This window comes from Ursus maritimus, unplaced genomic scaffold, assembly GCF_017311325.1.
Source record: "Ursus maritimus isolate PB19 unplaced genomic scaffold, ASM1731132v1 scaffold_8, whole genome shotgun sequence".
NCBI lineage: Eukaryota > Metazoa > Chordata > Mammalia > Carnivora > Ursidae > Ursus > Ursus maritimus.
Window position 1 is genome coordinate 77,424,157 of NW_024426996.1, and position 70,041 is coordinate 77,494,197.

The 70,041-nt window shown below is 52.7% G+C and overlaps 3 protein-coding genes across 8 annotated transcripts in view; 2 read left to right on the top strand and 1 right to left on the bottom strand.

Annotated features, from left to right (window-relative positions):
• Positions 1 to 4,258, bottom strand: part of JAKMIP1 (janus kinase and microtubule interacting protein 1) — a 106,638-nt gene extending 102,380 nt beyond the window's left edge. For both annotated transcript variants that reach the window (XM_040625109.1, XM_040625111.1), the window contains exon 1: positions 3,939 to 4,258. The gene's annotated coding sequence lies outside the window, so the exon portion shown is untranslated. The remainder of the gene's footprint in view (positions 1 to 3,938) is intronic.
• A 15,055-nt stretch (positions 4,259 to 19,313) lies between these two features.
• LOC103658341 (SWI/SNF-related matrix-associated actin-dependent regulator of chromatin subfamily E member 1-like) lies at positions 19,314 to 47,388 on the top strand. Of its 5 annotated transcripts, none has more exons than XM_040625468.1 (11): positions 19,314 to 19,395; positions 22,840 to 23,003; positions 27,658 to 27,737; positions 28,542 to 28,665; positions 31,277 to 31,403; positions 33,588 to 33,649; positions 36,728 to 36,836; positions 41,481 to 41,684; positions 42,531 to 42,622; positions 44,971 to 45,136; positions 47,212 to 47,388. In XM_040625468.1, the coding sequence occupies exons 1-11, from the start codon at positions 19,368 to 19,370 to the stop codon at positions 47,214 to 47,216; spliced, it is 1,161 nt and encodes a 386-aa protein (XP_040481402.1). In that variant the 5' UTR covers positions 19,314 to 19,367; the 3' UTR covers positions 47,217 to 47,388. The 5 variants fall into 5 exon arrangements, with proteins under 5 accessions (XP_040481402.1, XP_040481399.1, XP_040481403.1 ...); XM_040625465.1 differs by having other exon boundaries at positions 44,971 to 45,123; XM_040625469.1 differs by having other exon boundaries at positions 45,007 to 45,136.
• A 19,752-nt stretch (positions 47,389 to 67,140) lies between these two features.
• WFS1 (wolframin ER transmembrane glycoprotein) overlaps positions 67,141 to 70,041 on the top strand; it is a 32,239-nt gene continuing 29,338 nt past the window's right edge. The window contains 1 exon segment of the mRNA XM_040625349.1: positions 67,141 to 67,278. The gene's annotated coding sequence lies outside the window, so the exon portion shown is untranslated.

The following is a 70,041-nucleotide window of genomic DNA, read 5'->3' on the forward strand; positions in this document are numbered from 1 at the left end:
CTCTTCCCCACCCACCTCCTACAGGAGGGGCCCCTAATCCCTGCCTCACAGCCTGAGGCTCCCAGGCCACCCTCCCTTGTTCCTGCCCCTCCCCGCTGGTCCATATCCTCGGGCTGTCCACCTCGCCTCGGAAAGTCCAGAGCAAAGAAAACATTTTCTGACAGTGTTCAGGGCTTGAGTGACAATGACAAGCAAGGTCCCACTGCTGGCCGGCCCTGGAGTCCTTTTCTGAGCCTCAGATTGCAGCAACGCTAATGGCTTCTACTGGCTTCCAGGTAACCTATTTTGATTAAAAGCACTGAGAAGCCTCCTCTGATTGATTCCTCACGTGGGCCCTGTAGGAAGGTCGACTTTCCATTACAGGGACGTGCGTGTTCCATGGGGAACACCTAAGTTCTGGAGCGTGGGACCCCCACTGGTTGAGTTCCGCCTCTGCCTCCCTCCACCTCCACCTCCAGGCTCAGCCCCTCCTGGTCAGGTGCTCATAGAAGCCCTTCCCTAGAGGGGTGCTGTGCAGCTACAGCGAGAGAATTCCCAGCAGGAGTGGGAGCTGGAGCAAGGACAGCTCTATTCCTCATGTGAGCATCCCAGGAAAAGGAACCAGGCATCGAGTGGTTAAATGACTTGCCCAAGGCAACACAGCCAGAGGGTCCGAGCTGGTCCTCAGTGCAGCCCCGGCCCTGTTCCAGCCCTGTCCCTTCACGGCTCAGCTCACCTAGCTGGCCGGTGCTGATGGCTTGTTCCTTTAAGGGTGTGAGAGTCTCCCCAGGAACTGGGTGGAAATCACTGTAACCACCGAGCAGGAAAGACGCCCAGATGACAGAATTATCAGAGGAGCTGGTAAGTGAAGCTGGGTGGGTGGGCTTCACGTGCGCCACGAGCTCAGGACTCCTGCCCGCAGCCCTTGGCACGTTTTCACACAAGTGTGCACCGCTCCTGTTAGCCAAAATGCACCCGCTCCCTCCATCTCTCGCTCCCCTTTATGGACTATTTAGCTTCTTGGCCTGATGTTGTTAGCTAGGGAGGGACACGGAGGGCCTCTAACTGGGGTGACTGCTCTGGGACAAAACCAAAGCACTACTTTTTTAACCAGACACTCCCTCATCATCATGACCACTTATAAAGTGGTGCCTGTGCCCAGAGCCCACACTCTGATGCCCATGCCAGCCCAGCCAGAGAGACCACTGTCCCCATTCGTACAGGAAATGGAGGCTCAGAAAGGCTAGTCCTGTGGCCCAAGATCACACAGCCTTAAGGAACAGGACAAAGGTGAGCCGACCTCAGGAGCCCCAGAAGTCAACTCAAACACCCCAAGGAGACCAAGCGAGGAGACCCAGAACATGGCACAGTCGTCCACAATCTTTCTGCGGGAGGCACCCCGTTTTAGTCACAAAGCCCAGGTGGGAGGCGCTTCCTCAGCCCCAGCTGGGTGAGGGCCAGGCCCCAGTAGACACCAGGCAGTCTGGCTGCAGAGCCCGCAGAAAGGCAGGGTCCTGTTCTCATGCTGGCGAACGCCCTGCTCAGCAACTGTGCTTTCTGCCGCTCCTCTCCCGGCCCCACCGACCTCGCCACTAACAGAGTGGGGCCTCCAATCCTGCCTCCTCACCACGAAGCCTTCTGGCCAGGCCAAGGAGAGACTGTCAAACTCTGTCCCTCCCTAAGCATGTTCCTCTCATAGAGCTGGCATAATCGGTGCGGGCGTGACTGCCTCCCCAAGAAGGGGGAGCCCCTGTCCAAGCAGGGCTCCCCCTCAAACCTCACTGTGACCCCAGTCTCCAGTGGGCAAGGTCTGCTTAAGGAAAAACAACGCACATATGAAACTATACACGGATATATGTTCTAAAAGAGCACAGATGAGAGAACCCACAATCTGTTTGGCAAAGTCAGGAAACATCACCAAGACGTCACGGGAGACCTGGGCCTTCACATATGAATAGGAGTTCTCCAGGAAGAGGAGAGGCACATTTCCCAGGAAAACCAAAAACCGAAACCAAAACCAAACAAAACCACAGTCTGCGGGGAGAAGCCTAGGTGTGAAGGAAGGTCTGGGGAACACGGAGGTGCGCATGAGGCTGAGACAGTGGGACAAGGGAGAGAGGGGGGCCAGGGAAGCCAGGATGTGAGGAACATGTGAGGTCACAGAGGCAGTGGGGGCTAAGGATGGTGGGTGAAGGACAATGGCAACGATCGCATTTGTGGGGCCCACACTCTGACCCTTCAAGGGAACTCTCGCTGTGACAAGTCTCAAGGTGGGAGTTACCCACAAGCTCTGGAGAGACGCTCAGCATTACAGACCACGTGCAAGGGTCTCAACGACACACACTTCGCAGTCATGCCCTGTCTGGAAGACCTCTCTCAGAGCAGCAGCTCTCCTGGAAGTCGGAGTAAGCGTCGGAGGGGGGTCCTGACCACCCCGTGCCATCCCCAAACCCCCTTGTCCATCTGGGCTTCTGGGCTCCAAGTGCCCACCTACCCAAGGTCTGGAGGAGAAGCCAGCATCTCCAAAGACTCACCCTACACCAGCAGGCCACTCAGCAGGGAGGGCCCCCCTCAAGTGGGATATTTACTGTGACCAGAGCTGTGCACGAAGGGCTGATGCTGCCCCTGCCCTTCCAAACCTCCCAATCTGGCCTGGGAGGCGGAGACCATCAGACAGGACAGCAGTGTGTCCAGCTCTGCCACACAAGGAAGCTCGGGGGAGCAAGGTTCTCCCTGACCTTCATGGAGAAGGAGCTGGCCAGTTGAAGGAAGGGCGTTCCCAGAGAGGGAACAGCACAAGCAAAGGCCAAGGACAGTGTGCCTGTGAGTGTGCGTGCAAAGGGTGGGGGTGGCGGAGGACCGGCGGTTAGATACTGTATCTCTGGAGTCTAAAGAGCCGGGCAGAGGCTGGCAGAGAGCCCAGGCCGGCCAAGCCATCAGGAGAAAGGCAGACTACTGTGTGTTGGGAGGGGTGGTGGTGTAGGGGTGGTGTGTGTGAAGGGGGGGCTGCTTCTATGGCCAAAGACTCCAGCCTGGCAAGCAGCTTCCATCAGGGATGACGAGGCCGGATCCTCAAGAGCCTGCAGCAGGGAGGGTGGAGTGATGGAGTGAGGGGGAAGGGGGCTGGGGACCAGGGCACCGGCACTAACGCAGGCCCACAGGCCGAGGCCTGAACGCAGGGCGCCCCGGCAAGGTGCCCGGCCCCCGCGGAGCCAATCCCTGTGCGCCATCTCCGGAGGCTGCGTGCGCCCAGGGCGCGCCGGCGGGGCAGCAGGGTGGGTACCAGCCTTTTTTCCCCGCGCTTCAACCTCCTCCCGGAGCCCACGTGGGCGGAGCAGCGCGGGGGTGTGCGTGGCAGGGGCCGCCGCCGCGGGTGCTGCGCGTGGGGCGGGGGTGCAGGCAGGGCGGCCTCGCCCTCCTGGCCTCCCCGCCGCCCCGGAGAGGCCTCGGGCTCCAACCTCTGTGACACCTCGGCCGGGACCTGGGGGGACCCTGACTTACTCAGTGGGTAGGACTCCAAGGGAACCGGCCGGCCACGCCCCCCGCGCCACTCCCTGGAGGCAGCCGGTGGGTCCCCTCCCCCTCCTTGGCTCGGGGGTGGAATGGGGAGAGGAGTGGAAATAGGGGTGGCGTGCGGGAGAGAAGAGGGCTGGGGGCAGAACGGGGAGGGGGCCTATGGAGGGAGGCGACGCAGAGTCCTCCTGCTGGGAGACGCTGCAGGGGGATTTGGAGGGGAATGGGGGATGGGAACGGAAGGGTGGGGGACCACGGAGGTGAGACGCGAGAGCGGCAGGGGATCTGGAGGGGTGCGAAGGCTGGAAGAAGGGGAGGTGGGCGATGGGGCGGGGCGGCACCGGTCACCGCGTCCCCTGCCGCGGGGTCCGCCCATCGGTCGCTGGGTACACGGGTCCCCTTCGGCCGGGGCGCGCCTCCCGCCCCCCCGGCGCACCTGTACCCACCTGCTCGGCGCTCAGGCCCGAGCCGGGCAGCAGCTGCGGACGTAGCGAGCGCAGCCCCGCGCCGCATCCTCCGGCCACCCCCTCCCCGCCCCGAGCTTACGCTGCCGCCGCCCCCGCCTTAAAAAGGACAAAACGGAACAGAAAAAGGTTGCGTGCAAAAATAAAAAAATAAAAAGAAAGAAAGAAAAATCGTAAGAAGCAACCGAGGAAGACGGACAGATGCGCGCGCGGCTCAGCTGGGCGGGGGTCGAGGTGCGGCGGCGCCGGTGACCGCGCTCGGGGCAGCCGGCAGGCGCGTGCCGCACGCTCCCGGCTGCAGCTTCTGCGACCGCCCGGCGCCCGGCTCGCGGCGCGGCCCCGCCCCTCCCCGGGTCTCCCCTCCTATTGGCCCGTCCTCCTGCCAGTCAGGGGGAAGGCGCGGCGCTCACCCCGCCCCCGCTCTGGGCCGAGGCCGGGAGCGGTTTGGCGGCAGCCAAAGGAGGTGCCAGGAGGCCTGAGCGTGCGCACTTGGCAGCGCCGCCGGCGCCGGAACGGCTGGGGTCCCGTCGCTAAGCGCCCCGTGTCGCGCGGGGTCGTGGCGCCCATTGGGTCGGTGCGGCACCGGGGAGGAGTTTGCCGCCTCCAGTAAAGGCTAAAGGCCCCAGGAGGCTCATCCCTGCACTCACCTGGGACTGTGGCCATCCTAGGCCATCGGTGGTCAGGGAAGACACAACTGCCGATTGTCCTGTATTCTCCCCTTTGTGCAGACGGAAATCTCAGGGTCACAGGTTAAAGGAAATGTTGAAAGTGACACAGCTAGCAAGTGGCAGAGCCAGGAGTCTTAACACTAGGCAAAAAATCACCCTGCCACCAAAAAATAGTGGAATGAATAATGTGATGTCCAGCGGAGGCTTGAAGGAAGGGTAGCATTTATCCAGTCAAAGATCCGTTCATTCAGTTCCTTTCCACAAATATTTACTGGGCATCTACTATGTACCAGGGAGCCATTAAGATCTAGGGATGCCGCAGTGTACAGAAAGAAGGCCCCCGCCCTCCTGGAGCTTATATTCCTGCAAAGAAAAGGAAAGGAAGCACATTCAGGTAAGCAGCTTGATTGGAGGAAAATGTGGCATATTTGAGAATCTAAAGAAGAGGGGGCGTCTCTGGGCTACAGAGAGGGGAGGAGGAGAATAGCAAGGAGGGGGATGGGCAGATGGGCAGAGGCCAGGATGTGTAAGATCTGGAGGCTGTGGGAAAGACTTTGGAGTTGATCCTGAGACTGTCTCGCCAGGGAAGGTGGTCTGTGGGACCACTGTCGGATGTGCGTATTTTAAATGTCCTGGTCTGCTGCTTCTGCCTCTCAGCAGAGAGGCACCGCATGGATGCTTCCCGGCTCAGGACCACCGAAAAGGCAGGTACCATCACTTTCTCCTCACTGGGAATGAGGAGGCCCTGGGGCCCAGAACACACAGGAAGCAGCAACGTGGGAACCAAGAGTCCGGCTATCTCCAGAGCAGCCTTCCAGGTACCGTGGGAGCTGTGGTATGTGAGCCCAGGCTGCCAAGCAGCCGTGAGGCATGTTTCAGCTCAGCATGAGGACAGACGTTCTTATCAGACATGCTGCTCTTTGAGAAGTTGTGAGCCCCCATCCCGACAGGCCATCCACGTTTGAGGGTCTTGGGGAAGGGGCTCCTGTCGCTTTCCAGATGGGGAGCAGAGCAGAGAGCAGTTACTGCCTGCCAGCATGCCTCTGCTGGGGCCAGGTGTCCGGGGTGCAGCGGGGAGCGGCAGTGGGGGGGCATTCCAGCTTGGCCACTTACTAGCTGGTGGCCTTAGGCAAGTTATTGACCCTTTGCTTTCCTCAGTTTCCTTATCTGTAAAATGGAGCTTGAAATAGTAACAACCTCATGGGTTCGGGTGGGGATTAAATGAGTTAGTGTATATGCATCTGTGTTACTTTCCGAAGGCTGCCATCAAACGTTACCACAGACCAGGAGGCTTAAAACAAGAGAAATGTGTGCTCTCGTGATATTGTAGGTCACAAGTCCCAAGTCCAGCAACTGGCAGGGGCGTGTTCCCTCTAGAAGCTGAGGGGAGATTCTTTCCTGCCTCTCAGCTTCTAGGGGCTCCGGGCTCCTGGACTTGTGGCGACGTCACTCAGATCTCTGCCTCTGCCTCCACGAGGCGTCCTCCTCTGTCTGCGCCTCCTCTTTTATTTATTTATTTATTTATTTATTTATTTATTTATTTTAATTTTTAATTTATTTTTGAGAGAGAGAGCAACCTCATGAGTGGGGTGGGGGAGGACAGAGAGAGAGGGAGAGAGAGAATCCCAAGAAGGCTCCACCCCAGTGTGGAGCCTGACGTGGAGCTCGATCTCACAATCCTGGGATCATGACCTGAGCCGAAATCGAGAGCTGGACACCTCACCGAGGGAGCCCCCCAGGTGCCCCTACACCTCCTCTTTTATAAAGACTCTGCTCTGTGGATTTAGGACCCACTGAGCCAATCCAAGATTATCTCACCTCAAGATCCTTAACATAATCACATCTACAAAGACCTTTTTGCCAAATAAGACCACATTTACAGGTTCCAGAATGTTATTGTAAATTATAGAATAATTTAACTACAATTGTGATCTTTCCTAAGGAGGGGGAAAAGGTACTAGGAGATCACATGTGGAACTTGGCTTGATCTGAGGGCCTGGCCTTCCCTGAGGAAGTCAGCCCCCTGCGTGTTGGCTAGCTGGACAAAGAGGAAGAGCGGATATTCCAGGGAGAGCAAGCAGTAGCGTGAAGGCCCTGAGTTTGGACCTAATCTTCCAGCGGGAAGGAGGCCATCAAGGGTTCTTGAGGAAAGGCATGAGTGGGAAGATTGAAGGAGGCGTGGTCACGTGCAGAAGGGCCGGCGGCCCCACCAGCACCATTGGTGAGTCCACAGACATAGATGGGCAGCCACTGCACAATGGTACTTTGCCCACGCAGCAGGGACATGGCCCAGAAACAGCCCAAGTGGCTCCTGGGTCAGTGGGAGAGACCACAGTGGATCATTACGATGGGGTAGTCCAGGCGATAGGAGTGTAGGGGAAAGAACTCCTAGGACCACTTCAGGGAGTCAGGAGAGGCTTCCTGGAGGAGGAGACACTTGCCCAGAAGTTAGACAAGTGGGGAGGAAACAGTGGGAATAGCAGGTGCGGAGGGACCATGGAGGCATGAAGACTGAGACACAGATTTCAGGCCTGCTGCCCTGTGGGGAGCACACAAGATTAAGAGGCTGGCAAGGACCCTGAAAGCCCCACTGGGACTTTGGGTCATTAAGGAATTTGGAACAGGCCACTGGAGCTGGTTGGCGGACTCTGGCATTTGCATGAGGGCTGGGTAGGAAGGTAGAGGTGAGGGAGGTTGAAGGCCAGAACCAGGGCAGTTTGAGCTATCATCCCAGGAGGACAAGTCAGAACCGTCTAAGTAGCACCCCAACCCCCAGCTAGATGGTTGAAACAGATCCACCTTGTAAGACTTGGCTTCCGGGTGGTGGGCCATGCTGGGGGAGGGGTAGTAATAAGCACGAGCTGGCCAAGCTTGCTCTGACAGGTACTGATGCAGGCATTCTGTGAGCATCAACCCGTTTAATCCACACAGCAGCCCTAGGTACAGAGAGGTTAGGTAACTTGCCCAAGAGCGCACAGCCGATAGAGCCAGAATGCGGAGCACTGGCAGCCTGGCTCTGGGGATAGAGAAACCATCACATTGTTAATAATGACTCACATTTACTGAGCACGCACCGTGCCAGGCATTGTCTGAGCTTCATACGAATTAATGCATTTTAATCCCTCCTTATCCTGAGACACTGAGAAATGTACAGGTTCAACAACTTACCCAAGGTCCCCAGCTGGTAAGTGGCTGAGTCGGGACTGGCACCGGCCACAGTGACAGACGCCACCACGGCACTCCGCATGTCCTAAGTAGCAGAAAACCACCCTGCTGCTGGGGAGATGCTCAGGAAAGCTCCGGGCGGCCCCCTGAGACCTAGGGGCACAGAAGAACCGGTGCTGGGGGAGGGGTGGGGAGCACCAGGCTCTGCTGCGGTCTCGGCCACAAATTAGCTGTGTCCCTGGGACAAGTCCCTCAATGCTCTGAGCCTCACTCTCTTCCCCGTCCAGTAGAAACGGTGCCGCCCCCCACACCTGCCAGACATTCTGGGATGTGAGTCCTGGTTCCACCATTTGCTCCCACCATCACCGTCTGAGTGATGGGAAGAACAGAACCTGCTTCACGGGCAGGCGAGGCCGTGGAAACAGGATCACAGTTGTGACCCACCTAAAGCAGCTGGGCCATTAATGTGCACTGTGGGTGAACACTGCTGGTGTGCATAGCAGAAAAGCCCACCTCCCTCCATCCCTGTAAGCACTGCTATTCTCCTGTTCTGGGTGAGACAACGGAGACTCAGACAAAAGGATCTGGAAACTCCAGCCGGGTCTCCGACCTCAAGCCCGCGCTGCCATCGGTCCACTTTCAGATCCTAAAGGATGATGATGGGAATTATGCTGTGTTAAACAGCTGCATGATTCCATTTATAGAACGCTATCAAAATGGCAGAATTCTAGAAAGAGAGGACTGATTCATGGTACCAGGAGTTGGGGAGAGGGAGGGAGGGGACTGCGGCTGTCAAGGGGTAGCAGGAGGGGGTCCTCGTGTGTAACGGGTCCTGCCTGGGGCGGTGCCCACAGCAGTCTGCGTGTGTGATGAGATTACGTGTAACTAAGTGCACACCCACGCAGGAGTTCAAGTAAAGCCACGGAAATCTGAATAAGGCAGGTGGATGATATCAACGTTAGTTGTCTGGTTTGTGACATTGTACTATGGGTTTGCAAGGTGTTACCTTTGGGGGAAACCAGGTGAAGGGTATCCTGGCTCTTGATTGTTACTTACAACTGCCTGTGAGTATCCAATAATCTCAATACAAAAGGTTTTCAGAGACAATGATGACTGTGAAGGTAGCTGAGCTGCCCCAGGCTCCTGCGCGGGACAGGGCTGATCTTTGGGGCAGGGGGATGGGCACCAAGGGCCTGTAGATCTTTCCCCAGAAACTAGGTAGAGCAGCCATGAGGGGTGGGAGGCAGGCAGAATGCCCAAGTTCTCCATCACTGTCCCTGCAGGGGAGTCCGGCCTCCTGGGACGCAGGGTCCCCATGCCAGGACACTCTCTTTCTTCTCCCCTCCACCTTGCAATGAAAACAGCTTTCTGTGGGCTATTTCTGGTTCTATGAATAATACATGCTTATTGTAAAGAATTCAGACAGTATAAGCAGATATAAAGAAGATGTCCTTGAATCGTGCCGCACCAGGGTGACCCCCACGAGCATTGGGGTGACCAGGGCTCGGTGGCTCTCCTCATTTACATGAATGGGCATAATTGAAACACGGTGTTTTTATTATGGATGCTTCCCCTTCCCCATTCCCATACCACATCCCCCATCAGGTAGCCCATGATAACAAACTCTATTGTTTTGGTTCACATTTTTCTCTCTAGACCTATGTAAGTATATACTATATACACACACCCATACAGGGGTTTGGGGGTCATTATTTTACAAAATGAATCCGTCATAATCACATTTATCTGCTTCTTACTCTTCACACTCGCCAACACCTGCTAGAATCCCCACCAGCATCTAGAGGGAACTGGCTTCGTTCTTTGAAAGACTGATGACACCCCACGATGTGGGCATCCCCTCCCCCCTCGCCAGCTGAGAACCATGGGCAGTAAATATCCTGGCCAGTATCAGTATTTTTATTTCCACAGATGAATTCCCAGGAGGGGCGTTGCTGGTTCGAAGGCATAAACTTTTATTTTAATCGATGCTGACAGATTACCTTCCCAGGATTCTGTGACCCGTCACCCTTCTGCCCCAATGCACGAATTTCCCATCATCAGCCAAAGCGAGGGCACTGGGGACATTGCTGCCCTGATGGGTATGAAGTGATCCATCCTTGTGATTTTAGAATGCGTCTCCCTGCCTGCCGGAGAACGGGGGAGAACTTGAATATATATGTGCCTTTAGATGCACTCTTTTGAGAATTGTCTTCATACCCTTTATCCATTTGTAGTTGGGGCTTTTTCTTTTGTCTGTTTTTTGGGGGGTGTTTCCAGTTTGTTTGGTTTTTTTAATTTATTGAAGTATATTTGACATACACTGTCCTGTTAGTGTCCGGTGTATAACGTAGAGATTGGGCAATTCTATGCATTAGTCGGTGCTGGCCACCACGAGTGTAGTCTCCATGCAACAGTATCACAGGACCACTGACTACGTTCCCTGTGCTGTACTTTACATCCTCGCAACTCATTTATTTTGTATCTGGAAGCTTGTATCTCTTACTCCTCTCACCTGTTTCTCCCATCGCCCCGCTCCCTCCCCTCTGGAAACTGTATTTATAAAACCATATCTCGCATTAGGATTGTTCTCCATACTTATGAGTCGGCTTTCTTTTGTCCATTTTTAAGTGTTCACAGCAGAGCAGACACTCCTCTGCTCGTTCTCGGGGTTCAAGCACTTTTTCCAGATCTTGCATTTCCCTCCTGATTTAGCTCGGGGCGCCTTTCGCTACACGACAACCTCGTTGTGTAGTCAAATATGTAGATAGAGCCGTCACTTTCTTTCCCTTTTCAATATAGCTTCTGAGTTTCATTCTTGGTGAGATGGTCTCCATGGCATCTAGACAGTACATGTAGCCTAGATTTTCCTATAAGTACGGGAAAACTCAGACAGCTGCTATGAATGTTTATTCCCCATGCAAAAAATAAAAACGTGATCTGGCTAGCAAATGTGACCTTATAAAATACGTTTAAATGGAGAAATTTCCAATTATTAAAAAATATTTTTAGTAGAAAATATTTCAAGAATGCCAAGTAATCTATATAACCATATGTATTTTCCAAAGCCTAGGAAGGGGGTTTCCAAAAATGTCAGTTGCATTTCTATACTGCCTCAAAAAAAAAAAAAAAAAAAAGGCACACACACACACACACACAAAAGAAAAAACACAGTGAAATTATATCTACACAAGATCCCCATTAGGGACCTGTGAGAGCTAGTTCCCCTTACACAGTAAGAAATGTGAGGGGCCCTTTTTGAGGACAGGGGCTGGACAGAGGACAGGATTCCATCAGTAATCAGTAATGATGGGGACTTGTGCTGCCATCAGATTCATTGCTTCAAGACTTTGCTGTGTGTGTTTATCTTTTTCCTAATTTCCTATGCATGGTACCATACCTATATATAATCTCCCACATTTTCCTTTTTATTTCACATGGAGTTTTTTAAAATACATCCATTTTGATACATGTGGTTGAACTGGGAATAGACATTCTGGCAATTTTTTAAAAAAAATTTAAACAGTACAACCACAGACATTTGCATTCAAATCTTCTGATGCACATAGATGAGAGGTTTCTCCATCAGGGTCTTTCAACAGCAGAAGTAGGATAATCCCTTGGCGAGGGGCTGTCCCTGGCCTCCACCTGCTAGATGCCATTAGCACCCTCCTCCTAGACATGGCAACGAATTTTCTCCAGATGTGCCAAATGTCCCCCGAGAAGGGAAAATCGCCCCTGGTTGAGAACCACTGTTCTAGAATTTACACCATAGGACAGTTAGTACTAGAGCATGGGGCGGGAACGTCTCCAAATTTATAAGACACTACCATATAGTTGTCCAAAATGTTTGTGCTAATTTATTATCTAACCAACACTCTAAGAATTCCAGATCCTCTGCATCTTTGCCAACCTACAGTCTTAGCTGGATGTGAGGTTATCGCCAGCCCCGGGAGAGTGAACTGGTGTCTTGGAGCAATTTAATTGTGAATTTCTCTGACAGAGGCTCTTGGTCTGTTTTTGGCTTTTCATACGTTCTCTCCATGAACACGCCTTTTCGTGTATCCTGTCTGTTTTGGTGACGGGGATGTTGTCTTTTTCTTATTGCTTTTCAGGGATTCTTTATATTTTCAGGATACCAGTGTTTTGTTGGGCGTATGTTTTCACACATACCTCCTTTTGGGTCAGGGCTTGCCATTTTTTATTATTGTTTCCTTAGGGTGAATAGAAATGTTAATTTTAACATAATCTGCCTTTTTAATATTTTCCTTTATGATTTGTGCTTTTTTGTGTTTTAAGAAATTCTTCCCTATCTAGAGTCCTTAAGAAGATTTCTGTCACATTCCCTTCTAAGTGTTTTCAAGTTTTACTTTTTGGTTTTGAGACTAATGCCCCTGTAGTTGAGCTTTACATACAGTGAGAGCAAGAGGTCCTGTTTCATCTTTTCCCTCCGGGAATAGCCAGTTGTCCAAGTATTGCTTATTTGAAACCCTGTCCTTTCTCGTGGAGAGCAGCAGTATGGGACTGTGACACATATCGGGCATCCAGGCATTCATGGTCTGCTTATTGTGTTCCTTGGTCTGTTTGTCTCCGTGTCAACGTCGCACTGTCATAACTATGTCAGCGTTATAGTGAGTGTTGATATTTGCCCAACCAAGCCCACCCAGGTTGTTCTACTTCTTTAGGAACATTGGAGCTATTGTCAGCCTTTGGCCATTCCATGGACATTCTGGAATTAGAAAGGTGCATTTTGCAAAGGACCTTATTGGGATTTTGATCAGAACTGCATTAAATCGATCGCACGGTTTGGAGTCCTCCCACTGATGAATCCTTCTATGCACATAGGTCTTGTTAAACATCTTTCAGTAGAGAAGTAAGATTTTTCTGTATAAAGGTCTTGTCTATCTGTCAGCAGATGTATTTCTCACTTTATTTTGCTGCCATAAATGGTATCTTTATTAAAACTATAACTGTTCTTTATCTGATTGGTGGAAGATTCTGTATACATTCATTAAATAAAGCTAATTAGGGGGTGCTTGGGTGGCTCAGTTGGTTAAGCATCTGCCTTTGGTTCAGGTCATGATCCCGGGGTCCTGAGATCGAGCCCCGAGGCGGGCTCCCTGCTTAGTGGGGATCCTGCTTCTCCCTCTCCCTCTGCTCCTCCCCCTGCTTGTGCACGCATTCTCTCTCTCAAATAAATAAATAAAATCTTTTTTAAAAATTTAAATTAATAAATAAAGCTAATTAGTTGTGTTGTTCAAGTCTTCTCCATCCTGACCAGCTTTTTTTTTTTTTTACAATTTTGCCTACAAATTATTAAGAGGTATGTTGACGCTTCACACTCATTAGGCTGGCTGCTATCCAAAAAAATAACAAGTGTCGGCGAGGGTGAGGAGAAATTGGAGCACTCATGCACTACTGGCGCGATTATAAAACGGTGTGGCCACTGTGGAAAATGGTGTGGGGATTCCTCAAAAACTGAAACAGAGAATCACCGTACAATGCAGCGATAACACTTCTGAGTCCTCACTGGAAAGAAGTGAGAGCAGGGCTTGCACAGAGAGTCGTACACTCGTGTGCACAGCAGCACTAGCCACGGCAGCCAAGTGGCACAAGCAGCCCACGTGCCCATCAATAGAGGAACGGATAAATTGTATGTGATTCGCACACACACAGAAGAATACTCACTCTTAACAAGGAAGGAAATCCAGACACCTGTCACCACATGCTGAGTGAGAGAGGCCACTCCTGAGAGGACACGGCATGGCTCCACTCCCGTGAGGGAGGTCCTAGAGCAGCCAGATTCACAGAGACAGAAGGTAGGATGGGGGGTGGATGCCAGGGGCTGGGGAGAGTGGAAAATGGGGAGTTAGTGTTTCATGGGGACAGGGTGTCAGTTTGGGAAGAAAGCTCTGGAGACGGGAGGTGGTGATGGTCGCACAGCAGTGTGAATGTGCTTCATGCCACCGAGCTGTCCATTTCACATGGCGAAGGTGGTAAACTTGACGAGATGCGTATTTCATCACAACAAACAAAACGTTGGAGAGAGGCGCGTCGAGATGCCCCACTGAGATGCGGATTTGTTGGCTTCTCCTTCTGGGGCTCTGTCTTCACATGAAACACGTGCATTCTAGAATCGTGGCCTCTTCCTGGTGGATTTATTTTCTGGTAGCAATCTTCTTTATGCTAATGATGATTTTTTTAAAGATTTATTTATTCATTTTGGAGAGAGAGAGAGGGAGAGAGTCTGAAGCAGATTCTGCACTGAGCTTGGAGCCCAACACAGGGCTCGATCTCACAACCTGAGATCACAACCTGAGCCTGAGCCTAAACCAAGAGTCAGAGACTCAACTGACTGAGCCCCCCAGGTGCTCCCCACCCCCATGAGGATTTGATCTAAGTGTTATTTTGTCCAATATTAAAGCTACTGCAGCTTTCTGTTACTTCGTACACTCTCGTCCAGCCCTTGACTTCCCACCCTCCTGTGTCTTCCTCACACTTGAGGTGCATTCCGGGCACCCATGGTTGGGTTTTGTACTGTCACCCACACGACACACTGTGACCCAGCCTGCCGGCTTGTTTGTCTATGCAGCCTGTGACTACCCATATCTTTGGGGCTATTTCTACCCATCTGATTTTGTATTTTTACTTGTCTTTGCTTCTCTTTGCTCCTCTTTTTTCTCCATTTTTGTTCTTCTTTGGGATTGTTTGAGCTTTTGCTCTTATTCCATTTCCTCTGTTTGAAAGCTATAGAGTTTATTTCCATATTTTCAGTGCTTAACCTAGTGATTTTACCATATTTGTTTTTTTAAATACTGATTGATTGACTGATTTAAGAGAGAGCACAAAAGCAAGAGGGGCAGAGGGAGAGGGAGAGAGAATCCCAAGCAGACTCCCCACTGAGTATGGAACTCAATGCGGGATTCAGTCTCAAGACCCCGAGATCATGACCTTTGCTGAGATCAAGAGTTGGATACTCAGCTGACAGCACCATCCAGGCTCCCCTACCATATTTATTTTATAAAGCTTTAATTAATATCTCAGCCATCACCTCAAACATTAAATGGTTTGACCTCCATCACTACTCTCCCAGGTTACAAGGTATCTGTTCAGTATTGTGGTTCTAGCTTCCGGTTTTTTTAACCCTGTAATGTAAACATCACCCATTTTATAGACACAATATGTACTATTCAGTTTTAAATATTTTGTCTCCAATCCCTTGATTTCTTCTTTGACTGATGTATTAATTAGAAACGTGTTGCTTTATTTCCTAATATTTGGGGGATTTTCTGGACATCTTATTGTTACTAAATTATAATTTCACACTTCCGTCATCAAAGAACGGGGTTCTGTATGGTTTGAGTTGTTTTCAATTTGAGACGTATTTTATTGTCTGGCACATGGTCTATCTTGGTGAATTTTCCATTCGTGTGTGAAAAGATGCAATTTCTGCTCTTATTGGGGAGAGGATTCCGTAATGTCAACTAGGTCAGGGTCATTGACGGGGCTTTCCAGATCTCCTCATATGCCTACTGATTTTTATCTTCTTTTTCTCCCAATTACTGAGAGAGTGAGTGATGTCAAAAAATCTGCAAGTATAATTATAAATTTGTTTCTCCTTTCAGTTCTGTCAGTTTTGATTCGTGTATTCTGAAGCTTTATTAATACAGATATACATATTTAAGGTTGCCTTGGCTTCTTCATGAGTTGGCCCTTCGCCTCCGTGACACAGCTCTGGCAGTATTCCTTGCTGTGAGCTCTGTTTTGTCTGATAGTCACGTAGCCCTGGGAAACCCCTTATCCTTAGGTCTTCCGTGGTCTGTTTTCCCACCCTTCTCCTGTCAGCACCTCTTCCTTCATATTTAAAAAGAGTTTCTTGCAGCCAGCACTTCTTTGGGTCCTTGTATGTGCCCAGTCTGATAGTCTCTGCCTCTTCCATGGGGTAGTGAGTCCCTTTACCGTGACTGTAATTGTTCACAGGGTCTGGCTGAAGTTTGCCACCTTAGTACTTGCTTTTCATTTGCCTTACCTTTTTCGTGTTTCTTCTTTTCCTTTCTTATTTCGAATTACATCTTTTTAGTACCCCCATTTTATATCTTCTATTAAATTAACAGCTGTACCGCTATTTTATTTTTTTACTGGTTGTTCTAGAATTTATAATGTGCGTCTTTGTTTATTAAGGATTTTATTTATTTGTCAGAGAGAGAGAAAGCGAACACAAGCAGGGGGAGTGGCGCACAGAGGGACAAGCAGACTCCCTGCTGAGCAAGGAGCCAGATGCGGAACTTGATTCCAGGACCGGGATCATGACCAGAGCTGAAGGGAGAGCTTCACTGGCTGAGCCGCCCAGGCGCCCCAGCAATGTCTGTGCTTACCCCAGTCTCACTCAAATAACACAGACGCCCTCACATAGCCTCTCCTTTGTGCTATTTTCCTTCTATAGTTCTTACAAATTCAAAAGTGCAGTATAATTACTTTTGCTTAAAACTGTCCATTATCGGGGCACCTGGGTGGCTCAGGGGGTGAAGCGTCTGCCTTTGGCACAGGTCATGATCCCAGGATCCTGGGATCAAATCCCGCATTGGGCTCCCTGCTCAGCGAGGAGCTTGCTTCTCCCAGTCAAATAAATAGATAAAATCTTTTAAAAAGCCTGTCAATTCTGTTTCTGTAACGACTTTATTGAGGTGCAGTCAGTCTAGAATGAACTGCATGTACAAAGAATGCAGAGAAGCTTTGACACATGTGTTCGCCCGTGGAACCATCAAAGCCGTCAAGATAACACATCCGTCCCTCTGAAAGTTGCTCGGAGCCCCTTGGTGAGCCCTGCCCCACACCCAGCGCTGGTCCTGGCATCCTTCTGGACTTGTGTCCAGAAGCACAGTTATTTTGAGTTTCGTCCAAGTTCTTGCATGTGCCAGGAGTATGGCTTAATGGCTCAGGAGCTCCCCATTGCCTGGAAGGACCGCAGTTCGGTTCTCCAGTCTGGGGTTAAGGCCATTCGGGATGTTTCCGGTTTGGAACTATTACAAATAGCGCTGTAGTAAATACGTCTGTAGAAGCCTTTGCGTGGACATATGCCCTCATTTCTTTTGGACACATAGCTAGGAATGTAATGTCCCGATCGTGTGGAAATGTATGTTGAACTTTATAAGAACGGACACACTGCTTTCTAAGGTGGTGCCACCGTTCTACATCCCCACCAGCAGTGTGGGGCCCCAGTCCCTCCACATCCTCGCCACGACCTGCTGTGCTCTTTTTAAGTTTACACGTTCTCATGGGTGTGGAGTAGCCCTCACTGGACTTTTCGTTTTTATTCTGGGCTCATATATGGTATAGAGTGATAGGCTTGGATTGAAGATGCTGTTCTCCAGAGAGCACTTCCATTTGCTTCTTTTGAAAAAATTTTTTATTTAAATTCAAATTAATTAACATATACTGTATTACTGGTTCCAGTGGTAGAATTTAGTTGATTCATCAATTTGCATTTGCTTCTTCTAGGCTCCAGGGGGCGCTACTAATCTGTAGCTTTTTTTTTTTTTTTAATTATGTTTAGTTAGAGGTAATTAGGCTCTTTTTTTTTTAAAGATTTTATTTATTTACTTGACAGAAAGAGAGACAGCCGGCGAAAGAGGGAACACAAGCAGGGGGAGTGGGAGAGGAAGAAGCAGGCTCCCAGTGAAGCAGGGAGCCCCGTGCGATGCGGGACTCGATCCCGCGACCCTGGCATCTCGCCCTGAGCCAAAGGCAGACGCTTAACGACTGAGCCACTCAGGCGCCCCTAATCTGTAGCTATTTTAACTTAGTTTGATGGGTGAGATTTTCCCCTGCCAAAGAGTGCAGATTTGATGCTCAGACACACATGGGAGCAGTCTTCTGGCTACACATTCACGGGAGAGACTATTTATTTATATCACCTTTGGCTTTTCCACCAGAGGCAGCCGATGTGGGCAGATTTGTTCATTGATCCACATGGCACCGGCCTGTGTTCCTCAAACTTGAAGCTCCTGTAGGTGTTTGTACCCAGTGGAGGCCAGACTTCTGGGTTCATACTCTGGTTTGGGCTGATTATTTCTCTTTTAGTGAGGAGGCGTGTGGACCTTGGGTATTTCCCAGGATTTTCCTGTGAGTTCAGTAAGGCATTTTGGGAATGTTGGAGATAATCCCCCATCTCAATACTTTCATTTGACAAGGTATTGCTGTTGAGGGCTTCCTATCTGAGCATGCTATTAGGATCCCAACGTCTCCCAGTGTGATTTTTATTGTTTGCTTTATTAATTTAGGTCTTTAATCCATCCAGAGTTTACTTTTGTATTTGTTATTAGACTGGAGTCTATTCCCTTTTTAGACAGCTAGCCAGTTATCAGCAGTATTGATTAATAGCAAACCTATATACATGCACCCCTACAGTATTTCACAGAACCTTCAAACACCCCTGTGATGCTATTAATACTAGCTCTACTCCATAGAGGAAGAAACTGAGGAACAGAGAGCTTTCCTGACTTCTTAGTTGAAACCCTTGGTTGGTTAAAAAGAAAACATGGAAATGGAGTTGGGAGCTTTGGGGAGTAGGAAAAAAACCAAATTATATCTTTACACAAGTATTGCTCGTTACCCTTGAGATATGCAGAAGACCTCCGAAATGATAACTGGCGTACTTACTGAGTGCCTCCCTTGTACTTGGGGAGCACTAACTCTTCGATCCCACAACTGTGCCTAATAATAAGCACTATTATCATCCCCACTTAACCGATGTAGAGATTGAGGCCTAGAGAGATGAAGCAAGCAGCCCGAGGTCACCCAGCAGAGGTAGGCTGATGAACCCAGACCGCCTGGCTCTAGAAGCCGTGCCGTCCCATAGGCAACCTCAGAATTACCCAGAGAGTGTGTGAAGCCCCTGACCGCCTTCCTGTCACCTGCCACAGACGGGAAGGGAAAACGCGATCATGGAAGTGTTGCCATTGGAAGGCGAGGTGGAGCTTGTGGCTATTTTTATATGTTTAGAGTTATCTTTGAAATTTTATTTGGAAAAAAATGTTTAAGGTAAGTGAGGCACCAATGGGTTAACAGGTGGTTGGTTGGCTTTGAAGCGCTAGGTTCCGGAAGAGGGGCTGCTCTGAATTTTCTAATTTCGCCATAGTGATAATGCGTTATGTATTCTGGTGTGATTTGGAAATATTAAAAGACAATTCAAAGATGAGCCGTCGCTGATTGGCTCTTCCCCGTCAACCAGGCGCACTTATATTATATAACTGCGGTGCGGGCGGAGTGACAGGCTCAGCCAGAAGCGGGGGCGCCGGGAGAGGCTCGCCCTGCCCTCCGCCCCGCCCCCGCCCCCCTTCTGGCCCCGCCCAGCCCCCCGGCTTCCCGGAAAGCCCGGAGCTCCGGACACCCTGAGCGGCTGGGACTCCGGCCCCGAGCGCCCACCCAGGCCCCTGGCGGCGCGACGCGGTTCCCAGCGGACAGAGCCCTCGGCCCGGGGACCCGCAGCGGCGGGGCGGAGAGGAGGGGCGCCGGGCGGGCGCACCGGGGGCACTGAACCGGAGCTGCGGGCGCGGGGCGGCGGCCCGGGCGGGCGGGCGACATGCAGCGGGACAGCGGCCAGGCTGCGGGTCAGTGGCTGAACTTGCGCCCCTCCCCGTCGCGCGCGCCCTGCTGCCCGGGAGTGCGGAGGTCGTCCCCGGGACGGGGTGGGCGTGCTCCGGTGCAGCCAGCACCGCGTCTCGGGTGTCCACGCCCGGCGGGCCCAGGCCCTGGAACGTCACCCGGCCCGCGCCCCGCCGGGTCCTCTCCCCGCGCGTCCCGGGGCACAGATGCCCGCCCTGACTTCCCGCCGCCTGGCTGCGGTGCTGTCTGCGGCCGCCAGTGCCGAAGCCGGTGTGGCCCGGGCTGCAGGGCTGGCCTGCGATCTGGGCCGCCGCGCACGGTCCCGGGCGCTGCTTGGGGCACAGGGGCGCACGCAGTCAGCGGACGTCTCTGCTGTTGAGAGCAGTTGCGTCGTGGGGCCCTCGGCCAGGCTAAGGCTCTGGCTCAGCGAACCTGTGCTCACCTGTCCGATATAATGCCCCCAGCGACCTGGGGGCGGGCATTGTCACATCTCCACAGTGAGAAACCCAAGGCGTTCAGTAACCTGATCTGGGCCCCGCGGGTCTTCAGGGCGTAACCAGGGTTGGAACCCAGTTATGCAAGAGCCAGATGTTCTTGCCAAGTGCGCAGGTGGTAAAATTGATGCTGGAAAGGTTCAGGTCTTTGTCCAGAGCCTTCCCTTTCGCAGAAAATCCCATTTTCTAACCTCATAGGACAATTAACTGAAAATGATTTAATTGCTCCTGGCTAATGTGTTTCTGGCACTGGAGGGCAAGTGGCATTCGAGCCTAAAGTTGAACTGGCAGAAGGTATTCTCACGTTCCAAAGCAGGCTTTGACTTAGAGCAGTTCTTGGCTATTGCCTCCTTCCTGAGTGCCAGGCTCTGTAACAACAGCCTCCATCTTCACTGGCCCCTTCCCATTTTACAGGTGGGGAAACCGAGGCACTGAGCAATGATATGGCTGGTAGGTGGCAGAGCCGGACATTCTAGCCAACTTACAGGTGTGAGCACTGCACTGTGCAGCCAGTGGGAGCGAGGGCTCCAGGGTAGGCACAGCCTGTCTCTGAACTGGAGATCATTAGGACATCATAGAGCATTCCTGAGCTTCCATTTACTCATAATTAAAATGAAGGCAATCACCATGGCTTTTGTCCTCCAGGGAACTGAGGCTCAGTGTTAATCAGGAGCTCTGTGTAGTCTGTGCTGTCGCCCACTGCCGTTCCTGCAGCCTCTGCCTGGGGCCTGGAACTGTGTCCGACCCTGGTACTTATATCTGTCCCCTGAATGAATAAATCATCCATGGCTGACTCCCAAATGGGCCCCTCCCTGTTGCCCGCTGTGCTGGGCCTTTGGAAAGAGGCTGAGGCAGGGGAGATTTGGGACTGGGCCCAGCAGGATGAGGGCATCTGAAGTCAGGCTGTACTGAATGCGAGAGGATTTCTGTTCGTTAGCAAGGTGGCTGGGGAGGTGGAAAGGATAGACAGCCCAAAATGGAGGGTCCCATCTGCCCCTACCCTGCTGTGGACATTCAGAAAGTTCACTGACATCCCTGAACTTCCTTCTCCACCTGTGGATGTGACCATGGTGAGGAGCCATGCTGAAGATTAAAGCAAGATAACACACATGAAGGGATTATTGACCATCCGTGTTGACTCTGCCTTTCAGTGTCATTTGTATCAGTTGGATGCGTGTGGGGCTGGAGAAGCACGAAGGCTCAGCCTCCTGGCGCCGCAAATGCTAGGCCAGGGCATCAGGACTTCATGCCGAAGTCAAGGGAGTCATAGAGGGATGTGAGCAGAGAGGGAGGTGGTGGCAGAGGCAGAGATCTCCAGGAGGAAGCTGAGTCTTACACTGTTGGCAGGCATGAGATGGGTCCAGCCCCATGGAAGGGAATGTGCCAGCCAGGGTGTGTCTGGTCTATGTGGACCACAAATACACATGCCCTTTGACCCAGCAACCCAGTTCCTAGAGAGCCCACCACATGCATGTGATGCCATGTGGTCAGAGACCAGGGATAACCTGCATGTGTTACCAGGGGCTGCTAAATGCACGGTGGCCCATCCACACTGGGAATGTGATGCAGCCTTCCCAAAAACTGTGGCCAGCAGAAGGAGCTCCAAAGCACAGTCAACAAAAGAAGCAAATCAAATTCAGTGCAACTAGTTTGCCATTGTGCAGGGGACCAAGTGCGTGTAAATGTGCAGACTAGATCCGAAAGCGCATGTGACATGCCCCTCACCATGGTTGCCTCCAGGGAGGACCTGGGTGCTGCAGGATGAGAGAGGGGTGAGCTAGCTGTAGCTTTTACCATTACCTCATGAATACCCCCTTGAATTCTAAGCCATCCGCATGAGTTATGACTCAAAAATACCATCTAAAACAAAACATCATGGCTTGTTAATAAGCTAGGATACTAATGGGGTCACACTTGAGGACATACCTTGTGAGTTGTAACCTTCCTCTCAGCATGGGGAACCACAGCCAGGACAGGTGAGGGAGGAGGACAGACCACTGGGCTGGCAGCCAGGAGACCTGGGTTCAAGATTCCACTTGGCCTTTCCTACCTGGGTTTTTCTGGATGATCGCTCTGCTTCCCTGTACCTCAGTTTCCCCATCTACACACGGACCCGCATGTGTGTGTAGATAGGAGAAAGCACAGTCGCACGTGCACCTACTAGACCCGAGCTATGCAGTGTCCCATTCCCACCTCCCTCCCATCTGTAAAATGGGATCAGGGGATAACTTGGCCACAGTTGACATTCCCGAGGGATACATTTCTGCTAATGCACCAATGTAAAACGCCACCAAAATAAGAGCCTACTAAGTGCCCTGTGCTGTACTTTACAAGTTTCAGTCTAATCCCCACGCCCCCCAGAACGTCGGCTCCAGGAGGACTGGATTTCTGTCTGCACGCCCAACGTACAGCAGGCGTCCTGTCGATCCCTGTTGTGTGACTGGCCTCTCAGCACCTCCATGAGGCAGGCATGAATTCTGCCCCAGCGTGTGCCGCGGGAACTGCAGTCCCTGCGGGTGAAGCATGTTGCTAATGACATGAAGCTCATCCATGGGAGCGGGGGTCTGACCTCAGACTGCCAGGGTCCAGAGCCCACGCTTTTAACAATGGTTAAATGGTTAATATGTTAAATTGCAACAGATGGTGGATTTTGGATATTTGGTTTTATAAACACAATTTTTTTTTTACATTTAACCATTTTTAAATGCTTAAATGGTTTAAAAGGCTGTGCCAGCTCCCTGGGGCCTCACTTGTTTCTATGCACCAGCTCCGCTGTGTAGTTACCGTTTGTGGCCCAGAAAAGTGACCGCCAACTCTGGTTTCCGGAGTTTGCTGTCACTTGTGAGCATCTGAAAATGCATGCGTCACACTACAGAGTGCCTGGGCCAGACAGACCCAGGGGGTGGCGATGATTCAATACCTCGGACCTTATGGGGCCATTTCTTCCTGTTTCAGCACCTGCAGAACCCCTTCTCCCGCCTCCAGATAAGACCGGAGGCCTGCCCCCAGGATGCTCCGTGATCCGCACCCACTACCGGGACCCCACGTCTCTGCCCATGCAGCACGTCATGCTGGCCAACCAGGGTGACCCAAAGGAGCAGGACACAGAGGAGCCAAAGGCAAGTGCAATACTCAGGCCAGGCACAGAGCGCTGGGCCAGCATTGTTGCCAGCTGCATGCTTAACATTTCCTGTGTTCTGAGCTCTGTGCCTTGTCTGAACCCTGTCAACCTTGCAAGGTTGGTATTTTTACCCCCACTTTTCAATGAGGATAGAATTAAGGCACAGAGAGGTCAAGGAACTTGCCCAGGGTCACACAGTAAATCGCAGGGCAGGATTTAAGCTCAGAGAGTCTGGCTCTCAAGCCCAGCCACTCCAGGAAACTTGGGGTTGCTGGTCAACATTCTGGGGTTAGGCGAGGCATTCTCACATGGAGATAGCGTGATCTATTCTGAAGCCTAAATACAGATCGTCTACCAAAGGGTTTGTTCCACAACAGGTGCACAATGATTTTTTTTCTTTTTCCCTTATTATTGTAATAGTTCGAGTGAGAGATGACCAGGTATGCTTAGAAACATGAAAATAAAATAACCCTCTGTATGCATTAAGATGAGCCTCAGCTTCACATTACAGAAAACTCCCCAAGTAATAGTGATTTAGACAACATCGAAAGTGTTTCTTTCTCATGGAAATGACATATAAAGGTAGGTGGTTTGGGGCACTATGGAGGTATCACACCCAACAAGGGCCCAGACTCTGTCCATCTCATTGCTCTATTATCCTTAGCATGCTGCCTCATAGTCCAATGTGGCTGCTTGAGCACCAGTCTTCATGTCTGCATCCAGCCAGCATGGGGGAGAAAGAGATGAAAAAGATGCCTTCCTTTTATGAAGATGTTCCAGAAGTTGCATACCATACTTCAGTTTTTCGTTATTGGCCAGATCTTAGTCACATGGCCCCAAATGGCTGCAAGGAAGGCTGAGAAATGTATTTATTCCAGGTGGCCATGGGTCCAACTAAAAATCAGGGTTCAATTTCTAATAAAGAAGGGTAGAATGGATACTGGGGAGATGACTGGCAGTGTCTGCCACAGCCACAGAGAGATGTGTGAGGAGCTGAACTCAGGCTTGGCTCCCCTTTAAGCCACAGCTAAATCCCAATCATGGTGGCACTTTCTTGTGTATATCTTCTTCGTGTGACCGTCGCAACGAGCCAGCCCCACTTTCTGGGTGGGTGTGCACTCAGAAAAGTCTAAGGGCTTTCCGGAGGCAACAGGTGCAGAAGGCGGTGGAACAGGATTAGAACACAAGAGGGCTGACCTCCATCCCAGTAACAGCCACCCCACAGGCTTCCTGGGCCCTGGCACCTGTCCGAGCCTGTATGGCCCTTACAGCCAGCAAGGGAAAAGCTGGCATCTCCCCGCACAGAGGAGGACACCAGGGCACAGAGAGGTTAGGTAATGTGCTAGAGGTTCCACAGCCGTGGAGACGCTGGGACTCACATGTGGACCGTCGTACTCCTGAATCCATGCTCTGACCACCACCCTCCATTGCCACACAGAATCATCAGTTCTGCCTGAGGCATCTGGTCTGCAAAGCTGGTTAAAGCCAAGATGAGAGATTAGACTAGGAGGTGTCTACTAGGCTTCCATTAGAAAAAAAATAGAAAAGCACTTCTCTTGCAGTGTTGGTTTATTTCAGAAGTAAATGAACTAGAATTCTGATTTAAGAGGACCATGATATCTAAAGGCAGGGACCCAGGTTTTAACAGTTTAACCTCTCTCGTGGTGTCTAGAACGTACTGTCTTGTAATAAACATCCTCACTTCAGGTGCGGCGGCGCAGTGGGGAGGGGGCCGGTGCTGCATGCCCTTTAACTAAGCCGCTACTGCCCTCGTGCAAATAACCAGGACCCAGACTTTGCTGAGGAGTTGACTGTAAATCGCACAGAGGCCCAGAGTCTTTCCCTGAGCATGCTTATGAGTAAGCATCATCCGAGCTTTGGTCTGGTTCCCAAAAGAAGGACACGAAAAGTTGCATAAACTAAACTATTTTTCTCTGTGATGCTTGCTCAGTCTCCTTGTAGAATCCTGTTCATGAGCGTGTCCTTGAGGTCTTCCCTCTCTGGCCAGGAGAAGACGCATGTGCAGAGTCCTTGCTAGGTGCCCGGTCCTGTGCTAGCCCTTTACAGACACTAGTTCATTGGCCCAGTGCTGCCTTTTGCATCATACGTAGGAGCTGCAGGGGTAAAGACGGCTCTCAGACCCATGGCGCGTCAGAGCTGGTGAGGGGGTGGGGAGCCGTGTCTGTCACTCCAGCCCCTTGTACCTGCCACTCCACCTTGCTGACTCCCAAAGGAGCTTTTCTTTGTACAAGAAAAGTCTGTCTATTGAACCAAATATCCAAAATTCATCGTCTGTTGCAATTTGAATATGAAAGGTTTGTGCTGGTCAAGAATCCTCTCAGAAGGGATTTCCCCCCCTTGGATTTTGCCAATCAAAACGGCAAAATTGACCCTCTGCTCTGCTGAAGGTGGGCTTTCTGCTCCACTACCAACCACACTGTTTTCTTTGCTCTTGTCTTGCTCACTGTGTTCTGTGCTGCCTTCTCCCTTTTAATGGATGTCCTCCAGTGTGTGGGAATGTTCTCCACACAGTAACACCTGTGCTAATGACCAGCTCACAGTGTACATGGCTCTATTTAGGGCAGAGTCAGTTAAGTGCAAATCCTGTGTGAGAAATGGAGGGAGAACAAAAGGCCGCAGAGAAACCTATCCCAAGTGCCTCTGCCTCCAGGACTATAGTTCGTGGGCAAACTAAGAAAACACTCAGGAAAGATTTTCTTGTAATAAAGAAGCTGAAACAAAGGGCCAGGGACAGCAGTAAAATGATAAACAAGCACACTTATTTCGACTTTTGATTTATAATCTAAGGAGATAGAGAAGTACAATAAAATACGTGGAAATATTTCCTCTAATTGGAAACAAACAGCTTCCCCTCTGTGCTACAGCAGAAGAGCTGAGCAGGGAGAGGGAAGGGTGCAGCTCTGGCTGTGATGCAGGACAGAGGTCACCTGGCCCATGTCCCACTTGACCCCAGGCAGCTATGGGGTCTCCCTTAGGAGGCATGGCTCCAACAGAAGCCATGGAGTGCTCCTGGCTCTCGGCTGGGCTCAGCCACTCAGTGGCCAATCACACCATCTTTTTGAGTGTCTTCCTGTGGCATGGGATGATGATCATATTTGCTTTCACTGGGGAACGTGAGGCTCACATTCAGGAACACGGGTGTTGGAAAGCCCTTGGTGAACTCCACTGTTAATGGGGGTGGTTTTCAAAAGCGTTTACTAGGAGGAAATCAAAGCTGACCACAGTTCCTGGGAGCTCTCCAGGGTCCTGAAAGAATTGTCCTTCACTTCCAGATTCCAGGGATCTGCATAGTCTGTGAAGGGAGTGAGAGTATCATTATTGTGCACCTACTGCATGCCTGGCACCTTGCTAGGTGCTCTGCGGCACTATCTCATTACCACACATGCTTGCTAGCCTGGCTCTTTGCCTCTTCCTGCCTAAGCTCTGCCCTCCTGCTCCTTAAGCCCCCCGATGCCAGTTGCTGCCCTGACCTCTGTCCTTCAGTCCCCAGCACGTCTGACCTGGCTGCGGCAGTGCCAAATCATCACCTAGGCAGCCAGCTGAGCCACTGACCAGTTTTGTATCCCCTGGCTCCGGGAAGGCCCAAATGCGCATGTCTGGGAGGAAGCTTTGAACAGGAAAGCTGGATTTTTGAAATAGATTTTCAACATGTTGAAACAGGGGTTTACAAGGGCACATTCTGAGTTCTTTCTACCATTCTGGGCACATGCCTGTGTTTGGTTTAGGAAACTTGGAATCTGAGCCCTGAATGCAAGGACATCCAGGCTGTCATTCTGTAACCCCTACCCCTTGTAATGAATTGTTGCAATTATTTATATACAACTCAGCCTCCAGCACTGGGCTGTGAGCTGCTTGAGGGCAGGGCCTGTGTCCTACTCAGTCATCTAGACTCTGAGCAGGCACAGAGCCCTGGTGATAGCAAGGGCTCAGGCACTGTCGATGGATCCAACACGCACAATGAATGAAGAGTAAGTGTGCAGCTTGGGCCTCTCTCCCAACACTGGCTTCAGTGGAAGAGAGTTCAATCCTAGTGGCCTGCACTGAGTGAGCACTTCCTGGGTACCTGGCCCTGTTTTAAGAGCTACAAGAATATTAACACATTTAGTCCTTACCACAGTGCACAGGTAAGGACTGTCATGATCTCCATTTTACAAGTGGGGAAACTGAGGCACAGGGATGTTCCTAACTTGTCTAAGGCCACACAGCAGGTAAGTGGCAGAGCTGAGATGTGAACCCGGCTGGACTTCAGTCAAGCTCAGGTATTAACCTTCTGCCCCCTGCCCACCTCTCGCCCCAGTGCCGAGGTTTGGTCCCATCCCCCTGTGAAACTAGTCACCTAAACCTTGGGTTGCTTTCTTGATCACGCCCGATGAGCATTCTGCAGCTTGGATGAGAAGGAACATCCCAACTCCCGCACCTGCTGGGGACTGGGGCAGTGATCGCATCTCCGTGCCTCGGTCCCCTCATGTCAGGGGATGATCTCTACTCTGCAGAGTTGCTAGGAGGTGAGAGGCCATGTGGACAGAGAGGACACTTTAGTGTCCTGTCATTATTGATGTAAACTGTGATGGGAATATGGTAAATCATGACCGATGGTCTCGAGGTTTTCCTCTCTGCTATTTCTGTTTCAGAAAAGGAAAGGGGGCTGGCCCAAAGGCAAGAAAAGGAAACCCCCGAGGGATATTTCTGTTCCCCGCGCTCCTGTGACAGGGTAAGATGGGGCACACTACCTGACGGGGTACTAAGACAGTGGCCATGTGTGCAGGGCGTGGCCATGACCCCATCTCAGCCTTGATCTATTTTCTGCCAGCGGCCTCACATCATAGGGAGGGGATGTGGGTTGTTAGTTCTTTAAGCTGTAGTAAGGTTCTGATGCTCAAAGGTGAGGAGAGAAGAACTGTGTGTGGGTCACAGACCAGAAGAGGGTGGCTTTGGGGTCCACAGATCGGGTTTCCCTTCCAAGCTGGCAGATGTGGGTGCTCTGGAATGAGCTAGTTAACCTCCATCAAGGCTCAAGATGCCCCTCCCAGTGCTCCGAAACCTTGTCCCTTGTCTCCTGGCATCTTGGGCTGCAGAAAACAGGTCCCATGACAGTCACTTCCCACTGCTCTGCAGGTCACCCTGCTCTTCTTTACCCCCATGTTTCCCAGGGTGAAGGCCTTCTTCTCCATCTCCTGTAACCCTGTGGACAGGTGGTATTACGTATGTCCATTCCACAGAGGGGGAAACCGAGGCTCAGACTTGCCGCCCACTCTTGGCATGCCTCGTGCCCCTGCCTTGGGGAGCCTCCTCTGGCTCCTCTGTCTTTCATGAGTCTCTGGATAAATCAGCCATTCGAGTATTTCTCCCTCTTGAACTAAGCTCCATTCACTGGTTAGATTGAAATATGGGCAAACCCATGATTACTTATGTTTATAAAAACCAGGAAGTGGAAATCGCTCCCCTGGGCCCGCTGCCCCTCCCCGCCCCCTGCGGTTGGTCACTCAAGCTGCTGTTTGTTCCATTCCCGGCCCAGGTACGTGATCTTCCTAAATGAGCAGAGGAGCCAGCTGAGGGCCAGGCACCCAGATCTGCCTTTTACAGAAATCACAAAGATCTTGGCAGCGCAGTGGGCTCAGCTGTCTCAAGAGAAAAAGCAAGTAAGTCCTTTTCTGCATAGAACGAGGAGAACGTGGCCCCCTCTGCCAAAAGCCTCCATTCGGGGCTGTTCCCCTCCCCCAGCCCATCTTTTCACACAGGAGCCACAGGGAACCTTCTGGAAAGCAGGCATGAATTGCCTCTCACCCCACCCCTTAAATGCTGGTTCTCCCTTGCTTTTGGCTCCCACCATTTAGCAAACTGGGTTAAGCAGAACGACTAATCCACGAAACATAGGTAACTTGTCACATAAGTTTAGGAAATTCTGTAGTAAGTCATGTGAAATAGGCTTTTCCCTCTGTAGAATGTTTTGGGAGCATTTAATAGGCTTCTGTTCGCTTAAAAAGTATTTCAGTTGAGGCCATGCTCTCGCGGAGGGAGGCATGGAGGGAGAGACAGAGGAAAGTACTTTGAGGGCATGAAAGTCTCAGAGTCTCAGCTCTAGGGTGAGAGATTTCTCAAAACTAATTCTACATGGAACCCCTTTTCCAGCGAACACTTGTAACCTACCCCGGAAGTATGTTCTAGGGGTCACAGGGAAGGAAACACCAGCTTGTGGGGTAGAGCCAGGGCATATGTGCCCACCATCAACTTCCACCACTCCCTCTTCTGTACTTGTCAGCCACACTGGTCAAGCCATGCCCGCTCCAACGTCACCTCCTACAAGAAGCCCTCCCAAACCCTCTCTAAGTAGGTCTGACCCCCAAAGCCCATACTTTTCCCAGAACAGCCTCTTGCCTTCAGAGTGTCATTTTTTTGGGTCAAATGCCATGACTCTGAGATAAACTTCTTCAAATCTCTGCACTTTCAGCTTGTCTTGGCCACAGAAAGCCCTTGGTTCAAATTAACTATTACAGAGGAGTCCTAATTTGGGGTGGGAGGTGTCAATATCACCCCTGTTCTTACAACCCAGCTTACAACCACTTGGGAGTTAGATCCAGTGGCTGGACACTGGACAACCCCTAGCTGTCCTGGAGAGGACAGGTCCCTGACTGTGGCCAAGAGCAGACAAGAGCCCTTGCTCTCCACCAGGGTCTCAGAGGAAGGGAGAGAGGGCAGGACTCCACCCAGCATCTCTGATTCTGGCCCTGGCTTAGCACTCAGAGAAGCCACTCCTCCTGCCGGTGCAGGAGAGGCCAGGAGGGGTAAGCCAGTGGGGCTCCCTCGGTACAGAAGGAAACATCAGGAGTGGGGAGGAAGTGTCCCCATCACACTTGCTAACTTGTCAAACCAATCAAAGCAAAGCTACTGTGGTTACACTTGGGTGAGGATGATTAGGGTCGGTCCCCACCTGTTACAGTGACTTAAACCCCTAACATTCCAGGCCGAGCAGCTGAGCCAAAACTACAATTTGCCATGCAAATTAGCAGGGTGCTGGCAAAGCCTAGCACATCTCTGGTGGGACAGCCAGAGGCAGAGTCTCTGATCCAAGGTTTTAGGGAGTCTCTGAGCTATTTTCATGATCTCAGAAATCCTTCACCCTCTCCCTGCTCCAGCTGCCATCCTTGGAGCTCCTCCAAAGCCTAGTTTTAAAAACCCTGCCTTACACAATCCTCAGCTGTCCCCTTGGTGGGACTCAGGTCCCTGCAAGAATGGGGCTCAGGCTGTGTGCCAACTGACAGGTAGAAAGAGGGTCCAGAAGCCTGAGGAAAGAAGGAGGCCATCTGAGAGACTGTCTGCTCCACACTTTAGAAGGACGAACCCAGCATATCAATGCTTTAAAATCGTTTTAACTTAATAACGTGATTATTTATTTCAAATTACCAAGTGTCTAAAGTAAATAACCGCTGTGGATATTCATTACCTGACAAGCATTCTTCGGGCAAACTTTTGCCCCCCATACCACCCATGCTGTCCCCCTGCTGTCCCTGGGTTACACCAACCTGGTGCGGCTGGAGATGAGTCAAGGTCCCCACCTTCGGGAGCTCACAGTCAAGGGGGTCAGGACCTGAAGTGGACGCATACAATCCAGGGTGAGGATTGCCCAGGACCAAAGTCTGTACCAGGACTGGCGTGCTCCAGCAGGTACCTGAGTGTGCTAGCGCCCAGCCCAGCCTGACGGCATCAGAAAAAGATCCTTGAGGAGGTAAATAGATGCTCTATGATGGATCTTGTAGGATAAGTATGATTTGGCCAGAGGAGGAAAGGCGAGATGGGTGTTTCTGACGGAGGGAAAACAGTAGCCGAGGGGTAGCTTGGGGCTGGCTCTGATTTGTCCTTTATCACCAGTGCCCAGCCCGGCACGCTGCACAGGGTAAAGCACTGATTTTGCATGAGTGATGATTGACTAGAAGTGGCATGTCCCTCAAGAGAGACCTGAGAGTGCTACCCTCCTCTGCAGTCACCAGATCACACGTGGCAGAACGGTGAAAGCTGTGGGACGGGGGGAGGGACAGATTCCAGTAGGTTGGAAGAAAACCTTCTGTGGGGTCAGCATCATTCAAACAAGGAATGAACTTGCTGTAGGTAGTGAGGTCCCCATCCCAGGGGTGTGCAAGCAGAAGCTGGGTAGTAGCTTCTTGGGACCTTCCTAGAGAAGCCAAGGCAAATGGGATGAGAAGCCTCCCCCCACAGATCAGGAGAGTCTGAGAATCACTGCGCTCCTTCTTCCAGAGGTATGTTTACGAGGCGGACGAGGACAAGCAACGCTACCTCCGTGAGCTGCAGGCCTACCAGAGCTCCCAGGCGTACCGGGCCTTCCTGCGGAGGCAAGCGGCACCCGAGGCACACGCACTGTTGGGTGAGTGGGGCCGGGCCGGGTGGGGGGGGCTGGACTAGCTCTCCGTGACACTCTGGGATGTTTGACTGCAAGAAGCGGGTTTGGAAAGCCCTTGGGGCTAGTCCCGGCCCCACCCGGTGTTCGCACCAGTCACTTTCAATTTAAAGGCCACAACCTCCTATCTTTTGGAGATGAACCCTTTCTCCAATAGATGGATTGTGGTGGTCCCTGCCCAGCAAGACACCTGCCCTGGCTTTCTTCCCTCCTTCCACTCACCAGCCCCCTCCCCCACCAATGCTTCCTGGCATCACCACCCAAAAAACACCACTCACACCCAAATCCTTGCCTTGGGGTCCAGCTCTGGGGGTCCCAGCCAAAGGAAGAGAAGGGAGCTCCATTTACTGAGTGTCCACTCACCATGCCTTCACTGCAGAGGGCACCCCCCCCCATTCATCGTCTCTTCCTCCTCATTGGAAGTCATCACCAGTCTCCTCCCAGGGGCGTGTGCCCATGGGGCAGTGTTGGGAATCCTCACGGGCAGGAGTCCAGGAGCTCAGGTCTAGGGAGGTGAGCTCCTTACCAGTGGTTCGGGGTCCACCACCATCCATGGGGAGTGTTGTTCCCTGCGCTCTCCGTGGTCAGGGCTGAGCAGCGTCCCCAGGCCTTCCCCGCAGAGCCCATCGGTCCCCCGCACTGCTGCTTCTCACTCCCACCTGAGCTCTCTCCTCTGGTCAGGGTGTGGGCTCACGAGTCCAAGTGCCCGGTTCAGATCCCGGCTCTGCCACGTGCTGGTTCTGTGACTTAGCACAAACACTAAAGCAGTTGGTGCCTCACTGTCCTCATATGAAAATAGGGCTGTAATCGGTCCTTCTGAGCAGGGCTTGGTGCAGAGGACTTAAATCGTAGGGAGCTTCGTGCTTGGTGCCCGGCACGTGGCAAGAGTTCAGGAGGCATTCACACTGGGTCCCCCCTCTCTTGCTCTGCAGCAAAGGCACCCCGTCCCAGCTTCATCCAGAGCGGGGATTAGCAAACTGCTATAAAGGGTTAGACTGTAAATATTTTACATTTTGTGGGCCTTGTGGTCTCTGTCACAACCACTCAACTCTGTGGTTGAAGCAGGAAAGTGTGTATTGTGTGCCATAGATGGTGTGTATTGTGTGCCAATAAAACTTTATTTATAAAAATAAGCAGAAAACCAAGTTGGTCCCCAGGCCTCTCCACTCCGGCACATCGTACGTCCTGGGTTTCCACCTCACGTTTTTTTTTTTTTAAAGATTTTATTTATTTATTTGACAGAGATAGAGACAGCCAGCAAGAGAGGGAACACAAGCAGGGGGAGTGGGAGAGGAAGAAGCAGGCTCATAGCAGAGGAGCCTGATGTGGGGCTCGATCCCATAACGCCGGGATCATGCCCTGAGCCGAAGGCAGACGCTTAACCGCTGTGCCACCCAGGCGCCCCCTCCTCACGTTTGTTTTTAATCAAGCACTGGCAGATAACAAACCATCGATCTGAAAACCACTGATCTAGCCTGTAACTATGAGCAGACACGCTCAACCCCCTGAGTATAGTGGGGCCTCCAGTCCTCGTCACGAACGTCGGAGCTAAGAAAACTGTGTCCTGAGACCCTTGGCCAAGGGTCCACTGAGAGCAGCTGTCATTCCCTGCGGGTGTTTTCCTCCCCGAAGACGCCACTTGTCAGACTTAGCAGAGAATACCTCATCTTATTTAATCCTTCAGTCTCGCGGGAACCCCGCGGCCTGCTAACGGTTGTGGCTGTTCGGAGACTGTCCCCACACGAAAAGCTGCAACAAAGAAAGGCCATTCCAAGAGAGCGTGGTCTGTAAACAAATAAGCTACGTTACTGCCTGATGTAAACGTGGCAGTTGTTTAAAGCTTACCCTATAAAAATCTATTAATTACAATACATAATTTTCGTAACATCACCTAGAATCCACCATGCTAATCAAAAGAATGAACTCTTTTCATTTCTCCTTGTTTCTGGCTCATCGTTCCGTACCTGGCCAGGTGCTCCTTCATTGAAGTCAGGGTAGCCTCGCGGGTTTTAGGGGCGCTCAGACCTTAGTGGGAACTGAACGGCTGAAGCCAAGCACTGGTCCTGCAGCAGGAGCCTGGGGTCACTTCTTAGACTCAGGGTGATCACCCCTCCATCAGATGCTTTCTAACTGATGCCAGTTGTGTTCCAGCAGGACCAGGCGCACCAGGAAACAGGCTAGAGAGGGAGGGCCTTCCCTTCTCAGCGCTTGATGTAAGTATTTGTTTTCAGCGGTGGGGGGCGGGTAGTGGTTTATGAAACATTGCCTCATTGGGCACGGGAGACTGAAAAATGTTCATCCCCAAAGATATCGAGGTCCCAATCCCTGGGACCCGTGAATGTTACTTTACAGGCAAAGGGGTGGGTCTTTGGGGATGTGATGAAATTGAAATAAGGGCATGCTATAGCCACAGGTGGCCTTGTAGGAGGGAGACAGAAGAAAAGGCCACGTGACCACAGCAGCTGAGATAGAGGCGACGTGGCCATGAGGTGAGGGATGCCGTCGGCCACCAGAAGAGGCTGGAAGGGGCCAGGAAGCGGTTCTCGTCTAGAGCCTCCAGAGGGAGCATGGCCCGGCCAACACCTTCATTCTGGCCCAGCCAGGCTGATTTTGGACTTCTGGTCTCCAGGACTGTGGGAGAATGAGTTCTATTCCTCTAAGTCACCCAGCACGGTGACTGATGACAGCAGCCGCGGGAGACCGAACTATTTGGGCGCAGGATTTTCTGTCTTGCTGGAGTGTGGCTCCTACGTCAGTCTCTCGTGGAGGCCTTTACTTCTGTGTTCCTGGGGCACGTGGGCACTGAGCCCAGCTCTGTGGAGGCCGTGAGGGTGCAGAGGAGGGGAAAGCCGGTCCTACAGCTCCTGGCCAGGGGAGGCTGGCAAGTGCGAGACAGATCATTCCAGGAATCGGCTGTGATAGAGACAGGCCGGTGCTGAAGCCGCTGAGGCTGTCTAGGTGTGTTAAGGGCGGGTGGATCTGACTCCTCCTAATGAGGAGTCATAAGAATACATGGGAAACTTGCAGAAGGCATGCTGGGCAGGACAGAAGCGGACGGAAGTAAAGCTGGGGTGCTCTAGGCAGAGGGGACAGGACGGACAGAGACCCAGGGAAGGGAGGCCACGTCGGCATTCAGGGCGCCGAGGGCCGTTCAGGCTTCCTGGAGCGGACAGTGGGCACATGGGGACCAGGACAGGGCGGCCGTGCCTGGAGTCGCCGGACGGTACAAGCTTTGATGTAATTGGTAGGTGTTTCCCCTTTAAGCTTTAATTGACAAAGAAATATCTATTTCACTAGCAAACGAAGAATAACTGAAAATGAATTTTAAGGGGCAGCTACATGTGTTTGTGATGACATTTTCTGGAAGGCCACCCAAGAAACTCTCACCAGGGGGAGTAAAAACGGGATGGGGGGACTTTTCCCTTACACCTCCCTTTTTTTACTTTAAGCACGCATTCCTAATAACTTTCAAAGTTGTTTGTGTGCGCTACCTTTTATCATGACGATAAAATGATTTGAGGACTTACAGTGCCAAGGACTTCCTAAATCTGTCGTCTGCCTGAACGGTCAGCCCCTTGGGGCCCAGGTGGGGCTGCGGAGGCAGAAGCCCCTCCTCTGCCCTGTGCAGCCAGCTGCTCTCCCACTGACCCAGCCACCCCTCCCTGGAGCCTGCACAGGCCCCGCTGCCTACCTGTCAGGCCGTCCGTGACCTGGCATCCATCCCCTCTCCGGTCTCCTCTGCCTACACATGCCCACCTGCCCTGGAGGGCTGCCAGCTGCTGTGCCAGAGCCTTCCCTTTCTTCCTCACCCACCCTGTGACCTCAGACAAGCCCCTACTGTCCTCACGACACGCAGCTCAGAGTGCGACTATGAATGGATCCGAGCCAGTGACTCAGTGTCTCGTCCACAGAGTGAACTTCAGTAATTGTTCCAGTTGTCATGACCGATTGTATGATAAGGATGCATTTCTGCAAGCAAAAGGGAGAGTGCAGAACTTTGTGTTGTGGTGTACGTGCAGTTTGGACGTTTACTCTGATGTCTCGGCACCAGCCCCGGGGGGGCGGGCCTTTCTCGGAGGTGCTGCACCGCGGACCTCTCTCCCGTCCGTGAAGTTCCCTCCTGACTCAGGGCTCTCCAGCAGCCCTCCCCCATCTCTCTCTCTCGAGCTCCCAGGGCTCCCCCCCCGCCCACTGCCCTCTCCTAGCAGTCCTTCTGCTCATTTAGCAAGAAGTAGAGCAAAGTCTCACAGAGGTTGTGCAAGAAATCACACGACCTCTTCCAGGCCAGGGGCACATCTCCAGGCTGAAGGAGCTCCTCTCTGATAAGGGACAGAAGTCCTAGGAATCAGGGAGCAGCAGAATGTCCTGAGCCTCGTAGCTCCTGGTTGGCCTGGTATGAAGAACATCTGAAGTCTTCATCAGGAAGCGTCTCTTACGAAAGCTTAGGAAATGTTTACATCCCTGAACTAAGAAATGTAAGCAAATGCATACAGTTATATATGTTTCTTAGTTAATTAGGTTTTTCATTTAAACATAATATAGGTGCAGGGGCACCTGGGTGGTGTAGTCCGTTAAGCATCTCACTCTTGGTTTCAGCTCAGGTCGTGATCTCAGGGTCATGAGATTGAGCCCCACGGCAGGCTCCGTGCTCAGCAGGAAGTCTGCTTAGGACTCTCTTTCTCTCCCACTCTGCCTCTCTCCAAAATAAATAAATAACTATTTAAAAAGAATAATAATAATATGTGCATGGTAAAAACAAATGCAAACAGCACACAGAGGCTTCCAGGCACCAGCCCGCCTCTGCGTCCCAAGGCCTCCGCTCTACCCAGCTTCTAGCGCATCTTCCAGAAATATCCGTGGCTACATGCAAGCACCTGTGGGTTAGTGCATAGGTATTTTGATAAAAGGACCCATCTTTGTATTTGATCCTAGAGCTCATTTTGGTTTAGGATTTCAAAGTAAACTCTTTGCAAAGAAGCAGAACCCAGAGTTGGTTGTGCAGTTTCTCCAGCAACACTGCCAGTTACCAGAACTCCCCGCTGTTCCCTCTTGGCCCCATTCCTCGCGCTCCCCACTCAGTGACAGAGGTCTTGCGATGGCTTGAAATTCTCAGCTGGGCTTGGAGAGGCCTCAAATCGGCAAGTGGTTTCCCAGAGGGAAAGGGACGCACAGGACGCGCGGGACGCAGCCCAGCCTGTGGGTCATCAGGAAGCCCATCTGAGCCAAGTTTACGTTCAGAGACCGCGGGAACCCTGCGTTTCCGCCCGCCTCCGAAACGCTTCTGTCCACAGGGGGATGGAGGCAGCGACCTGTACTGCAGGACCTGCAGGCAGTTCTTCAGCTCCCTGCACAACAAGAAGGAGCACCTGCTGGGGAAACAGCACCTGCAGAACCTGACAGGTAACCCGCCGGCTGGCCGCCCTGCTTTCATCTGAATTTTAAGACTAGATCTAATCAAACACTCGTAAGATCATGTGTGTATTGGGAGCGGGTGGGGTCTTCCAGGGAACAGCTTAGGGAGTCGCCTCTTCATTCTTTTTATTCACTTTTTTGAGTGTAGTTGACCCACGATGTGACATTAGTTTCAGGCATGCGACCTAGTGATTCAACAAGTTGCAAGGTTGTGCTCCGCTCACAGGTGTGGCTACCACCTGTCACCGCTCAACGCTGTCACAGTGTCGTTGACTCTGTTCCTGGGCCGTGCGGTTTATTCCCATGTCGTCCTCATCCCGTACTAGAAGCCAGTACCTCCCCCTCCCCTTCGCCTGTTGCCCCCACCCCTCCCCTCTGGCAATCATCAGTGTTCTCTGTATTTATAGGTCTCATTCTGCTTTTTGTTTATTTCTTCATTTGGGTTTTTTTTAGATTGCACATATGAGCGAAGTCATATGGGATTTGTCTTTCTCTGGCTGACTTATTTCACTCAGCATAATACCCTCTAGTCCCATCCATGTTGTCATAAATGCCACAAACACGTAAACCCCACCCCTTCCCCATGCACCCTTCCGTGGATGGCCTCAGGCTGCTTCCGTGTCTCCGCTATTGTAAATAGTGCTGTGATAAACAGAGGGGGGGGTGTCTTTTTGAAGGAGTGTTTTCATTGTCCTTGGGATAAACACCCAGTAGTGGAATTACTGGATCATATGGTAGTTCTATTTTTAATTTTTTGAGGAACGTCCATACGGTTTTCCGAGTGGCTGGACCAGCTTGCATTCCCAACAGTGCACGGGGGTCCCCTTCTCTCCGCATCCTCGCCAACACCTGTTGTTTCTTGTGTTGTTGATGTCAGCCATTCTGACAGGTGTGCGGTGATCTTGTAGTTTGGGTTTGCATTTCCCTGATGCCGAGCGATACTGAGCATCCTTTCATGTGTCTGTTGGCCGTCTGTAGGTCCTCTCTGGAAAAATGTCTGTTCGGGTCCTCAGCCTGTTTTTTAATTGGGCAGTTTGTTGTTCTGGTGTTGAGCTGTATAAGGTCTTTACGTATTTTGGATATTAACCCTTTACAGGGTGGGTCATTGGCAAATATCTTCTCCCATTCGGTAGGTTGTCTTTTGCTTTATTGATGGTTTCCTTTGCTGCGTGATTTGGCTCTTCACTAACCTCAGGGCCTGGTTTCCATGTTCTCCCTGCCTGCAGCCTCCGTGGCCAAGTCAATGTTGGCTCCCTCCCTCCCTTCGCCCCTTCACCCAGGTCTTGCTCAGGTGTCACCTCCTGGAAGACGACCTCTGCTGGCCGTGTGCACAACTGTGCACCCCCTACCCCCCCTCCTCCCCAGCCTTCTTTCTCTCCATCTTGCATCTTCTAGCGGCCTCTTTGCCCTCTATGTTGTTTGCTGTCTCTCTCCAGGATATAAACCCCTTGTGTTTGAGGCTATTTCCCTTTCATTCACGGCGGTACCTCCCGGGCCTAGAACCACGCCCGGCACGCCCAGTAGGCTCTGCATGCCCGTTTGTGGAGTGAATGCAGGGATGCATGAATGAATATGTTCAACATATCACCTTTCAGCACTTACTCCTTCCTTCCTTACTGAGCCACATGCTAGGGACACAGAAAGAATGACACATGGGGCGCCTGGGTGGCTCAGTCATTAAGCGTCTGCCTTCGGCCCAGGGTGTGATCCCACGGTCCTGGGATTGAGCCCCGCATGGGGCTTCCTGTTCTGCTGGGAGCCTGCTTCCTCCTCTCCCACTCCCCCTGCTTGTGTTCCCTCTCTCGCTGGCTGTGTCTCTCCCGGTCAAATAAATAAATAAAATCTTAAAAAAAAAAAAAAAAAAGAATGACACGGAGCTCTGTCCCAGGGAAACTGAAGAATGTGGATTAATGCAACGTCCCATTAAGATGTCTTGCATTCAAGTGAAACGAGTCCCACAGCCCAGGGAGGCCCCACGATGATTAAACCACGTAGCATCGCAGGTGTGCTCTGGGGCTGGCAAAGACCCCCCAAGAATGAGAACAGCTCTGTCAAGTGCTGTAGTAAGGGGTGACATTTGTTTCCCTTTTCCACCATTCCTTCATGTTGTTAGAACTAGATCAGACCTAAGCCCCTAGTAGGCACCATGCTTGCTGAGTGGCCTGGAGCCAGTTACTTAACCTCTCTGTGCTTCCACTGCCTCATCTGTAAAGGAAAGATGAAATTGCCCACCCCTCAGGGCTCTTCTGAGGACCGACATCAGTGCCTTGTGCGGGCCTGGCACGGCCCAGATGCCACTTTCTCCACGACGTCTTCCCTGGTCCCGGACTTGGGCGGGGGCTTCCTGGGACCCCTGCAGGTCCACACATACCCTTGGCTGTGCAATGATCATCCCGTTGTTGTCACCACCCCACAACATACACGTGCACACGCATTGCTCTGCGCTCCTGGCGGGAAGATGAGTGTGGGTCAGGACTCATCTCTGGCCCCGAGTAGATGGTCAACACTGGATGAAGGCGTGCACAGACGTACGCAGGCCCACGTTAAGGCTGGGGTTTAAAAGGAGATAAACCGTTTCACTAATGTCTTGTTTAAGGTGAGTTATGGCAACGAAGATAGAAATGCATCTCCTTACCTGCATTGAGCGTAACCTGTGTGCTCCGATGCTCGGAGCTGTACTGGGTAAATTACCCGCTGAGGAGGGTTAAGGCTCATTTCAAAATCTATAAAATCGTGCGCTGGGGGACCATGAAGTTGTAGCTTCGAGTGGCTGTGATCGCTGTGACTCTCTGAGGGCCTCTGCAGTTCTTTAAAAGGAAACAGACATGGGCAAGCCTCACTCCGTCTTCCCTCTAAACTGCCTACAAATTCCACCTTGATGGTCGGGCTCTTGAGAGCTTTTCTGTTTCTGCTCGTATGGCTGCGATTTTGCTGGGAAGCGGGGCTTTGGGCAGCGCCATCTCTGAGTCTCTGAGGCTGGGTCCTGCGGGGGAAGGGGGGGTCTGCCCCGCTTCCCCTGGGGGCCCAGGACTCACCTGGCTTTGTTGTCCTGGGGTCCCCCGAGGGGCATTGAGCCCCGGGATCGCCTGGCCTCGTTGTCCCCACCCCGAAAGAACCTGAGCTGTCCTGTCCCCAGTCTCTGCTTCCACTCACGGAAGCCTTGTGGTGACAGAGTTCACATACCCTCAAGTTCACACTCTGATAGCGGTTCTTGGAATATTCGGATACATTCAACCATGACTACAATTAAGGTTAACATGTTTTCATCGCCCCAAAAAGAAGCCCTAGGCCCATTAGCAGCCACCCCACTCCCCAATCCCGGGCAAGCACAGAGGCGCCTTCTGTCCCCATAGGCAGGCATAGCTTTGTAACACTGGATGTTTGCTTTGCGTGGAGGGTCCACCAGGCTTCTCCACCCCGCTGACATCTTCAGGGGACAACGGCCAAGAGTCTGAGTATGAATCCCTGCTCTGCCGCTTGCTCCCTTTCAAGCCCTGGGCAAACCTCCACCTGTGGCCTTTGTCCACAGTGCAGAATGGGGACAGTGACTGAGGACCTCATGGGGCTGACGTAAGGGTTGGAGGAGGTGATCTTGGGGCAGCCTCTGCCCGCGCCAGCACACCCTGGGTGCCCCTGGCGCTGCGGGGAGCTCGGCCGCAGTGTGTCAGCGGCGCCCTGCCTCCCACCACCCCTGCCCGGCGACGCCTGTGTCTCCCCTCCGGCTGCCTTGTCCCCAATCCATGCACCCGTCTCTCTCCTGTTCATCCTTCCCGAGACCCTCAGAAAGGCAAGATTGGTGAGGATGTGGGGGAATTGTAGCCTCGATTTGCTCTTGGGGGAAACAGCCTCATGGTTCTTAGCACGTTATATGTCGAGTCTTCATATGACCCAGCAGACCCACCCCTGGGTGTGGACACCCAGCCAACTGAAAACGTATGTTCACATGACATTGTAAACGTGCATAACAGCCTTATTCATGCTAGCCCCAAAGTGGAAAGAACCCAGAAGTTCATCACCGGGTGAACGGACGCACAAAATGTGGGCCTGTGCCGTGGAATACTATTCAGCCCTGCAAAGGAATGAAGGACTGATGCATGGCACGGTGTGGGTGAACCTTGGAAACATGGTAAACTGAACAACTGGTCACAGAAGACCACATAGTGTCTGTTCCCAGGTATATGAAAGGCCCAGAACAGGGAAATCTATAGAGACAGGAAGCGGATTGGCTGTTGCCAGGGGCTGGGGGAGGGGAGAGCAAGTGGAGGGAGTGAGGGGAGGGGAGAGCAGGTCGGAGGGGGGCACCAGCTTCCTTTTTGGGGTGATAAGTATGTTCTGAACTTGACCATGGTGATGACTGCCCAAGTCTGAATATACTACAAACCCCTGGATTGAGTACTTTAAATGGGCAAATTGTGTGGTATGTGAGTTAGAGCTCAGCCAAGGACCCCTCCGCCAGGAGGCCCCCCTGCTGCCGCCCATCTGGCCCCTGGTCCGCTTATTTGTCTGTCTGCCTGGGGACTGGGACGGAGCAGGGGCGGCCTTGCTTGCATCTGGACACGGGCCAGGCCCAGAAATGCCACTCATTTTTGCTCATGGGGCTGCCCTTCGCCACGGGATTTCTTTGCTTTTTAGGGAAATTCGAAAAAGATTCCACCGAGTACTTAAAGCATCTGGAACCTCGGGAGAAGGAGGAATGTTGGAATTTGCACAAAGGGAACTTGGAGGAGGAAGCCGAGTGCCCCGATCCACTTCCACTAGGAGGCCTGTTTCCAGAGGAGCGTTTTGCTTCACTCAACTTGTGTTTCTTGCAAGAGTTTATCTTTAAACTTCTGAAAAGTAAGTCGTCAAGTTCAGCACTTTCCTGATGGCTTTGTGATCTGGGGTTTTATGATCCGTCAGAGTAACCGGCAATAAGGAGGTACGATATTCAGTGGAACAAAAAAATGCCATCCAGGAGAATAACAGTGAGTAGAAATAATAATCACATGGGAAATAACCCGTAACATCCACTGAGCCAGGCACGGGTCTAAGAACTTTAGACAAGTTACCTCTTTTAATTCTCATAAAAGTATTGCAAGGTTGGTAATAGTATCCTTTCCTTTTAAACAAAGGAAAGTGTGGGGCGCCTGGCTGGCTCAGTTGGAAGAGCATGCATCTCTTGATCTGGGGGTCATGAATTCGAGCCCCATGTTGGGTATAGAGATTACTAAAATAAATAGATAGATAGATTGATTGATGTTAAAATAAAATAAGGAAAGCGCAGCACAGAGAGGTTAAGTGACTTGCCCATGGCTGCACAGCTGGTTGATGGCTGAGCCGAGATTTAAACCCAGGCCATTGGGTTCCACGACCTGTGTTCCTCACAACTTCCTCACAACCTCAACTATGTGAAATTACATGTAAATCCACACAAAGGTTAACGGTGGTTGTCTCCAGCAGGCAAGAGGAGGGAATTATGTTTTACTTTATTCCTTTCTGTGTCTGCACATTTTGCCCCAATGGACAGAGATGTTCTTCCTATTATCAGAGATAGAGAGATCTCTGCTAGAAAGGATTTGGGGGATGACCTGCCCATCATGGGGCCTCAGCTGGTGCCTGCAGGGGGGTATAGTTCAAAGAGAAGGGGAGGTGTTTGATGGGAAAGAACAGGAAAGGATGGCCTTCTCGTACCCTTCCTCCCAGTCAAGGAATTCGAGCTCCAGGAGCTGAGGAAGACTCTAGAAAGAGCCCGAGTGGAGCAGGAGGACTTGCAGAGGCAGCTGGTAGAGTTCCAGGTGAGGCGCCCGGGGAGGGAAGCACCCACATCCCGGCTCCGTGGCCCCCTGCTCAACCAGGGCCCTGCGGTGCCGGGAAGCCAGGGATGAAGCCCACACGGTCTGCTAAACACCGCGTCACAAACCGCGGTGTCCATCGCCTGCACACCACCCAGGCGCGAGCGAGCGTCCGTCCGTGTTATGTGTCCTTACAAAGTGCAGTGTTCTGTCTGGATGTGAGGCCCAGGGATTGTGCCGCGGGCCTGCTCGTGCCGCGTGCTCGTTCCGCTCAGCGCTCTGTGGTCGCCACGTCGCCATGTGGCGTTTGGCCCGTTACTTCTCACTGGGGCGGTTGTCCCCATTCCCTCGTGGGGGCCCCCGGTGTGTCCCCGGCCCCTCCCGACTATGGCTGGGGCTGTGATGAGTGTCCCTGCGTGTGTCCGGTGGCGGCATCCATGATCTGGACTGCACGCCCCCAGGGAAAGACCCTCTCCCTGGGCAGGTTTGCATAAATTCAGGCCCTTGGGCGGCATCTATTTTAATGAAAGCTCGGAGAAGAGAACGGGGGGAAGCCATGCAGAAAATCACAGTTTTTAAATGTGTTATTTTATTCTGATTATAAAATTAACATATTCATGGAAGAAAATTGTGAAATTTCGGAAGAGTGTGTGAAGAACGTTTAAATCCAATCCTTCGAGAAACATCCTTAGCATGTCAGTGCGGCGGCCTCCAGGCTGCCTTCTGTGCGCTTCTCAGTCTGTCGATTCCTGTAGATGAAGAGAACTGTATTGTCCGTATGTCATCATGGATCTGTGTCTAGGTCTAGATAAATATGTCTCTCTCTGTGGAGGGAGGGAGGGAGAGAGGGAGGTAGAAGGAGAGACAGACAGACAGACTGACAGGAAAGATTGGGATGGGAGACCACAGTTTTGAGTCCTATGGTTTCCATTCTATGACATGGTGAGCCTTTGCATGTCTCCCTCCCTGTACTTTCACGAATCGCTCTCGTGACCGTACAGTTTCATCGGACGGAGGAACAGTAGTTGAGTCCCCGTTTCCCACTCGCTGGGCGCTTGGGTCACACCCAGGAATTCTGTCACAAATGACACCGTGCTGAACGTTCTGTCCATCTCTGCACTCATCCTCAGCGGCTCCCCTCGGGAGGGGTGCCTGCAAGTGCCATGGGCAGGGGATCGAGTCGGGCTCTGCCCTCAGCAGCTATGTGCTGAGGGAATGTCCCCAGTCCTTGGTCTTTCACATGTCAGCCGGAGGTCATGGCAGGTCTGCCCCCTTGGGTAGTCGTGAGCCATGAAATGCCCGACTCCATGTGAAGCTCCTGGAGGGCTCTCTGGCAGGGTACCTGGTGTCCGATGGTGTCACCGTCACACATCGCCCTCTGGGGGCTGTTCCCCTCATGCTCCCTCCAGCAGGCTCTTCACCCCAGACGTCTCTGCTCCCCAAAGTTCCGCTGCAATTCCTGGCTCCTTTGAGTGTAGTTCGTCCCCTTTCCTGAAGCTTGCTAAAAAATTCTGAAGAACGCTGAATGTTTAAAAAATAATAATAATAGTTACAACAGGAAAGAAAACACCTAGCTATCCAAAGCCGCCACAACATGACCCAGCAGCCTGGGCAGCAGGGAGGGTGCGCCATGGGGGGGTGGGGGCCTGCCCTTACTGTCCATGACCTGCGAGCAGGGTGGCTCACTGAGATCCCCAATCCACATCGCAGGGGAAGCCAGCCGTGCCCCCATGCTGGCGAGGCCCTGGCATTCAGACACCCTTTCTCTGTGGGTGGGAGCCCAGCCCTGCACGTGCACCTCACCCTGAGGCTGCGCCATGTCTTCCCTGGCCCGGGCCTGATTTCTGCTGTGGAGTCATGTGGCTGCGAGCCTGAAAGCAGCCAGCTCAGCAGTCCAGCGCCACCGGGCATCCGGGCCCCCCTGCCTGGCTGTGGGGCCGGGCCGGGCATTGACCCCTGGGAACCATGCTTCCCCAGCCTATAGAAGGAGCTAAGTGAGGCAGAATGGGCCCAGGGAGGGGGCGGGGTAGAAGGATTTTAATGGGGGGACTGTGTCTGTGGCTGGCTGGCCTGCTTCCAGGAGCCGTGGTGGTGGGGTGGGGAGATTGCCCTTCCTTGTTTAATTGTTGACTTAGGAGTTTACTTATTTACTTACCTATTTACTCATTTACTTGTTTTGTACTTTATTTCCTTATTTATTTACTTATTTACTTTTAATTTACTTACTTTTTTTTTTGTACTTTCCTATTCACTTATATGTATATTTATGTACTTCTTTATTCACTTTGTTGTCTATTTACTCCTTCACGTGCTCACGCATTCATGCCCTGGCGTGTCTTGCTCCTGCCGAGGGCTGGCCGGCCGTGAACACCCAGTACCCCTTTCAGAGCCAGCAGCAGAGGCTGGAGGTGGAGCTGGCGGGCCTGAAGACCTACGGCATCGTCCTGGAGAAGGAGTTTGAGAACCTGAACATGGTGCTGATGCTGTCCCACCTTGGCCTGCAGGTGATGGACACGGGTGAGCCCCTGTCTCAGGCAGTCCCTCCCCACTCCCCTGGCCCCACGCAGCCGTCTAGGTCCTCACCGGCCAGGAAAACCAAGGCCTTGGGGGATTCCTGGCCGCTCACCTAGTCACACCTGCATTCCCTCATTTCTTCACATAATGCATTTCCCCACGCGGCCAGCGCACCCGAGCTCTGTGCTGGGGGATGGGGGGTAGGTGATGGTGGAAATGAACATGGTGCTGATGACCCCAAATCTGGGCCCTGGGTTGGGCACCTCAGGGAGGAAGAGACCGAAAGACCCTGGCCTGAAGCACTGGTCAGGGAGACAGAGCCTGGGTTACTAGGCTGCTGGCGTGCCGTGTCCCGGAGGGGGCTGCCCTCCATGGACAGAGATCATGGGGTCAGGAGGGAGTCAATGCCTTATCTGTGGGACACGGGCTTCTAGAAGGGCCTGACAGAGGAAGAGGCACTTCAGCTGGGCTCAGGAAGCCAATCGCAAACCCCTTAGGCAGAGAAAGGGTCACAGGCACACTGGGCAGGAGGCCCCGTGTTTGCAGGGGCGGGGAGGTTTGGAAACGCAGGGTGAGGGGGCGAACACAGCAAGGAGATGGTTGTGTCCTCAGGTGGTAACGTATGGAGCACCTTTTTCTCTAAAGAAAAAATTCATGAGTACCATTTCATCGTGAGATACTTAAACATGACCATCTGTAGGAAATGTAACACGTGAACACTCCCCTTCGCTCTCTCCCAACCCCCATCAAATCCCTTCCGGGTCCTGGAGGTCGTGACTGTCAGCATCTTCGTGCGCCTCCATCCTTCCAGGTGTCTCTGTACACACCCATGGATGGGGTGATATTAAAAATTTTTTAAAACAGGAAGTCTTGGGGACACTGGCTGGCCATGACCTTGGCACGGGATTGCTAGATAGTTGGGGGGCCCTCAGGCAGTGGCTGTTTATCAACCAGTCTGGCGGTTTTCAGTATTTTCAGACCCGGTACGGCATGATGGGCCAGCCGCCAACACTGCCCAGACGAGACACAGGCTCGCCCGTCCGTGGCTTGTCCATCTCCCACTAATGGGACAGCCACGTGCATGTCGCTGTCAGGGTGCTGTTCTGTATGCGTCTGAGAGACCTCTCCCATCTGTACGTGTAGCTCCCCTTGTCTTAACCTCTGCGGGGCGTGGTGTCGCGACCCCAGCACACCGGTCCCCTGCGGATGCGCACTGAGGTAGGGATACCGGGGTTTCACCATCACTGTGAAGCTGGGAGTCCAGAACACACCACATCTGGGTACAGGGGCAGCGCTCCTGCTCTCTTCAATAGCAAAGCCTCAGCCCAAGGGCTCTGGCCCTGAGAGATGGGGAATAGGTCTTCCTGATTCAGAGGCTTGGAGACCCTCCCCTCCCCGCCCCTCCAAGCCCTTTATCCTGATTGAGAGCATTTGCCCTGGGATGACTTCCATGTGAATTTTTATGCTGACATAGGATAGCTGAGATTAAGGAGAGGCCACGGACTCAAGGGCTCCTCAGAAGAAAAGGATCATACAGGCTTGGGTGGGCATCGGATGTGGGTGGCAGATAGGAGGCGTGTTCTTTAACGTTCATAAAGCCTAAGTTCATAAAGCCACCCGCCCCAGCACCTTCTCTGCTCATGCCACGCTCTGCTCCCATGCCCTCCCCCGAAGACCACACACTCAGTTCGTTCTTAAGACATCTGAGCGTATCCCGCGTGCGAAGTGCTGGGCCTGGTGCCAGGAATCCAGGAATTAGAAGAGATATTTTATGACCTCACGGAGCTCGCAGGCTCAGAGGGGTGGCACGCGGGAAATAAACCCAGCCATTCCGGGATGAGCTCTAGTCCCAGACCTTCCTCCAGGGATGAGTTGGGGAGCAGGGACCCCCTCCTTCAAGACCCCATGTGTGTTCTCTGCCCCAGGCCCAGTGCGTAGTAGGACTCCAGGAGTATTTGAGGGGAGGTCAGGTGAATGGAGGGCAGCTGTGGTTTGTGCCGGCATCTGCAACAGCCCTTGGGCTCCATCACATTTCTGTGGCGGTACACTGCTCTGAACCCCCCCTTCCAACTCTGCAGCGTAGAGCGGTGCCCCTCCCCCGCACCGGCGCCAGGACCTCTCCCAGCGGCTCCCAGGTCAGCTTCCACGGAGGCACCTCTCTCCTCGGAAAAAGGACCGAAGATCCTGGGACTTACATACCGGACAGTGAGAATGGCTCTACTGACAGGAGAAAATAAACTGGGTGTGTATGTTTGTGCAACAGACTCGCTCTGTCTTTCTGCCCGGGTCGCGGCAGGGTCAGCGCTGTAAGTACTCCTCCCAGGGGGCTAAGAGTTGAGCAGCTTTGATTTGGGAAGATTTTGGTAGAGTGCTTCTGTCTTTCCACAGCTAAGCACCGCAGGGACTAGGGGCACCTCCCCCACCCCCGCTCTGGGAGCACACCCCCCTCCCTCCCTCCACAGGCTTTGGTTTCCTTGCTGCTTTGTTACAAGGACAATAATCACTGCCCATCACCCTCAGAGGATGGGGTGAAGATCAAGTCAGATGATCAGCTTGTCTGAGATTGGGCCCCCAGGGGGAAGACCCTGAGATCAGGATTTGCATGCAAATGGATTTTTGGGGAGGCTGGGGAGTAGGGAAGGGGAGACAGCCAGGAAAGATTGAGCTATTTGACCAAGAAGCCAGCGAGGGCAACTACAGGCTAAGCCCTGGGGAAACCCTGGGAGCCACTACAGGATGTGTACCTGAGAGCACCCCACCTGCTGGCCAGGGAGCTGGGGTATTTATCCACCCACTCCCTTCAACCATTGCTGGAGGGTGGTTTCTGGAGGGGTAATCCCCTGTCCTTCCGACCTGTGGGTGCGGCTGGCAAAGGGGGCACAGGAGACCAGAGAGCCTTGGGCTGGGAAATGCATGCTACAGATGGAAGGCTGGCCAGGGTGCCCCTTGGGGTGGCAAGAACAAGGGATGTGGGTGGGGCACCAACACTGTCTGTTGTGGGAAGGTCGTAAGGCTTTCTAGCCTATTAATGGATTTGCAGCCAGAAGATGGGGGTGAGGAGTCATGGTGATTTCCGCACACACAGGGTATAGACACCAGGGACTGGGTCTGGCTGCCTGCAGCAGAGACCCGACCACAGTGGCCTCACCACATAACAAAGCAGCAGGGGCTGGGACAGCAGCCACCAGGAGGGGTGCAGGCTCCAGCATGTGGCTCTTGTGTGTACATCCATTGCCCCCAAGGTAGCTCCCCAGCCTCCGGCATCGCTTCTGCTCTCCAGGCAGGATGGCAGCAAAGAAGAAGGACAAGACGCAGGGGACAGCTGGTCTGCCTCACTTTTAAAGAGCTTCCAGAGAGCCCTACTTTCTAGAAAGGGTTTCCAGAAAGCAACTCCCACTTACATCTCAGGGACCAAGATGGCAGCTTTTGAGCAAGAGGGCTGCAAGGGAGGCTGGGAAGTGTAGTTTCAGCTGAAAGCTGACTGCCCAGAGCGAAGCTTGGTTGGGTTAGGAAAAAGGGAGCAGAACAGAATAGGGAGGGCTGATGACAGTGTCTACCCCGGGGGACACGATTTCTATAGCAGGAAACCAGCTTCTTCTGATCCTGGGAAGGCCTGTACGCAGTTTGGCTGGAGTCCTTGCAAAGGAGCCCAGCGTCATTCTCCACTCAGCAGACATGGACGGTGTGTCTCTGAGCACATTTACTGCTAGACTCGGCGTCAGAGTGATAACCATACACTAGTTTTGTTGGCGGCCCACTCTGTACTTGGCACTTTGTACACATCATTTCATTTCCTGCATCCAACACCAGTGCAAGGTAGGTCTCATGAAGCTATTTACGCACGGAAAGAGAGAAGCCTGGTAATTTGAGGTCATCAGTGAGCAGGCCAGGTGTGGCTTTCCTTGTGACCATGTCCCATGGGAATCCAGCTCTTGACTCTGACCTTGGAGCCCGCAGGGCTGTCAGCCCCTTGGCACATGGACATCTTTCTCTTTCTAAACCAGCTCAGCCTCTCCCTCCCTATGGTTACCCCACCCCTGTTCATCCTGACCCCCCACTTACCAACAGCCCATGGTCATCGGCCTACTTCTTTCCCTCTGGTCAAGAGCTCCCCCAAACAGAGGCTGGCCCCGCGTGCACACTCAGCAAAACTTACTGAACAAGAACACCCAAATTCTCCAAATGAGACCGTAAGAGGATTGCCAGATTCAGCATATAAAAATACAGGACGCTACTTAAATCTGAACGCAGATAAACAGCAAATAACTTTCAGTATAAGTATATCCCATGCAATATTTGGGACATAGTGCTACTGAAATGTATTATGTATCTAAAATTCAAATGTAACTGGACGTCCTGAATTTTATCTGGCAAACCTAACGCGAGTGCCTCACCAGCCTGTAGTTCCGGCAGCTCGGCCCTTCATTTCATCACTGGGAAAACAGATGGATTCTCCCAGGACACACAGCAAATTGGTGGCAGTCCCTGAGCCCTCCCTGGCTGCCAGGGTCTGAGACTCCTACTTTCTCACAGAACAAACAGCCAAGGGAAGCAGGAGTGGCAGGTCCCAAGTGAGAAGGGGGTGGGCCCAGGGCTCGGGGAGGTGAGGGCGGGCCTCCTCAGGGGGCAGGTGGAAGGACTTACCTGTGGGTGCTGGGCAGGCTTGGTTCAGGCCTCGGCTCTACCTCTGAAAGCCCGCGGGACCTGGAGCCCACCTCCACTTACTGCGAGGGAGCTAGACTAGCTCAGACTTAATACTTGAAGTCTGGGGGCGCCTGGGTGGCTCAGTCATTAAGCGTCTGCCTTCGGCTCAGGTCATGATCTCAGGACGGGATCGAGCCCCGCATCAGGCTCCCTGCTCAGCGGGAAGCCTGCTTCTCCCTCTCCCACTCCCCCTGCTGGTGTTCCCTCTCTCGCTGTGTCTCTCTCTGTCCAAAAAATGGATAAAATCTTAAAAAAAGAAAAAAACATTATAGCTTTAAAAAAAATACTGGAAGTCTGAATGCCAAAAACATACCCACACCCAAATGTTCTCTCCACGTAGGATCCTCAGGGCTCTGAGCAAGGCACCTGCTCCCTGAGCCTCAGTGTTCTGATCTGTAAAACAGGGACATCAACGCCTGGCAGAGTTGTTACAAGAGTAAAAGCAGCTGTTTTGTAAAGCCCCCAGCACAGTGCCTGCACACTGGGGCTCTGTAGGGGTTCCAGATACGGTTGTTCCTATTGTTACATAGCTATGCCAGGACCCATGCTGGACATACAGTGATGAGGACCCCTTTATTGACCACCTGACAGGTGCTATGCATGTGCCCAGGCATGTTGCTTGTCTTCTTGTCCCCACATCCAAACCTCTTGAATGAAGCAATTCCATTCACTGTGCACCTGCAGCACCTCCACCCCCCACCCCACCCCCACCCCCACCCCACCCCCAAAATGTGATTCCCTACAGGTCTGGCTCTAGGCCCAGGCCTCCATGGGACCCACCCCAGGGAAACCAAATCACTTGGGGGGGGTGGGGCTTGGACTTTAGGAATGGGGGCCACACTTGGACAGTATGTCCAGGGTGCCCCCCCACACCTGGCCAGTGGAGCTGAAACATAGGAATCTGAGCAGGACTTGTATCCGAGGAGGCGCAGAAAGAAATGCAATTTACACAGATAGAACTAAAACTCAACCCCATGCAAAACAATAGTTGCCCTACTTCAGGGGTGCACTCTGACCCTCTGTCTTCTTTTCAGTTTCATGGTTTCAAACTGCCGGGCACAGCCCACCAAATTGTCAGGACTTCCTAATCAGTCACTGTCCACAGTTTATTTCTGTGATATTTCTCAGTCATCCTCACCCCGGCGCCCTGAAGTTTGGTTAGTGGCATGTATGGTTGGGAAGGTGGGAGTTCCAACCCAGAAGTCTGTCCTCTCTTCATGCTGGAGGCAAGAAGCCAGGGCTGATCCTCTGGCTCTGCCTCCCTGCGGGGACTCACTGGGGCTAGACACGAATGCTCCTGAGAGCTGGAGGTGCTGCTCATACTCTCGCTGCGAGGGGAGGATTCAACAGCCCAGCTCCAGAGCCGGACGTCTGGTGTCCGGACACGCCCACGTGCTGCTGCCTGACCTTGGGTTAAGTATGCCTCCAGCATGTTGAGTTTCCCCATCTGTAAAACAGGGGGATAGCAGATCCCCACCAGATTGTTGTGAGGACTGAATGGGTCCGTAGACCAGGGCCTGCCATGTGCTGAGTTCGGTCCATATTGGCCATGATGATAATCAGGGCCAGCTTCACGGGTGTGCAGCCTCCGGAGTCACACAGAGGTCCGCTGGGGTTCAGCTCTGCTGTTATCCTTTTGATAATCTTAGTAAGTTTCTCTTTGAACATGTGTTTTGTAAGTGACGTCTGCTGGAACAACGGAGCTCGGCCATGAGTAGAGGGGAGGCGCCAGGGGACTGTGCACACATGGTGGGCGGGGCCTGTGCTCCAAGCAGTTGGCTTGGCCATTGGGTGACCTACACCTTTGGGGCCCCGGCTAGGGGTGGCCGGGGCTGGGACCCAGGCCAGGTGCTGGTGGTGATGATGGCAGCAGCAGTGGGCGACCCTGGGAGAGGGAAGGGCTCTGGACCGCGGTGGGTGACCAGCTGGCCCTTTCCGGCCTGGAAGCTGTCCCTGCAGCACCTGCATAAATATTAACTCTCAGGCCTGAGCACCGGGACGGGATCTGCCAGGCTTAGGTGGTAAACTTTGTCAATAAGTTATTACAGAATAGAAGTATACATGTGGACACCGCAATAAAGCGAGCCGCTGGTTAGAATTCTTCAACGAGTTTAGAATCTGGTTTTAAAAACTCTTACAGCATTGTAAAGCAAATATCCAGAGGTTTAGAACTAGAAATAATGTAAAGATGGTCACATTTGGTAGAAAAGAACACTATTTCCGTTTCAAGTTTGATGAAACAATTATTAAAGAGGACGGCAATTTTGGGGTGCCTGGGTGGCTCGGTCTTTTGGGCATCCAGCTCTTGATTTCAGCTCAGGTCACGATCTCAGGGTCATGAGATCAAGCCCCACATCAGTCTCCGCTCTCGGGAGTCTGCTTGAGATTCTCTATCCCCCCCACTCTCTCAAATAAATAAATAAGTCTCTTTTAAAGAAGAGGAAGACATTTTTTTAAGTTTTCCTTTGTAATTCAAGATGGAGTGATAGAATGCATAAGCAGGAGATTGAACTATATACAAATCACGGAGCCACTGTGGTTTCTTGTCAAACCTCCCCGGGTTACAGGGACTGTCAGACATTAGACAGTAAAATGCCATGTATAAATTTACATTTAAAACTAAATTCAGACTTACATGAAACTGACTTACTAAAAAGAGTTGAATCTTTTTAGAAAAATGTTCTGCAACAATTGTCAGCTCTAGATATACTAAAAGTAGTATTTCAAATCATTAATTGATCTGAAATTTATCCCAGTGTTATCACAGCCTACGAAATACTCAGCAGCCCCAATAATGGATGCATCAGCAGAAAGATCCTCAAAATGAAAATTTATCAGAAATGGTTTGTGATCTCGAATTTGCCAAGAACAATGGATGTCACTTTCCATCATACTGATTGAAAACAAGTTGCTAAAAGTACGTATTTCGAGAGCCTACTAAATGAATTTGCAGTAAAGCAAATCTGGAAAATTTTATAATCAAGCTCTCCCATTAATAAGGTATTATTATTTGTTGTATTATATAATTTATGACCCCCAAAATATTGGTTTTACAATTTGTAAGTTTATGTTGTTACCCATAGGTCCCTGTTGTCTCCCCCATAGTGTATAAATAATAAAATACTTTAAAGGGAAAATCTTTATATTTAATACCTTCAACTGCACTTTTCCCCTGCTTTTAAGTTAAATCAAAAGGGGCCCCACATTTTTATTTTCCACCGAGCTCCACCAATTACATAGCCAAGTGATGGTAATGCAGGTGAGAAGCTCTGTATAAACTGTTGTGTGCTGTCCACGGGGTCCCCTGACCTGTCTAGCAGGTGGGGGATGCTGGCTTTCCAAGGTCCTTGGTGGAAATCCCACCCTCGCCAGCTGTGTGTCGGGGGTGGGGGGGGAGCCACAACTGCGCCCCTTCTCTGACATCAGGGTGACAAGGGAGCAGGTGGAAGCACCCCGCAGGCACGTGCTCGGAGGTGGGTGAATGGAGCTGTGCCATCTCCTCCCAGCACAAGCACCCTGGGCACCAGGAGTGACACCAACCAGGAGCGTGTGACAGTTGCAGAATCTCACTCAGCCCAGACCTGCGGAGGCAGACTCTGCATTTCCATACTATTCCAAGGTGATGTGTAGGCGTGTCAGAGTCTAAGACCCACCACCCTAAGTAAAGTGCTTGGGGAAATCTTGTCCGGGGTCCTTGTCCCTTTGCGTCCTCAATGTTGCTATTAAAAGTCTGTCCACTAGAGGTCACCAGAGCCAAGTGATTAATGATTTGCTTTGCCAACCGGGAGTCTCGGGAAGGGGGAGGCTGGCAAGAACAGGGCTGGGAGTTCCCATCTCCCCCGGTACTGGAACTTCTGCCTACCTCCTCAAAGGCATGTTTAATCAGAAATCTACATTTGCAGAGGGCACACCTCTGAGGTCAGATCGCTGGTTTTCCCAGTGGAAACCCCAGATACAGGCCAGCCCGGTGGGACCAGTGCTCAGGCAAGCCACCTCTCCTCTCTTGGCCTACGTGCCTCCATCCATAAAGTACAGGCAGTTGGACCATGAGGTTTTTGGGGCCCCCCTCACTTCCTGTTGCAGCTTTCTGTTCTGGGCCCCCAACTTTGCCAAGGAAATAGAACAAAGCTCCAGGTTCCTGTCTCCATAGGTAAGATGTCCTCTTCTTGGCCTTCGGGGCCCTAGGAGAGCAGGAGCTGTGCCTCGGAATTCAAGGTGTCTGGCAGGTCTGGACTTTTAAGGAACATTCTAGCATTCTGGAGGCCATGGCAAGTTCATCCCTGTGCCAGCTAGAGTGGGTTCTGAGCACAGGTGAAGAAGCATAAAATGGCCCAGAAACAGAGCTGGACCAAACCAACCATCGCACGGGTGGGGAAACTGAGGTTCAGGGAAGGATGCAACTATCTCCCGGGTCCCTAGAGCCCAGAGTCAACGGGGAAGCTGGACTAGAGCCTAAGTATCCAGGGGCTGAGGGCAGCAGCGCACTTGCTCAAGGCTTCCTTCCGTGGGAGTTGGATGGATTCTCGTTGCCTGGGTCCCTGGGGGGAAATGGTGCGTGGGGGTGATGCTGTCATGGGGACCTGCTGCCAGAGGGGAGCTCAGAGCCTTGGCCAGCAGAGCAGAACAAGGCCTGCAGATACTGTCCACGATCCTAGTGTTGTTGGGGTTTCTGCCAGAAAGAGAGCAGGGTTCTCTCTGCTCACAGCCAAGTGCCATCTTGTTCTGCACTTGGCTCCAGAGACATTAACCCTTTAGCCTGGTGGGCCACATGGCGGGGTCTGTCATCCAGAGCCTGGTCACAGATCTGACCATGCCATCCCCCTGCTCAAAAGCCCCTAGTGGCTGCCTATGCCTGAACGATGAAGCAGATGATCCCGCGCTCCTCAGCTTGGCGTCAACGTCCTTCAGAGTTGGGATGCCACCACCTTGCTAATGCACACGCAGCCCCCCTGCCAGTCGGGCCCATGGGCTGAGCTGGTACATAAGCCCGAGTCAGCCTGCCCACCTCCCTTCTCTCACCCCTATTATAGAGCCCTTACCAGGTGCCAGGCATTGCTCTAGGCCCTGGGGAAGCAGCAGTGAGCAAACAGACGTGACCCTGCCCTGGCCAAACTCATGTTCAAGGGGAGACAGGCAAGCAAGAAGTCAACCATAACCTATGGCAGTAAGCAGGGAGGGAAGCAAGGGGGATGGAGTGGCAGGGCTGCAATGTTCCATGAGGTGGTCAGGGAAGGCCTCTCAGTGACAAAGTGGCACGTGCACCGAGACCAGGAAGTACGGGGCTGGGGAACAGCATCCAGGAAGAGGGAACAGAAGGTGCAAAGACCCCGAGTCAAGAGTAGGCTCAGTGTGTCCTGGGACCAGCAAGGCCATCATGAGGCCAGGGAGCAAAAGGAAAGGCGTGGAGGATGGGGCCCAAGGGTAACATGGTGCCAAAGGCCTCGGGAGCCATTGGAAGGATTTCAGCTTCTACGCCGAGAGAGGCAGGGCCCCTGGAGGGTTTTGTACAAGGAATGACAAGACTAAGGCAGAATGTGATGACGGCAATGATGATAGTGATGATGGTGATGGTGATGATGATGATGATGGTGATGGTGGTGGGGTGATGGTGATGATGGTGGTGATGATGGTGGTGACGGTGATGATGGTGATGGTGGCGATGGGGTGATGGTGATGATGGTGGTGACGGTGATGATGGTGATGATGGTGATGGTGGTGATGGGGTGATGGTGATGGTGATGGCAGTGATGATGGTGGTGGCGATGGGGTGATGGTGATGATGGTGGTGACGGTGATGGTGGTGATGATGGTGATAATGGTGATGGTGGTGATGATGATGATGGTGGTGGTGATGATGATGGTGGTGGTGATGATGATGGTGGTGATGGTGCTGGTGATGGTAGATGGGCTCCTGTGTGCTGGGATAGTGGTTTCCTCAGCACAGGGATACACTGTTACAGGGGCTGGTGAGCCCCCACTCGAGTAGCCTCAACCATTCACCACAGTCTGCACAAGTATGTGTGTGTGCTGTGCTGTGACAAAGAATGGAAAGCCCCACTTAACTGGATGCTGTTCATTTTACTTTCTGTTTGTTGCTTAGTAACATTGTCTCCTGTTTCTTTTTTTTCCCCAAAGACAAAGTCTTCCTACTTGCCCTTTTCCTTCAGCTAAACAGACTCGTTAAGAAGTCCTCAGGGGAGGAGAAAGTCAGAGCCCCGAGTCCAGCAATGTGCCTCTTTAGATGACATAGTTTCCTGTGCTGACCATGTGTGATAGAGAGGGAGCACTGGCCTGGTGCCCTGGACCAAAGCTCAGCTCTGACTTCGCACGTCTCGGCGGTGACACCGAGCTGCTCACTTAACGTCCTGGGGTCTCTTGCTGCAGGACGCGAAAACGATGGGCCGCACGTCCTGCGTCACCCATCACGCCGAGTCTGGGCTGGTTTCTCTGTGACTGTTTGGAACAAAAGCCTGTGCACCTCTTGTGGGAAGAGATGCTAACTTCTGAGGTGGGGCCTTAAGAGACATGCACCTTCTCCTTGGCGTGCCTCCAAACCACCCCCTGCATGGAAGCCAGCAGCCACACAAGATACGGCGCTGTCCTAGACCACCACGCCGGCAGGAAGCCCAAGCAGCCCCGTGGACAGATGGAGGCCACCTGGCGGACACCCAACGTCCACTTCACGTGAGTGAAGCCGTCATGGACCTTGCAGGCCTGCTCACCTCCAGCGCCACGCATCCGAGCAACTGCCCCCAGCTGATGCTGCATAGAGCAAAGAAACCACTCGGCTGACTCCCGCCCCAATTCCTGACCCCAGAATTATGAGCCGGAAAAGCGGTAGTTTCAAGCTGCTAAGTCTAGGCGTGGTTTAGGATGCAGGGCGAGATGACCGAGGCTCATGAAATATGCTGTCATCCTCCCCAGGAGACCACTTTGGGACAAGAGAGTGTGGGGGATGGGGTGCTATTCCTTTCCCTATCAGACAATTTCCAACCCCCCCCCAATCTGGTCCTCTCCGGCCTCATGGGCAGCCTCCCCCCCCCACCTCTGCTCTCGGCAGCCCACACATCTGGCAGGACCCCCTGCTCTGTCACTCTCCATGGCTCTGCACCCACCCCATCCTGCCTTCTTTCAGAAAGGCCCTGCTCTCCCCTTCCTAGAGCAAACCTCTCTTTCTTCCTTAGGCCCCAGCTCCAATATTACCCTTTCCGCAGTGGCCCCCAGGCACCTCTGGACTCCACAGACCTTCACGCATGTGTCTGAGCCTTATTTGGAAAAGCACTGCCTGCTGCCCTTGACATGGCATGTGTCCTGGGCCCCCACGTCTCCCCGGGCCAATCTCCGTGCTGACGCCAGGCCAGACCCTCGTCCCCTTTGCTCAGGGATGGAGAGCAGATGTATGCAGAGGATGGCAGCCCACGGTCCCTGCCTTGGGCAGGACAAAGGCAAGCGGAATCGAAATTAGCCACTGATACTGTGTTTCCTCCTGGAAAAATGTCCAGTTCAGTGAATTCATGCAACATCTCATGCCCCACCCAGTAACAGTCCCACAGCGAGCACCAGGATCGTCTCGAGCCCCGGCTCCTGCTCCGTTCTCGTGCCAGAAGTCCCCTGGCATGTCACAAAGCAGGTTGCAATCAGAGCCTGACAGCTGCCATTGTATCGAAATTTTAAGGAAAACAATTATCCGTGATCACAGTGAGCTTTCTAAGTAATTTATATTTCCAATGATTGCCAAGAACAGTATCTCTTCTGCTTAAATGTCCAAATTGCTCCCACAAACATCAGAAGTGCTTTTCCCCTCAGTCTCCCTGTCAGTCTCCCCGCACCACCTATCTGTTATTCTGATCCCCGTCTGCAAAGTCTTGGGGAGGGTTTTGAAGTGGGGAATTTTCACCTCCCCCTGACATTTCCCCAGCGCTGAAATGCCTACATTTTCTTCTATTGTTTCCTGGTGAAGTGAGCAAAACGTCCTCTCTCCCACCAGCTCTGGGTTTTGTCACAATGACAGCTGGGACTCAGGACTGAAGCATACTTGGCTTCAGAAGGGAGGGAGGAGCCACTGCGCCCTCCTCCAGCCCCAGGAAGGCACCAAGGACGGAGGGCGTGAGGAGCCCACACCCCGGGGGGTGTGTTTCAAAGAGGCCCTTCGTGAAACAAGGTGTACATGCTTTAGGGCCCCACGTGGGAGCTTGTTGGTTTCAGACATTGGGTCTGGGGGGGGTGGTGGCATGCCACCAGGGACTGGGGACAATCCGATCAAAGAGGTGTCTCAGCATGACCTTGCACACGTTCCTCAACCTGTCAGAGCCTCTGCCTCCCCGTCTGTAACCTGGGGGTAACACCTGCCTCCCAGCGTCATCGCCTGGATGCAATGAGCCACCAGGTATAGTGACCATTCAGCACAGGGTGGTGACGGTTTCTGGGTGCTGTGGAGGGAACCAGCATCCACCAGTCCCGCTGAGCACTGGCTCTGTGCGGGCCACTTCCCCATCAGTGAGCTCATGGACTGTCCCGACACCCAGCAGGGTGCCGGGGGAGGCGAGGTGAGTCACCTGGGCCAGACTCACCTGATGACCCCCTCGTGCTCAGTTCTGTGGTGTAAACTCAGCACCTCCTGGGTGCTCCGGCGGGTGATGGAGAAACCGGGGTCCATCCACACCATGGAACGCTGTTCAGCGCTGCATGCAATGAGCCATGGAAAGACCTAAACGAGACTCAGATGCACATTACTCAGGGAAGGGAGCGTGATTCCAGCTACATGACCTTCTGGAAAAGGCAAAACTATGGAGGCAGGAAAGGACGGGTCATTGCTGGGGTTGGGGGGAAGATGAATAGGCAGATCACAGGGGATCTTAAGGGCAGCGAAACCACTCTGTGCTGCTGTAATGGCAGATACGCGTCCTTATACAGCTGTCAAACCCCAGAGAACGTATAGCACCGAGGGCGACCATGAAGTACGCTGGGGACTTCGGGTGATTGTGCTGTTCATGTAGGTTCATTGATGGTAACAGATGTGCCTGTGCGCTGGACGTCGCCGATAGTGAGGAGGAAGGTGCGTGGGGCAGGAAGCTACGGGAACTCCGTGCTTTCCACTCAATTTTGCTGTGAACCTAAAACTGTTCTAAGAAATAAAGTCTATTATTAAAAAAAAAGATCGTAGGGGAAGGGACGGAAAAATGAAACAAGATGAAATCAGAGAGGGAGATAAAGAGAAGAGACACTGAGCTCTAGGGAACAAAGCGAGGGTTGCTGGAGGGGAGGGGGGTGCGGGGAGGGGGTAATTGGGCGATGGGCATTAAGGAGGGCACGTGATGTAAGGAGCACTGGGTGTTACGTAAGACTGATGAATCACTGAACTCTACCTCTGAAACTAATAATACACTATATGTTAATTAACTGAATTTAAATAAATAAATAAAGCAAGCAAACAAAGAAGAACAAAACAAAATTTTAGGTCAGCACCTCCTCCAGGGAGCCTTCGCTGACCACCGCAGTTGGCTGCAATTTCTCCTGATGTCAGGAATCTGCAGGCCAGCGTGGGTTCTCTCTGGTTATCCCGTGCCTGCTAACAGGTGGGCGGTGTTCTGGCTTCTGAACTCAACCCGCCCTTTAGCCCCTCCAGCACAGGGATGGGGTGTTTCTTTTCTTGACGGGCGTGGCGCCCAGGGAAGTCTGTGAGGCAGCTCCCAGCAGGTGTTCACAGACCACCTCTTCGTGTCCCCATCCATGGGGGACGTGTGAGATGGCCTGGCCATCAAATGGGAGATGACATGGTGCCAGGCTCATGGACGTGCTCAGCAAACATGGCCACTGCACCCCCTGGGTCCAGCCCTGGTGACACACAGTCCCATGGCCTGTTGACCAAGCCCCCTGGGGCCCCTGTGTCAACTCAGCTGGGCTGAGTGGTGTCCAGAGAGCTGGTAAAGCACATTCCTGAGTGCGCAAGGATGTCTCAGCAAGAGCCTAGCAGCTCATCCTCCCCAGGGTGGGGCCACCATCCAATGCGGCCAGGGCCTGAGGAGAACACGCAGGGGCAGGAAGGGCTCCGTGCTTGAGCTGGGACCTCCATCCTGTCCTGCGCCCGGACAGCAGCGCTCCTGGGCCTCAGGCCTTCTGACTTGGGCTGCAGCTGTACCGCGGCTCTCCCGGGCGCCCCGCTCACAGACGGTGCGTCGTGGGACTCCCCAGCCTCTGCAAGCCTGTGAGCCAGTCCCCCATGTGCATCTGTCTATACTTGTCATATTGGTTCTTGCTCTCTGGACAACGCCGACTACTGACCGACGACTAATGGCTAGTGTCAGTGGGGTGATGGGACCCCAGGGGAAGTCTTGGAAAAGCGCTTCTCTTCCTGCAGGAGCTTTGTCTTTCTTCTGCCTTAAAGTTACATTCCTATTCTCAATGCTCTTTTTTGCCATTTGAAACTTCACAATGTACCTGGTGATTCATCACAAGGCCATTAAGTGGCATTAACTCTCTGCCTTCGGAGATGAGTAAATCACGACTCAGACTCGTGGGGGGCCTCAGCTGCCTGGCCACAAGGCAACGTGTGGCTGTGCGGGTGGAAGCGGGTGGGTGGGTGGGGAAGGCGTGGGCGGGTGGGGCGGACACAGAGCCGCGTGGCCAGCACCCAGCCCTCCATCGGGGAGCGTAGGAAAGGAGGGAGGGGAGCTGCTGGCAGGACAGGGGGTGGGTGGGTGGAGGGATAGAGGGAGCAGAGGGCAGATGCTTGGGAGACCAAAGGCTCTGCCACTGACTGTGGTGTGATCGTGGGGAGCCTCCAGGTCCTCAGAAATTGGAGGGAGGCCAGGCGACTGGCCATGGCATCAGGAAGATCCACCTTCCTGTCCTAGATGTGGCCACGGGTGGGTGGGACAGCCTCCAGCAAGGAAGCTGGGAAGGGGTCCTGCTTACGGCGGGAGCATGACCTGAGCGCACTCTAGACCTTGCTAAATCCTGACTGTGGCTCCTCTGCTTCTGTCTCTGCAGGACTCCTCACGGAATCCAGACTACAGGTTTTGCGGGCTTGGGCAGGACAGGCCCTACAGGTGCTCCGACATGTGTGCAGCTTGGGCTGGGAGCCGCCCGCCTAGAGCGGGTCCCCTCCGACTTTAATATCTATACAAATCATAGGGGTGTCTCTTTAAGATGTGGACTCTGGGGGCGCCTGGGTGGCTCAGTCGTTGGGCGTCTGCCTTCGGCTCAGGGCGTGATCCCGGAGTTCTGGGATTGAGCCCCACGTCAGGCTCTTCCGCTGGAAGCCTGCTTCTTCCTCTCCCACTCCCCCTGCGTGTGTTCCCTCTCTCGCTGGCTGTCTTTCTCTCTGTCAAATAAATAAATAGAATCTTTAAAAAAAAAAAAAAAGATGTGGATTCTGACTGCGGAGGTGTGAGGGGCTCTGCACTTAGTACACTTGTCCAGGTGAAGGATGCCAGTGCCCCCTGGCCCGGTGACGGACCCATTGCAAATCACTCAGCTCTACAGTCATGGGTCTCGAATCCCCCTGTAGGTCAGAACGCCCCAGCAAACATTGTAATGCAGATTCTTGGGCCTTGCTGTGGGAGGACGAATGCTGATGTGGGGGATCCTGAGGTCACACTGTGCTAGCAGCCCGAGGTGGGCCATGCCAGGTGTGCTCCCATGTGTCGTTCTTATCTGACTAACCCACACACTCAGAGCTTAGGTCACCGAGTGCCACAGATGTCCCGAGGGCCACACAGCCTCTGAAACACTCGGCCTGGTCCTTTGAGCACATCTCCCGACCGTCGATACAGCTGGCTTATTCTCCTGGGACTCACAAAGTGTGCTTTGGCCCATGGGTTCCTTGATTCTGCTGAATATTGATTTGAATGCCAAGGGGCTGGTTCAGTCCTCCTGTTACGTTACCCCAAGCCAGTTTGCCAAGACTTGGAATTTCTGTGCCCCATGCAAGCTCATCTGCAGGCTCCCGAGGGGACACCAGATGATAGTGACACCATATTCTGACACATCACTGATTATATGAGTTTCCTGTGGCTGCTGTAACAGATTGCCCCAAACCCAGGAGCTCAAACAACAGAAATGTATTTTGTCACCATTCTGGAGGCCAGAATCTGAAATCAGGATCACTGGGCCAAAAAATCAAGGAGAATCCGTTTGTTGCCTCTTTTAGTTTCCAGTGACAGCTGGCTTTCCTTGGCTTATGGCCCCATCCCTCCAATCTTCAAGGCCAGCTTCTCCATATGTCTCCTGGTCTATCTTCATGTGGTCTTTTCTGCATGTGTGGTGGAACCCCCCTCCCCGCCCCTACGTCTCTCCTGAAGGACACCTGTGATTGCATCTAGACGCCACCCGGGAATCCAGGAGGATTGCCCCATCTCATGTGACCACAGTATATGTAATCCAACCACATCTGCAAACACCTTTTCCCAAATAAACCAATAGGCACAGGTTCCGAGAAGTAGGACCTGTATCTCGGTCACTTATAGTCTAGAGCACTGAGGGTCTGCAAAAGCCCCCAACCCAGCTCTCCTCCAGAAGATAACTCACCAACCTCCTTCACTTTTCTTTGTAGGGTTGGCATGCATCCAAGGCTTGGAATGGGTGGGAAGTCGATAAATGTCTGTTGGGTAAATTCAAGGGGCTTAAGCAGCAGTAGGGAAGAAGTGGGACAGGGTCATGAATGCAGACTCTGAAAGCGGGTAGAAAAAGTCAGAGGGCTGAAGTGTAGGAGGCAATATTTAGATGTCACATTAAAGAGTCTGGGCACTGTCCTGATGGCAAGAGAACGCTCCTTATGGGGTCCTTCCATAGGGCAATGCATTTATTCATTTGTTCGTTCATTCATTCATTCATTCATTCATCCAGTACTCAACAGCAAAGCTCAGGGCTTGGCTCTGTGGGAGAGGGAAGACAGGCTTCCTACCCTACACACACACACACACACACACACACACGCACACATTATAAAGACAGAGAGAAAGATTTATTTTAAGCAATCGTGATTGTGGGGGGCTGGCAATTCAGTTTGTAGGGCAGGATGGCAAGCTGGAGACCCAGGCAAGAGTTGATGGCCATCTGCTGGCAAAATTCTCTCTTTGTCAGGAGACCTCAGTCTTTCTTTCTTAAGGTCTTCAACTGATTAGATGTGGCCCACCCACATTGCGGAGAGTAATCTGCTTTACTCAGAGTTTACTGATTCAAATGTTACTCTCATCTAAAAGGTATCTTCAGAGCAACATCTAGACTGGTGTTTGACCAAAGCTGGGTGCCACGGCCTGGCCACTGTGACATACAAAAGTAGCACATCACACAAAATACAGCACATTCCAGCTGTGCTGTTTCTGGTACATTCAGATTTATGATTATTGAATCTTTGTGGATTGTACCTCGCACCATTACATAATATCCCTCTTTGTTCCTGTGAATGCTTTCTGTCTTGAATTCTTCCTTATGCAATGCTAATTTGCCATTCTTGTCACTTTTTTTTAAATGTCATTTTAAATGTTTTTTTTTTTTAAGATTTTATTTATTTATTCGACAGAGATAGAGACAGCCAGCGAGAGAGGGAACACAAGCAGGGGGAGTGGGAGAGGAAGAAGCAGGCTCCCAGCGGAGGAGCCTGATGTGGGGCTCGATCCCATAATGCCGGGATCACGCCCTGAGCTGAAGGCAGACGCTTAACCGCTGTGCCACCCAGGCGCCCCTCTTGTCACTTTTTAATTTCAATTTTCAAACATTGTGCACTTTGGGCCTCTATTTCTCATCATTTTGGGGGGCACTTCTTGTAAATTGCACTTTATTGGTTTTTTATTTTTACCCCAATCTTACAGGATTTTGATGGGAAGTTCAGCCCATCCCCATTTTGTTTGAAAGCCTATATGCGTGGTTTTATTTATTTCGCCTCACTTTGTGTTTACTTGGACTGAACTTTGTTATTGCTGTCATTTCCTTCTTTCATCCTTCCTTAATTTTGCTTCCCTGCTCACTCTCAACATCCTCACCCCCCCCCCTTAATGTAGAAGCTCTATTCTGCTTTTCCAGGGGCTGCCTCTTCCAGCTCCTGATAGTCATAATTACACCCATACTCCCCCGTGAATGTATGAGAAGTAAGCAGTAACAGCACTCCCCCACGAGATTCTTCCTCTCCCACCCCTCCTGCCCGCCCCAGAGCAAGCCCTTTCCTTCCTCCCTCCCTCCCGCTGCCACCAGATGCCAGATGTCCCTCCGATCTCTTGCTCCTTCAACTCCGGGGCGGTGGCTGGGACTGAGTCTATGTTTACTTACAGATGACTACGGGTTTCCCTCATAGTATGAGGCACAGATTTCAAGAACCCTTACTTAGCAATTATCGTACAAAATCCCAGGCATATTTAGATTAAACCGAGCATTTTGCAAGGGTCACTGCCCACCAGCATTTTCTGTTCTCTGCTTCTGCTCTATCTTGAGGTCTCCTCTGCAGTTGAACTGTCTTGGTGAGAGGGGCCCTGCCCTGGGTAAAACGGACACTCTGTGCATCTTGCTGGGGGCGATATTTTCTTTCTTTTTCCCCAGCAGAGAAATTCCATCCTAGCAGGGGTAGGCCTCCTCGATCATATCATCAGAGTCCCTGGAAGTTGTTCCGAAGTCCTCTAGGCACTGGCACTACACTGGTTCTCCTGCCTTTGGCTAGGACTGGTTCTTTCTGGAATTCTGCAAGACATTCTCCCATTCTGGGACTTGGAGGCTTCACCACAGACCTTCGGCCCAAGACATTTTCCTCTGCAAACTTCCTCATTTCTCTCACTCCTGTCTGCCCACCAGCTCCTTCTGGTGCTTGCGAGAGGTGGGTGCTCTCCCTTCTGGAACTGCCCGCAGCCTCTCGTTTTCTCCCAGAGGATTTTCACGTGCTTTTTCCTCCACCCTGAAAGGCGTTTGCTCCACGTTATCTTCCCGTTTGCTCATTTGCTTCGTCTTGACGGTTCTCCTTCTGAATCTGCCGACCACTTCCAAGGCCTTTTGCTCCATGGAGCATGTTAAGTGTCTCCAGGCTCGGCCTGGGAAGCTCAGCCATCCTCTTCCTCTGCTTATTGAGTCCCCTCAAGGGCACTGTCTTGGCTTCTCTGTGATTGTGTGTCAGACACATAAGGACAGGGCCATGGTGGTCTCCTGGGCAGTGGCCAACCAGCAAGGGGGAGAATGACGAGTCATTTATGTTCTTGTAGACAACGAAGGCAGCATTGGCAAGGTGCTCCCCGTCCCTGGAGGGGGCCTGTCTGCTCCCAGCCACCCAAGGGTGGGCTGCCCAAGCCTTTCACGTCGGCCACCATCTTGCCAGCTGAAGGGGAGAACAGGTGGTAAGGAAGGTAGGCCAGAAATAGAAGAACTCATCTCATGGGTTTTCAAAGAGCCTAAGGAGCCCGTTAGATGACATGAGGGGCGCCTGGATGGCTCAATCCATTAAGCATCTGCCTTTGGCTCAGGTCATGATCCCGGGGTCCTGAGATCAAGCCCTGCATCGGGCTCCCTGCTCAGCGGGGAGTCTGCTTCTCCCTCTCCCTCTTCCCCCCAATTCATGCTCTCTTGCTCTCTTGCTGTCTATCAAATAAGTAAATAAAATCTTAAAAAAAAAAACAAAATTAAGAAACATGAAAAGTCTACTCTCATTAGCTAGCATGGAAATGCAGATTACAAAGGTAAGGAGGCCATTTTTCGTTTACTGTAGTAGGAAAGGGGTTGAAAAGGTCGTTCCCCATGCCAGTGTGCACCTCTCAGATGTGACCTGCAAACAATATTGAGAAATCTGTTTTGGTAAAAATGTATGCAGAGACCTATTAGGTCAGAAAGAGCCTATTAGGATCAGTGCTTCTCCTTCTAGGACTTGGCCCTGATGAAACAGGCATGCGCACACAGCAGTGTGAACACAGGGACTTTTGGAAACCCTTTCTTCAGTAGGCATAGATCCCAAACCATGGACAGTAATAGTCTTTGAATGCTTTTTTTTCTTCTCTCTACCTTTTGTAATTCTCCAAATTTTCTGTAATGAAAACATTAAAAGAGGTGAAAGATTTCTGTGTGGCATTGGGCAAATCATTACCTATGTCTGAACCTCGACTTTCTCGTTGATAAAAACGAGCCCCATGCACTTGCCTCAATGTCCCACTCATTAGGGGTGCAGCGAAAAACCTCATGGGGGCATGAAAGCCCCCAAAACTGAACCTGGGGCAGAGCAGGGGCTGCTCCATGCCCATTTCTTTCCTTCCCCTATGAGCCTGACAGCCTTAGATGAGGTGGGGTAGCACCGCGGGAGGCAGCTGAAGAATCAGATGAGGTGACTGGTGTGAATCACGCAGCTTTGATGAAAGTCCCCAGGGCTGTGTGTCCAGTATATAGAACCCATCTCCAAAACCATCTGGGATCTTTGCTCCCCACGTGTTGGTAACATATCTCTGGCAGCCACTCTGAGCCCTATTTTGTCATGATGACCCAGGATAGGCATCCCAGGTTGGCCATGAGGACCAGACACAGAGCAGACACAGCCTGGGGGCGGGGTGTCACCAGCCAGGACCTCATATCCCAAGGGCCTGACTTAAGGATAGACCTTTACCCTCATTTGCAAACTACACCCCCTCAGACATAGGGCAGGGCTGAAAGAAGAGGATTTCCAAACTGCTTGAGCCTTGCATCATCCCCTGGGCTGATATATTTTCTTGAACGAATCCCATAATTACCTTGTGAAAAGTGTGCGACATTGCATTTAATTTCGGGCATTTAAAGCTGCACTTGGTTACTTGTACACATTTAAATGGGCCATATTTTTCTATTCCCGCTGCTTTACCAAAGGAGGCCTCTCTGTCTCCGGCAGGGCTGGAATTATCAATATTTAGTTAATATTGCATAGCAATGATAATGAATCTGAACTTGGGGATATTGGGGCCAGAGTGGTGGGTGAAAGGTGGCCTGAGTCTTGTCCAACAGTCCAACCACCTTCTAACTATAGAGAGGCAAGGAGCCTCCCTCTGCGACTGAACGCCTTGAGGGCGGGGCGGGGCGGGGCGGGGGCGGGGCCATGACGGGTGGGCCGGGCCGGGGCCGACTCCGCTCGGAAACTTCGAGGTGGGCGGGTAGGACCCGCCCTCCCGGCGCTCTTCGGCCCCGCCGCACCAGAGGGCGATCCGCGGCAGCCAGGCGAGGCGCCCCGTGATTGGCGGAGGTGCGCGATGATTGGCAGACGTTCCGGCCGCACAGCGGGCCGAGCCGGCGTCGCGTCTTCTGAGCCGCTTCGGGAGTGGAGAGCGGCCTGCGGCCCCGCCCCCGACCCCGCCCCTCTTCAGAGGGCCGCGCTCGCCGGCTCCCGCAGCAGCTCGCGTCGCTTGGTCAGCCAGGCTGCTTCGCTCCCGCCCCTGGACGTCCGGCTCCTCGCGAACAACTTTGCTACAGGCCCGGAGGCGTCGCGGCGCCGCGTGCGGCCCACTCACGGACGGGTGAGTACTTCGGGGCGGGGGACGGCAGCGCGGGGGACTGGAAAGAGTCAGGAGGCGCCGCCCGCCTCGGGCCTCAGTTTCTCCCTCTGCGCGGCTGCTCCTAGTGCCCCCCACCACAAGTTCCCCAGAAGGTGGGGGGCGGGGGTCTCGCCCGCACCAAGAAGCCCACGGAGACCCCCGCCCGGGCCTGGGTTGGGACTTCCTGGGGGGCTGCGCGCCCCCTTGGGAGTCGCCGGACCCCGCGCTCTGCGAGCACCGAGAGGCCGGCGGCCGGAGCCCCAGAAGACCCGCGGGTGGCCGGAGTCGCCCCTCCCTGCGCCCCGCAGCGCCGGTCCCCAGGTGCCCCGTCATGGCCCTTCCCCCGCGGCCGTCGGCCGGACTCGGCGGCACCCAGGGCGGCCGTCGATGCCCGCGGGGACGCAGATGGGGCGGCGGGGGCGACGGGGTCCAGCCCGCACTGGGGACGGGGCCCGCCGGAGGGGGAGCTCCTGGGTCAGGCTGAAGTCCCCACAGCCCACTTAGAATCAGTGCTGCGCTCACTCTCCCCCTGGGGCTCCTCCTCGGTAAGAGGGGCGGGCAGGGGCAGTGGCAGTCTCTCCCTGTCCCGGCTGGGGTGAACCCGGCCCTCGGCCGGCCCTCCGCAACATTAATTTATGTTGTGGCAGATGGAAACTTTCTGAGGAATCTCGCCCAGCCCTTTGGGATGTGATGGAGCCATGCCCTTCCACCGCAGTTTCTGTAGTTGATGTTAAGGAATTCCAAGGAGCTAACATTTGTACCATAGTTACACTCCCCTCCCCCACCCCAGTCTTATAGGAGTAGGAATTAGAGCCCCAGTGGACACATGATGGAGCTGAGGCTCACTGGGGATTGGTGACCTGCCCAGGACCACAAAGAGCCTGGGGGAAGACTTCCGCCCCAGTCTGCACTGAAAGCAAGCCCAGTCCTGCCTCTCCTCACCTTGGACAGTGACCCCTGGCATTTGGCCTGTTTGTAAAGGGCTTTCCCTTCTGCTGGGATCTGTCACTTACAGAGTGCTCTGGGTACCCTCTGTGCTGGTTGCCTGTTCTTACTGCAGCCCTAATGAGGGAGCCATGTCAACAGAAGCCCCAAGGCCACACTTTCCACTGTCCAGTCCTGGCCCCTGTGTCTCCAAGGGGCCTGATTCTCACTGGAGCCCCATGGTGTCTGACCAGAGATTTAGAGGAAGATTCCGTTATATAACCACTCCTTTGCTGCACCCCCTGCACCCCCCACCCCAAGCAGATGGACCTTTGAACACAGGGAAGGTTGCTGGGAGACCACATCACACCTTCTCTCCCAGGATGGAAGACTACATGGAGGGCTCCCTGCTCACGCCTTCCCAGCCACTCCTATGCCAGGGTTGGACAGGCCTTGGGGGCTGGTCAAAGGGGACTACAGCTCAGTCCTGGCCCCCAGAGGGGCCTGAGCTCTGGGACAGAGAACAAACCCTGGTCCATGATGGTGACAATAAGAAGAATCCTGCTAGGGAGGGAGCTTTATGCTTTATATGGCTCTCGCCCTCTCCCATGTCCCCACCTCAGAAAGTGGCACCACTGCTGTGCCCCCCACACGCAAATCAAGCCACCCTCTTCTCCCCCACCCTTCACATTCAGTTGGTGATACTCCTGTCTCTCCTGGCCCCAGAGCTGCAGTCGGATGCCTCCCCTGGACCAGGCCTCCTTATCCTTCCCTGGATGGTCGCCCAGCCCCTTCCCTGGGCTCCCCATCCTGTACCCACACTGTCCCAGTGGTTCTTTAACTGTCACTTCCCTGCTCAGCACTGCCCTCCCGAACTCCTTCTGGCCCTGGGCTCAACTCTGCCTCCAAAGCCTGGCGCTCCTTCAGGCCCTTGGGACCTGCCCTAGCTGCCTAGCCTTTTCTCTCATTCCTGTGTCCCATCCCCAGGGGTCACTTCCCAGGCACCCGCACCTTCCTGGCCACATTGCTGGTCACTCTCTCTGCTGCCTTTTCTCCTGGGCAGTCCCCTGTTGGAATGCCCACACTCCTCCAATCCTCCTTCCACCCTCACCTGGCTCACACCTGCTTGTCTTGAAGGCCGAGTCAGGGCCTCTCTTTCACAATCCCTACCATGCCTTCCAAAGCTGAGTGAGACCGCCCGTTGGGGGCTTGCACCCCAAATGCTGCTCCAGCTTTGTGGTTGTCTGTTTGGGTGTCATCCTTCCCGCTGGGCGTGAGCTGCTCGAAGGCCAGCCCTGTGGGAGTGCTGTCTGGAGCAGGGAGGCCCCGCACAGTGCTTGGCAAAGGATCAGCCCCCAGTCCGTGTCTGCTGACCCACCGGGGCCAGGCTCAGAGCAGGTGCCAGGTGTGCCGTGCGGGCTCGGCATTGGGCAGACACTCATGGCTGTCCTTGATCAAGGACTTGGGCATGCCCACTTGCCTCCCACTTTGTTTCTACGAACTTGGCACATTGAGTGGAGTCGGAATGTTCCTTGGTTTGGCCCTTAATACTCTGGGGCAAAAATAGGTATCTGGGAGCCTCCAAGGGCTTTGTGCCCTTGTCTTGAGGAGAAGGCCTGTGCCAGGCGCCTGGTCTGGGCCACGCTGGAGCAGACCCCCCAGACCCTGGGAACCCCTGGGCCCTTTCCCTTAGGGCCCAGTCGTAGACAGGTTTTAAAATATATTTGATTTTCATTTCAAACACCTTATTCATTTATTATAGAAAATTAGGGAAATACATTTAGAAAAAGAATAAAACAAAACTACTCATAATCCTTCCAC

Excerpts from the sequence above, each read along its gene's own strand:
- LOC103658341 (XM_040625465.1), top strand. The coding sequence starts at position 19,368 with ATGCAGCGGGACAGCGGCCAGGCTGCGG. Across the intron at positions 19,396-22,839 it reads GGACAGCGGCCAGGCTGCGG|CACCTGCAGAACCCCTTCTC; the intron begins GTCAGTGGCTGA and ends TTCCTGTTTCAG. Across the intron at positions 41,685-42,530 it reads TATCTTTAAACTTCTGAAAA|TCAAGGAATTCGAGCTCCAG; the intron begins GTAAGTCGTCAA and ends CCTTCCTCCCAG.